The 53,735-nt window shown below is 42.2% G+C and overlaps 2 protein-coding genes and 1 long non-coding RNA gene across 4 annotated transcripts; 2 read left to right on the top strand and 1 right to left on the bottom strand.

The window, feature by feature from the left end:
* Positions 1–1,979: 1,979 nt before the first annotated feature.
* Positions 1,980–42,045, bottom strand: LOC107322057. Its single transcript, XR_004309245.1, has 3 exons — positions 41,704–42,045; positions 41,144–41,272; positions 1,980–9,447 (listed from the first exon to the last, which is right to left on the bottom strand). It is a non-coding gene; the product is annotated as an uncharacterized LOC107322057 (long non-coding RNA).
* Positions 8,430–33,000, top strand: LOC107322040 (myosin heavy chain, skeletal muscle, adult). Of its 2 annotated transcripts, XM_015879635.2 has the most exons (38): positions 12,035–12,306; positions 12,394–12,537; positions 12,633–12,789; positions 17,257–17,284; positions 17,378–17,486; positions 17,572–17,664; positions 18,163–18,226; positions 18,319–18,417; positions 18,524–18,627; positions 18,708–18,846; positions 19,729–19,847; positions 19,946–20,095; positions 20,897–21,067; positions 21,710–22,016; positions 22,119–22,195; positions 23,059–23,146; positions 23,237–23,354; positions 23,678–23,801; positions 24,445–24,581; positions 24,684–24,939; positions 25,585–25,827; positions 26,043–26,219; positions 26,305–26,450; positions 26,538–26,628; positions 26,714–27,103; positions 27,248–27,374; positions 28,371–28,489; positions 28,911–29,107; positions 29,484–29,667; positions 29,746–29,911; positions 30,085–30,209; positions 30,367–30,675; positions 30,824–31,027; positions 31,305–31,430; positions 31,522–31,692; positions 31,779–31,883; positions 32,019–32,114; positions 32,717–33,000. In XM_015879635.2, the coding sequence occupies exons 1-38, from the start codon at positions 12,100–12,102 to the stop codon at positions 32,870–32,872; spliced, it is 5,823 nt and encodes a 1,940-aa protein (XP_015735121.1). In that variant the 5' UTR covers positions 12,035–12,099; the 3' UTR covers positions 32,873–33,000. The 2 variants fall into 2 exon arrangements, with proteins under 2 accessions (XP_032304188.1, XP_015735121.1); XM_032448297.1 differs by lacking the exons at positions 12,035–12,306; positions 12,394–12,537; positions 12,633–12,789; positions 17,257–17,284 and adding an exon at positions 8,430–8,434 and having other exon boundaries at positions 17,472–17,486.
* A 6,253-nt stretch (positions 42,046–48,298) lies between the features above and the next one.
* On the top strand, positions 48,299–50,137 carry LOC107322042. Its single transcript, XM_015879638.2, is given in 2 exon segments — positions 48,299–49,767; positions 49,769–50,137. Coding segments are annotated over 2 exon segments (1,518 nt in total). The 5' UTR covers positions 48,299–48,501; the 3' UTR covers positions 50,021–50,137.
* The last annotated feature ends 3,598 nt before the right edge of the window (positions 50,138–53,735 follow it).

The following is a 53,735-nucleotide window of genomic DNA, read 5'->3' as shown; positions in this document are numbered from 1 at the left end:
CCCACGCAGAAAGTTGTTAATTACCATTTGCAACAGCAGAGCTTACTTAATTTACACAGCTGTTTATTTTGTTAGCAGTAAGTGGATGTCATGGGGTTACCCCTAGATATCAGTCCTTGACGGGGGGCATAGGGCCCTGGAACAAGTAAAAAAGAGAGAAAAAGGAGTGGGGGAAAAAAAAAAAAAAAAAAAAAGGAAGGAGGCCACACGCTCTGGGAAAGGGGGAAGGGAGGAGAGCGAGCAGATCGTTCTAACAAAGAGAAAACACAACAGAAACAATCTGAAGAGGAACAGGAATTATGACCGAAATGTAACCAAACCAAACACAATGAGAGAGATGAGAGTACCAAAGGACGAGTCCAACCACGTTAGTGCGAGGGCAGCACATGCTTTGCTCCATGGCAAACTGAGACAGGTCCGGTCCTCAGTCCCACCCCAATATTGTTGTTATGTCCTTGAAGCCATCATAGTATCTTAGTATCATAGTATCATAGTCTCCTGCGGGTTGGAAGGAACCTTAGAGATCATCGAGTCCAACCCCCTGGAATTCGAGCCTCCTGTGTAGCAGAGCGGCACTTCTACCACTTGCGCCACAGGGGGGATTCATGTCCTCCCTGTTCTCTCAACCACCTCCCAACAATCCCCCCTTTTTCTTTCTGGGCTATAAATACCATGGGAATCATGTTATGTCACATTGGCTTGTTTTTCAGCCCAACAAGCAAGTCTCTCAATCTGCTTCATGGCATGTCCAGCAGCAAAGCCAGGCCACAGGAGTGATGCAAAGGTTTAGCAGTGAGAGACCATAGTTCAACCCGGTCATTGGCAGAAGGGAGTGATCGTATCTCTGTCGGCTCGATGCCAGTGGTGATGCAAGACTAGTAACCGACTCGGCCATATCTCGATGCTGTGAAGCCAAAACCACTGATCTTCCAAGACAACATGGCTCACCCTGAGCATCTGCAGGAATACCATTCCATGCATGATCCCCACAGATCAGGAATATATATGGGGGCAATGCTCTAGTGCTCTTATTGTTCCATAAATACGGTCCACTATTGTTCCCATTTTTTTGTAGTCCCATATGGGACAGCACATTATGGCTGCTTGTCTCCTGTTGTATCATTATGCTGGCCACACCAACATGAGGTTGGTGCAACCTGAATTTTTTCTAGCAATTTCTCTCAACAGCCAATTGGGTATCTCGTTGCCAAAGATCAAACATGCTGATTCACTCATTGGCATTGGTCCCACCACTTTTGACCTTAATATAATTCAATTCCTGCAGATCCCATTGAAGAGTGATGTTTACATTTTTAGTTAAGCATGCAAAAAGATTGCTAACAGACAAGCTATTGTTACGTTCAACGTTAGGATAACTAGTAAACTCATGAAACAATTCTGATCAGTTAAGTATCAGAAGACCTGTCAAGCACATCTGAAATGGACTACTAACAGAATGTAGGCTAAAGACAAATCTGACTGGTTAACAGAATTGGCCCATGTTACATTCGTTTGAGGCTCAATCTTGTGAATGATTGCACCCATCTGACTCAGCAACAGGAGGATGGTAAGGGCAAGTCCAGCTAACCAGAACCCACAGAAAACCTGGCTGCTTCAGACTGAACCTGTTTTCTGCAACCATATTTTCTAACTGCTGCAGCAGTTTTCCAATCAAAGTTAACGTGTCAGGCCACCTTGCATCCTCGTCGGGGTGAGGAGCTTCTGACCAAACCTCAGGTGGGGGCTCTGGTGGCAGGACGGGGCATTAGGCGCCATCACAGGATCCGATGTGTCAGATGCCGCGGCACGATGGCGCACCGACACCTCAGGGACGGTCGGCGGGGGACAGGGATCGAACAGGGACCGCGGACCGGCCCCGAACGTCGTATCCGACGAGCCTGACGCCTTCCCGTCGGCTCCCGCGCTTAGGACCTGCACGGTGGACAGGACTTAGGACACATAATGTGAAGTTCCTACAATATGCAAAACAGCAAATGTGGTCTATGAGATCTCTGCTCACAAGCTACTACTACCCCCTGAAATTCATATTGACACACTGGTCGCTCCAGAAAGGAGCAAATCCCCAGCTCTCCCATCCTGGGAGAGGCCTCAGCCATCTCTGCTCCCCAGAGGCTTTTCCCTTTGTTCATGGTTTTCTGAATCCTGTGCTTTGAGCTGCCAAGGCCCTCTTTTCCCCTCCTTGGCCAGACCTATAACCACCGGGATGCAGGGCACCTCAGGGCACCTCGCATGGCACCTCAGGGCAACAGAGTGGTAAAGAAGTCTGTCAGAGGAATGCTTACAGGCCTCACCCTGGGGAGCCCATTTGTACTCTATCTTGCTGGAGGCAGGTGCCCACAGTGTCCAATCCCAGATAGACAAGACTTTATATGTACCCTGTGGACACCATTTCACATTGGTTTGTTCTGAGCATATCCTGGACAGGACATTTCCATCAGTGAGGTAGAGATAAGTTCTAGGTTTGGGCTGCATGAAGGGACCTGGACATAAGAAAAAACAGGCATGGCAGTGCAAGAGTCACCTTTGGAACAAGTTTTCTTGTACATGGCAGTCCTGATGCTGGATTTTGCATCAGTTTCTATGCATTGCTTTTTTAACCTTGTCCCTGTGTTTTTCACTGAACTCTGTTAATGATCAAAATACCATTGACCAAAAGAGGAACTTGTTTAGTTCTGAAACAATTCAAATTTGCTCAATAACAGCTGTTGAATATTTGCTGTGGCTGAACCCTGTAAATAAGGAATTTTGTATTTGCTCAATGGATTATACGTCATTTTTTTTTACTTACACAAGGATACTGTGTTTTTAGCTGTTAAAAGACAGCTTTTTGATGCTTTTTGAACTTAATAGATGCTTTTTGAACTTCTCACAATGCATAACAAATGTTAAGATTTGCAATTCCTTGTTCATTACTAGTGACACACGCAATGTCTTTTTCTCAGCATTTTTAAGAAATACAGTATATTTATGTATCCATCTGCATTTGTATTTATCTTCTAACCATGGAAATCACCTCAAAAGCTCTATAAAAAGCTGTATTTCAAGAGCTGACACAGTGCCTATACAGTAAGCTGAACTACAATAAGTTTCTTGTTTCTGCTATTCAAGAAAACTTTCCTGGTTTAAGAAGCAATGGGTTTTATGAGTTTTAGTTTTGTTATTTTTCAAGTACTTCTTTACACACCTTACAGCATCATGGGGTGAAAATCAGTGCATTGATCTGCCTACATTACAGACTTGGAATTTTTGCAGCACTATATACAAAATAATCTGTCTTGGATGGATCAGAAAGTAATCCGAAAATCATGGAATCGCAGAATCATAGCATCACCAAGGTTGGAAAAGACCTCCAAAATCATAGAATTCAACTGTCCACCTACCACCAATATTTCCCTCAAAACCATAAAACAGACACAGAATTTGTAAGATATTAAAAAAAGAAAAAAGAAAAAAAAAAAAGTATATCTAGTCAAATCAGTTTACAGTTACGTCTCTTTAAGTAAGTTTGCAACACAGTGCTTTGCCAAAGAACGTTGTCCAAAAATGCTTTAACCAAGGAAAGAAGATGAATCCAAAGCATATGCACACCAGATACCATAAAATCTCCCAGGAAATCCTCTGTCCTGTCCTCGTTGAAAGTTTCAAGGTAAGTGTGCTGGTTCTGTAGGACTGCATAAACTAAACAATGTCTGTTTAGAAGGAGTTGCTTCTGTCAGCTAGAATTTGCAATCCATTTTCCACAGTCTGTTTCAAACTTAACATTTCTCTCTGGAATGCTGTAGAACATGAGAGGAAAGTTAACTTGATAATAGACTAGTAAGTAAGAACATGTGATGTTATGACAAGCAACACCCTAATAGTGCCTAAATGTTAGGCAAGTTAACTGGAGGTAATTCTACCTTATTTTCTCCCCTTTTTCTGTTCTCACACATTGCACAAAGATAAGACTGAGCCTGATAACGTGTATTTAATGTAAAAGTAAGTAAATGTATTTTCTACAATCACGGGCATCAGAAAGACCAATTAGAGATTCATTGATGATAGTCATGAATAAGAAGAGACCTCAGTCTTTAAGAGTGAGAACAGCACGGGGCCTTGTGACTGTTACACCTTAAGAATATTCTTTTTCTTAAATATGGCAGTTCAGCAGCTTTGAGCAGCTGTGCATCAGCTTCACCAATAAGAAACTGCAACAGTTTTTTAACCACCACGTTTGCATTGGAACAAGAGGAGTGCAAGAAGGAAGTAACTGAATGGGCATTTATTGACTCTGGGATGGACCTGGCTGCCTGCATTGAGCTGATTAAGAAGGTACCCATCCTATTCATATGCATTAATGTCTGAGTTCTCTAGATAGTGAAGGATAAATAATGAACTGGTGTATGTTGAATTAAAATGTTAAATTTCAGTTAATAAGCTGCTCTCTATTTTTGTGATTTGTCATGGCAAGAAAAAGATTTTCCAGACTTTCTCAGATCTTTTCCATAGTTTCCTCACTTTGACTCTCCTTACTTGAAGAAAGAGAATTTAATGTTAAAAGTGAAGTTATAACCTAAAGCTGAAGAACATATACTATAAAGAGAAATGGAAACGAGTGTTCCTTTTTTTTCACATGGCATATTATGATGCTCACATTAAGATTTGAAAAAGAAAACTATTTTAAATGGTTGTGGATGTTGTTGTGCAGATCTTTTTTCATGCACCTCTTTTTTTAAGCTAAGTATGAAGCTGCAATACATCAAATTCTTCCTGCTGATTCACAACATTCCAAACATTCTTACAAAATGAGGTTTGGGACTTGTGAATATTTCAGCACTGCTGCCACACACCACTCATAAATAATGGAATAATTCTTAGAAAAAGAGAGACTATCTATAAGACCTTTGCATAGAAAAGCTTAGCTGTTCTAATGATTCATGAGTGCGGACACAGAGAATTGTTCATTGTTTCCAGAGCTACGGTCTTGGGATACTAAATGAGTTATATCCCAGCCTCTGTAATAAAGAAATTATGATGACAGAATAGCCAAATTGTATTTTCTGTTAATAGATGGACAAAGACAAATGAAGGATAAAGCTATTTGCATTAATATGAAAACATTACAATCCAAAGATTAACTCCTTTCCATGGCTGAAATACAGACAGCTACAGGGAAGAGATCTTTCACGTTTGTTCTAAACTTTATCTTGCAGTCTCACAGGAGAACTTAAATAAGCTGATGATGAACCTATGCAGTACTCACACCCACCTTGTTTGCTGCATCATCCCAAATGAAGAAAAACCATCTGATAAGGAGTTCAACAGGAGGAAAGAAGATTTTCTGCGTGTCAAACAATAGGGTAATAATGAATAGTGATGCTCGGCAGGTACTATGGAACATGAACTGCTGAACTGCTGCTACATGAATGGTGTTGCAATGGTATGCTAGAATGGATCAAGATTTACAAGAAAGGATTCCCCAGTGGAGTCCTGTATGCTGGCTTCAAACAGAGGTAAGAGTGTTCAGTATTAAATTAAGCAAAGTATGGACTTCCACAAGAGCAGAGAGGCCTTGCAGATTTTCATACAGCACTGGGCAGTCACCAACTGTATAAGATTTAACAAGATCTAATACCAGATTCTGCATGTGGGACAGTGTAATCCTGGATATATGTATAAGTGCAGGACAAAATGCCAGAGAGCAGTCCTGTGGAAAGCAATTGGGTGGTTTTGTTAGATGGCAAGATGAATCTGAGTCAGTATTATGCCCCAGCAGCCAAAGTGACCAAATGTGTTCTGGGGTGCATTTAGAACAGCATTGCTAGTCAGGAAAGGAAGGAATTGTCCTGCTCTGTGCTAGTATGGTCTCGTCTTGAACACTGTGTGCAATTCTGGGTGCCACAATATCTAATCACAAAAAGGACATTAAAGAATCTCCCAATATTTAAAAGTTTTGGCCATGTGGTTCTTTATCATGTTAGGAGGCTTTGCTATCTTTGGGGTATGCTTCAGTCAGGGATGGACTGAGGGATGTTCTGTGACCTGTTTTATCCAGATAAATCAAACTAAAATTGCCACAAGCCACATCCATTAATTAGAAGCTTATGAATCTCTGTCAGTGCTCAACATCTCTGGGTTTCCCATCCCTGGGATGGGATTCACACAGACATATGCATCCAGATGAAGCAGCAAATGCCACACAAGTTTGGGGTTGTTTGGGAGTTCATTGTTTCTGCAGTCACAGTTTTCATCCAAGGGCTTATCACTGGTGTTGAAGATAATGACAAAGAAGGCATTAGATATTTCTGCTTTATATGTGTCCCTGTTTGTAAACTGACCATCAACTCATCAGCTAATGGATCAGTATTTTCTCTGGTCCTTGGTTTGCTGTTCAGCATCTCAACAGGACAGGGGATGCAAGCACTGTTAGATCCCCTGATAACTAGTCTCCCACAGTGGGCATCATCATCCTATCTATGATCGTCGTGGCTGGCTACCTGGAGTCACCATCAGTTTTCCTGCTGGCACTGGTCTGCTTTATACAGCTGACTTGCTCTACAAGTGAGTAGAGCCTTGTACCTGTCCCTGTTGATATGAGAAGGTTGCCATGCAATGAGCTAAAGAGACAATCTGACTACCCGAGTGAACTTTAAGTGTGGAGATGAGCCTTTCCAGTGACAAGAGCTGAGGTGAGCAATCTGGCTTCCAGTCCTAAAAAGAGCTGTGAAAAACATCATTGTGAAATATTCAGCCCCCACATAAGTAAGGGTATGTGTACTGCAGCCCTTTCTGGAAATTATCAGTTTATCTCTAGAATCCCACAGATGGTTTAAGCATTGAAGTTAAAAGTGTCAATATTATACCCTTCCTTAGCTGTTCAAGAGTCAGACTGATAAGCCAAGCCTGTATACAGACAGAGTGGGACATTTCTGATCAGCAAAGGAAAAAAAGGACATGCCTGCCTTCTTTCAGAAATAAATTACCTCTGTTTTTATTGCTTATTAATTATTTTCTAACCTACACTAACCTCCTCTTATCCAAGAGACCTGCTTCTCTCTTCACCTGCTCTGTATCAGGAGTCATCCACTTGCTTTCATGGCTGATGGAAAGAAAGGACATTCACAAGGTCACCTTATCAGCCAATATCCACTGCCCAGCAATGACTGATTAGCTGAGAACGTGAGAGGTGTCTGAGCAAGTATGCATCTTGGACAGTTGTTCATCTGAAGCCAGACAGGACTGTCCTACTGTCCTCTCTGCTTATCTGTCAGCTAACTCTGGTTAGCTGATCTGGTTCTTCTCCAGTGAGATGCTCAGTGGAGCTTGGGCTACAGGAAGACATGTAAGGTCAATCACTGGAGAGAGAAAACACAAACAATGCAAAAAGCTGCTATTCGAACTCCCCATAAGAAAGCTGCATTCACTTCCCTTTCCCCTTCCTTCAAGGAAGACCTGCAGAAATTGTTCTCTGGATGGAGAAGCAGGGTTAGGAGATGGCATCCCGGTCTCTCCATGGCTATCCTGACATAGAGTATGTCTTAATCAAATAACGCTCAGACTCCTACATGGAATAGGTATGTTTTGCTAGGAGTGGAGAAAGCACTCGTTTTTAATTCAACATGACTCAATGCCTATAAGCAAAGCAGACAGATTCTTAATGAGGATCATATGCCTGTACCATACCCAGGTTTGAGCAAACACTCAGCTGTGCTTCAGCACAAAGGCAGGGAAGAGGAGGTTTTCTCTAAAGAATTAGAGTGCCAGAACTTCTGTTTGGCTGGGGCCAGCATTCCTGGGAGGTCTCCTTTTACACAGAGGGCAGCAGAAACTGCTGAACTTGTAGGCATCCTCTGTCACACTGCCCATCAGGTTCAATGACATCTCTCTCAGCACGCATAACAAATAGCTGTAGCATAACTGACAGCACCATTTGGAAGCTGCACCTTTTGCCATGGTGTTTTCAAACATTTCTTGCCCCTGCTCATACTGAAAATTCCTTTGCTTTATCTCTAAGTTCCTTCCTTGGTTCAGTGCTGAGCAAATGCCACACAACTCATTACTTGAATGGATGTTTACAAGGACTTTATTTATTCGCCTGTGAAGAGCCATAAAGCTCCACCCATGGGAGACAGTACCCATTAATGCCGTGACAAGAAATCCACTGTCTGAAACAAATCACAGGTTCTGGAAGGATATAGATGTTTTGATGACAAATTAACATCTCATCTCTCCTGTAGCTGCCACTTCAGAAACCAGCATTCTCTGTCAAGTCTGCTTTGGTACATACCAGCTTTAGGCCACATCTTCCATATCACACTATCCACTGGTCATTCACAGGACACAGTGATCTCTACAAGCATGTTCTGCTTAGCCTGGTAGCATGGCTGATAGCAACACTGGCATGCTGCAAATCCCTCAGGGAATGCTCTTCCAAGTCTATCAGAATCACAGATTCTATTCCACTTTTCTAGACTTAGCAGAAGAGGAATAGGTCCAACACCATTCCACACAAGCACTTAAAAAAACACTGAGAAAGTGTCTGCCCTCTGCTTTTTCTAGGGATGTCTGATTCCTTTAGTTAGGAATGTGTTCAAGACTGAACTATCTGTGTGAAATAATGGCACCAACAGCAACTGGGGGAGAAGCCCACTCTGGGTGGAAACAGGCTCTGTGGTGCCCAGGGAACGTAGATGCTTCTGCCAAGACTCCAAAGGCCAAGCTGAGACCTCATATAAACCATGGTTGAGGCCTGGAAGAATGTCTGCTGGCTGGTATGAAATGGAATCCCTCCTGCTGTGTGCAGGACCAAGAGGCACCTTCCTGTTCACTGACAGTCACAGGCTTCACTACCAAGAGAATGCATGATGCTGCACAAGGAGCTGGTGGGCAGGTCTGAAATATGTTTGACATGCTCTGCAATTGGTTCTTGGGGGCACTTCCACCAAAGGCAATCAGGCCAAAGTGGGAAAGAAATTTTAACGTGTATAGGTACATTGATTTCTTTCAACTACACCCATTCAGCAGCACAGACTTCTTACTCTCTGATTGCTCCAAGGGTTCTGCTCTAGCCAGGAGACCTTGAGGAAGTCAGTCAGTCATCAGCACTGAAGGCATTAGCTGAACAGCCAGGTAGGGCTGCCAGCAGGGCATGAGAAGGTGGGGTATGGAAGGAAGGACTGGAGAGATTGGTGGAGGAAAGGGTATGTAGTTGAGCAGCTCTTGGGAAAGGAGTAGCTAAGGAGAATCATCAGGCAGGAACTAGGACGTATAGAAAATGGGGCCGTGATCTTTTTCCAGCATTTCTGGATACTCTCTCCACTGTGGGGAATGTCATCACCATGTTCACGCTGTGCTGCTGTGCAAGACTGCTTGTATCCATGGATTTCTCACACTCTGCCCCTTCCAGCTGTGCTGTGGTTTCCTTCTAGGACCACTGGACTCCAGGCTCTGCAGCAATGAAAGCAGGGATGGCAGAACATCAGTGGCTGTGAAACATGACCTGTGTGGATTCTGGACCAACAACCTCCCTTGACAGACTTCCAGCGTCTGGGAACCTTTAGGTGCATGCCCCAGACACCCAAAACATGGATGCCATAGTGCCAGAGTCCTCTTCATTCACAGGTCTATACCTGGTTCTGGGTATTAGATCAGTGATATTCATTAATCTTTTTTTTCACGCTTTTAATAACCAAAATGTCAACTACTAGCAGAAGAGCATGTTTAGATTTTACAGCATTTAAAGCAGTTCAAGTGACAGTGCCCTTTACCTATACCTAGGTTAGTCACTCTCCAGGATTACCAGCAAATTCCTCCTTTCTCAGAGCATTAGCATTGTACAGTACTGCCTGTCTCTTCTCATATTCTGCTATAGACATCATTGTGTTGATAGCTTTTGTTGTGCTGAAAGTGTATGAATGTGTAAGTGTACAAAATATTTGGGATGGTATGGGAATGCTGAACTAGGAATGTGTCAGAGTGCATTGGGCTGTGAAATGTATGTGAGTGATTGTGTGTACAGTTGTGGTTGTGTGGAGTGGCTCCTATTTTTGAAATTGTAAGTAGTGAAGGTCTACAAGGACCCACCTTGCTTTCTGGCATGGTTGAGGATATTGCTTGCACAAACAATCATGAGACAGATGCTTAAGAAGTTTAAGCTGAGGTAATAGGGCTTGTTCTAGTGAGGGGAAATGGGTAGTATCACTATATATTTATGATTTATAAATATAGTTGTTATTGAAGGTTTTTATAGGTCTAGGTTACTTTTGCCTATTTGTTGCTCAGATGTCTTGGAGTATTTTCAGTAAAAGTGGAGAAACATAAATAAATAACTGCTAGTGACTTCTCTGTGAGGGTGTACAAGTGCTAGTCATTAAATGTTATGCATTTCTTCCAAATAATCTTTTAAAACAATCACTGAATATTTTAAAACTAGAACTGTTTCAAAAAATACTGTATCATTTCTTTCCTTTGAGTATGAGGTACTGCAAATAATTTTTGTTTTAGACTACATGTGCCCTTTCTTTAGTATCAGTTTTGTCTGACTACGAAAACAGTAAAAATTTCCCTAGCTTGCATTTTTTGATTATCTAGTTTTTGCTAACAAGTCAATTTCCACACTCTAAGTACAGATGACATGCCCCAAATTGAATTCTTATTCTGATATGCTGTATCATTGATTTCCTTCTTCTGGCACTGTTAAAGTCAATGTCCTGGCCCAAGATATGTGTTTGTTTTTCTTTTTTTCCGTATAAAATAGAGTGAACTAGTAAAGAACATTCAAAATTTTTCTTTCGTAAAGTTGTCTTTTCTCATACTTTAAAGATATTCCTTAAATTCACAGGACTGTATATTAAATATATTTTGCATTATTCCCTTTTTACTACTAATATAATTACAGTACAGAAATGTCAAACTATCTTACCTGACTCAGAGATCAAGCTATTACCAGAATGGTGAAAAAACCTATAAATTCTGCATCCAAGTTCTTTAAGTGTTTTGACTTACCAAGATTCTCTTATTAACAGCACTGTTAGACTATATATAGTAAATACATCCACAGGAATGGTAAGATATAACACATTTCTAAATATATCTTGTGAAATCAAATGAAAATTATGCCATTAGTTATGTTTGCCAGACAATGTTTCTCCAAAGAAAGTTTGCCAAACTTTTGACTGAAGGAAAAATCCAAAGCATCTGCATACCAGACTCTATAAAAGTCTCTATGGAGTGCTGTGCCCAGTCTCGACAGAAAGTTTCAAGGTAAGCACATGGCTCCTGTGAACTTCTGGGCAGAACCTTTTATTCCAGTTTACTTCCTACAAGCCTTGGATACCTACTTCTGTGAGGAACCATATCTATTACCAGTATAGGCTTGAAGGCTGAGTTTTTGTGTTTTTGTGTGGGGTTTTTTTTTGTTTGTTTTTTTTTGCTATCCACTTATACATTAACTGGGGATATATCTTATCTGTGCAAAAGACAAAGTGAGTTACAGTATTTTCAAGCAGCAGTGACTGACTTCCAGCCTCTGCCATCAGAATTGACAACAAATGTATGAACTTTTGAAGATGAGGAACAAATGCTGCTGCTTGACATTTTGAGAAAACAGAGTAGACAATCATGATATTTATGTGTGTAAAAGTGCAAAATGAATTTTCCATAACAAGTGAATTCTATTAGCCAAGGAAGTCTCTCAAAGACTTTCAAGATAGTGCTGAAGCCAACATCACAGACTAATTTCATCTGAAGTCTCTATAATGGCATGCATTATCAAAATTCATTATAATCTACCAAGATAATACAACACGGAAAGATTGTATTGCAATATTTCAGCATTCAAAAACAAATTCTTCCTTTCATAGCCAGATATGTTAGGAATTAATCTTAATCTTAATTTCAGGAAAGAATACAGGTATTTCTAACCAAGATGTAGGCTGAAATAAAATTTTTGAGATATTTATACCTACTTGTATATTTTAGATTATGTATGCTTTATACTGTAGATTTTCACTCTTTCACAGAACACATTATTCAGTGACCCAACATACTTTCTTTCCTACAGAGCACTCTTCTGACTGTGCTTCCTGTGTAAGCGCAGCCATGGCTTCTCCAGATGCTGAGATGGCCGCCTTTGGGGAGGCAGCTCCCTACCTCCGAAAGTCAGAGAAGGAAAGAATTGAGGCCCAGAACAAGCCTTTTGATGCCAAGACATCTGTTTTTGTGGTGCATCCCAAAGAATCCTTTGTGAAAGGGTCAATCCAAAGCAAAGAATCAGGGAAGGTCACTGTCAAGACTGAAGGTGGAGAGGTGAGAAAAAAACAAAGGTTAAGAACTGAAATTAATTACAACTCTCAACTGTTAGCTGACATTAACAGATCTCTGTTTTCCTGTCAGACTCTGACTGTGAAGGAAGATCAAATCTTCTCCATGAACCCTCCCAAGTATGATAAAATTGAGGACATGGCCATGATGACCCACCTCCATGAACCCGCTGTGCTGTACAACCTCAAAGAGCGTTATGCAGCCTGGATGATCTACGTAAGTACCAGCAGCTCTTCCTTGGGTAGCGTAGCTGGGGAGGACTGTTGTGCCAGGCTGAGTGGAATCCAACGTGCTGTGTCCCCTCCTTGCAGACCTACTCGGGCCTGTTCTGTGTCACTGTCAACCCCTACAAGTGGCTGCCGGTGTACAACCCAGAGGTTGTGTTGGCCTACCGAGGCAAAAAGCGCCAGGAGGCCCCTCCACACATCTTCTCCATCTCTGACAACGCCTATCAGTTCATGCTGACTGGTAAGAAAAGTGCATTGTCTTTATAGAAATTTAATATTTGCTTTTTTTTTTTTTTTTTTTTTTTTTTTTTTTTTTTAAATCAGTCTGCATAGAGATGTAAACCTCAGCATTAACTTTAATGAACTGTTATTTTAATATTTGCTAATATTGTGATTGAGACACAGTTCTATCCTAAATATTTCTAGAAGTCTAATAATAGCATGCAAAAATGGGCACAGAGTTACAGTAAGAGTAAATAATAAGGCATAGTGGGTCAAATGATACAAATCATCAAATCATAGAATGGCGTGGGTTGGAATGAACCTCAAGGATCACCAAGTTCTTACCGCCCTGTCACCGACAGGGTTGCCAGATACTAGATCATGTACTAGACTGCCAAGGGCTTCATCCAACCTGGCCTTGAACACCTTCAGTCAGGGACAAGGCATCCACAGCCTATCTGGGCTACACGTTCCAGCACCTCACCACACTCTGAGTAAAAAACTTACCCCTCACATTTATTCTAAATCTTCCTTCCTTTACTTTATGAACATTCCTCCTCGTCCTATCATTATCTGAATGTATAAAATGTTTATTTCCCTCATGTTTCTATATTACCTTGAATTATTGGATGGCCACAATGAGGTCTCCCTGTAGTCTTCTCTTTTCCAGACTGAATAAGCCTAGTTCCTTCAGCCTCTCTTCATAGGAGAGGTGCTCCAGCCCTTGGATCATCTTTGTGGCCCTCCTTCGGACCCTCTCTGAAAGCTCCATGTCTTTCCTGTGTTAGGGGCCCCAGACATAGACACTCCAGATGGGTCCTCACAAGGGCAGAATAGAAGGGGACAGTCTCCTCACTCCCCCTTCCGGCTGGCTGTCGTCTGATGGAACTCAGGATTTCATTGGCCTTCCAGGCTACAAGTGAACTGCTGGCTCATGTTAAGTTTTTCATAAACCAAAAACCTTAAGTCCTTCTCAGCAAGGCTACTTCCAAGGAATTCTCCTCCCAGTTTGTATACATATCTGGGATTATCTCACCCAAATGTAGAACCTTGTACTTTGGTTTGTTGAACCTCATGAGTTTCACAAGGGCCCAGCTTTAGAATTTATCAAGGTCCCTCTAGATGGCATCACTTCCTTCTGCTGAATGAGTCACTCCACTTAACTTGGTGTCATCAACAAATTTGCTTAAGGTTCACATCTTAAGGTGCACTCAAGATGTTCAAGAGTACCAGACTGAAGATGGACCCCTGGGGGATGCTGCTTGTCACCGGCCTCCACCTGGACATAAATAGCCATTGACCACAAGCCTCTGGTGTAACTTTCCAACCAATTCCTTATCCACTGAACAGTCTATCCTTCAAATCCCTCTTTCTCCAATTAAGAAATAAGAATATGGGGGACCATGTTAAAGGCCTTGCAGAAGTCCAAGTGGATGACATCAGTTGCTTGTCCTTTATGTGCCTTAACATGTCTTCCAAGATGAGCTGTTCCATGATCTTTCTGAGAACAGAGGTGAGGCTCACCAGCCTGTAGTTCCCCAGGTAATCCTTCCTTCTCTTCTCAGAAATAGCAGTGATGTTTCCTTTTTTCCAGTCCCTGGGGACTTTGCCTGACAGCCATGACTTTTCAAATATGATGGAGAGCAGCTCAGCAATCACATCAGCCAGCTCCTTTAGGACCCTGGGATGCATGTCATCCAGCCCCACTGACTTGTCCAAATTCAGCCTCATGAGCTGGTCTCGGACTTGCTCTGCCCTTACAGTGGGGGGTAGTTCACCACCTAGAGGTTCAGATTCAGGGAAGTGAGAATCCTGGCTGCCAGTGAAGGTTGAGGCTAAGAATTCATTTCTGTTGCTGTCAGTTCTCCTTTTTCATTTAGCAGAGGATGTACTCTCTCTGTGGACTGTCTCTTATGACCTATGTACCCTGCTTGTTGTTGTTAACATCCCTTTCCAATTTCAATTCCATTTGTACCTTGGCTTTCCTTGTCAAATCTCTACAGTCCATACAGCATCCCTGTGTTCTTCCCAGGTGACACACCCTTGCTTCCACTGTCGATACTTGCCCCCAGTTTGACCACCAGATCAGTTCAGTCATGCTGGTTTCCTGCCTCCCTGGCCTGCTTTCTTATTCTGAGGGATGGAGAGCTCTTGTGCTCTCAGAAAGGCATCCTTAAAGAGTAGCCAGCTTTGTTCCACTCCTTTGTCTCTAAGGACTTCTTCCCAGGAGATCTCATCCAACAATTCCTTAAACAGCCTGAAGTTTGCTCTCCTGAAGTTCAGGGTCCTGACTCCACTCTTTGCCAGGCCCATGTTCCTTGAGATCACAAACTCAACCAGGGCATAAGCACTGAAGCGCAGGCTGCCTCCAGTCTTCACAGAATTACCAAGGTTGGAAAAGACCTACAAGATCATCCAGACCAACCATCCACCCATAACCAACAGTTCTCATTAAACCATATCCCTCAACACAACATCCAAATGTTTCTTGAACACCTCCAGGGTCAGTGACTCCACCACCTTCCTGGGCAGCCCATTCCATTTCCTGACCACTCTTTCAAAGAAGTACTGTTTTCTAACATCCAGCCAAAATCTTCCCTGGTGCAGCTTGTAGCCATTCCCTCTGGTCCTATCACCAGTTACATGAGAGAAGAGGCCAACCCCTAGCTCACTACAACCTCCCTTCAGGTAGTTATAGAGAGCAATGAGGTCTCCCCTGAACCTTCTCTTCTCCAGACTGAATAATCCCAGCTCCTTCAGCCACTCCTCATAAGCCCTGTGCTCCAGACCCCTCACCAGCTTTGTTGCCCATCTTTGAACATGCTCCAGGGTGATATCTTTGATATCTTTGATATCTTTTGATATCTTTAACAGTCTCCTCTGCACTAGTGAGCACCAAAACCCTATTAATTATTTGGATCTCAGTTGCTCGAAATGTTACATAAAATATTAGTAGAGTTCATATGATTTAAATTGATCACTTAAAAATATATTGTAGTCCTTGGTATTAATATATTAAGTCCTTGGTATTTTATCTTCACAGTCATATCTTCACATAGATAGATAAGTCCTTGGTATTTTCACATAGATTAGACATAAATTGAAAAAAGAAAATGGTCTGAATTCAGGTGTTACTCTGATATTTACAACTTGTTGAGAAAGGAGTCAGGATCTCAGCAAAGTTGCTTTATCCAGAAACAACAATAGAGGTATTCATTTCAAATTAGTTGTTAGCTAATGCTTTTGAAGGACTTGTTTCTTCTCAGACAATAAAGTTTCTAGATCAGAATGGACTAGTGTCCTAGCACTGAAACTGCAGTTTTTTTGAAGACAATCAAATCTTTGATGTTCATGCATCCACAATAGATTCATAAGTACATAGAAACATAACTAAACATAATAATGTTGCCTTTTAAATAAACTACTTGAATACTGAAGAAAAATAGGAAGATAATTTGTGTTTCTTCTTTTCTACTTGCACATTTTAGCACTAGAGCAAGTTCATGAAGGAGAAGTAGTTCAGCATTTTCTATCATATATGCTTTCTTCATACTTCCTTGTCTTAGTTGGTGCCTTTAAAAACAGACTTGCAAAGGCAGAAATAAGCAAAGAATGAACAGAATAAATCTGAAACAAAAGACAACCAAAACAATATAGGAACTTTCTTTTCCACTTTGGAAATAATTAATCCCTTTGAATTCACCATTAAGAACAAACAAACAAACAAACAAACAAACAAAAGAAGAAGGAATAAAAGACTGTTTAAACATTTCCAACTTTGATTAAGTCTCTACAATTTTAGAAACCAGGGTTACTGAGGAAAGAAAATTGTGAGAAAAAAGGAGTTTAGTAAGAGGGCAATCAGAATTCTTTTGATGCATACATTTATCATCTATAACCTCTTGATAGACAGAGAGGAAAGCTAATTAATCAAACTTCTATAATGGCATTTTGCTAAAGGGAAGTTGAAAGAAACTGATTACAGATTCTTCCACTATTTGAAGTCTCCCCGATGTATAAGTCTTCAGTTGTACTTCCTGGAACATTCAAAAAATGCATAAGAAATATAAGATTAATCTCTGTAGATTCTACAGGGAGTTGCTTTATATGAGCATTTCATTTCAGTATCAATAATAATGACATCTCTGAGGAACATAATTCTCCAGAGTATCCAAAATGTAAAATAATGCAAATACTCCCAGCACTCTTCATGTCATATTTAGACAGATTATAGAAATAGGTCAAGAAGAGATATCCAGTTTCACTGCCCCAAGATGGATTTTTTTTCTCTAAGAAAAAATACTGTAGATAAAATCTGTCAACAGCAAGTAAAATCTGTAAAATCTGTCAACAGCAAATATTTTTCTCACTGAAGCTGCCTGTATGTAAGACTCTCCAAAAATACTGTTGTATTTATCTCACACTATAAGTTTGATCTTATTCAAGAACACCACTAACAGCATTTTTATTTCTGCCTCTTTCACAGACCGCGAGAATCAGTCAATTCTGATCACGTAAGTACCTTCTTTATTGGAGTCTGTGTGGGGCTGCCCTGTGTTGGTGAACTGCTGTTTGACTGCACACTCTCTGCTTCTCTGGTTTGACAGCGGAGAATCTGGTGCAGGGAAGACTGTGAACACGAAACGTGTCATCCAGTACTTTGCAACAATTGCAGCTAGTGGGGAGAAGAAGAAGGAGGAGTCTGGCAAAATGCAGGTAAGTTAGGAAAAATAAACAGAACACTTGATCTATATTTGCCCTTGCAACTAAACAATAGTAATGAATAATTATCATCCTGTAGGGAACGCTTGAGGATCAAATCATCAGCGCCAACCCCCTGCTGGAGGCCTTTGGAAATGCCAAGACTGTGAGGAATGACAACTCCTCACGCTTTGTAAGTTGCAGCTTTGGACAAAAACTTCCATAGAATCAGAACATGGTTGAGGTGGGAAGGTATGTTTGGAGGTGATCTGCTCCAACCTCGCTTCTCAAGACAGTGTACCCAGAGCAGGCTGTCCTGCAGCACATCCTGGCAGCTTTTGAAGGAAGGAGATTCCACAGACTCTGTGCAGTCTGTGCCAGTGCTCAGCCATCAGCAGAGTACAGATGGAACCTCTTGTGTTCCAAGTGTGCTTATTTTTTTTTCTCCTAGTGTTTTGCCCTGTCAGTAGGCAGCTCTGGAAAGAGCCTGTCTCTGACCTGTTTGAACCATCCCTTGAGACATTTCTAGACATTGAGAAGATGCCCCTGACATTTCTCTGTTCCAGACTGAACAGGGCCAGCTCTCCCAGCCTTTCCCTACAGAAACTGTGTTTCAGGCCATTATTCTCCCTGTTTTATATGGGGGCAGTGAAATGCAGCCAGGCTGAAATTGTTCTTTTCCCCTCAACAGGGTAAATTCATCAGAATCCACTTTGGGGCCACAGGCAAACTGGCTTCTGCTGACATTGAAACTTGTAAGAGCTGCTCCTGTCTTGCTCACCTTTCTTCTCAAATTCTCACCTCTGTGTCCTGTCTTGTACCTGACTCTTTCTTCCTTACTTGTCAGATCTGCTGGAGAAGTCCAGGGTCACTTTCCAGCTTCCAGCAGAGAGAAGCTACCACATTTTTTATCAGATCATGTCCAACAAGAAGCCAGAGCTAATAGGTAGGAAGGATCATTATGTCTGTTTGGAAATGAAAACTGAGCAACTGTTTCCTCTACTGCCCTTCTGAAAATGTAAGCCTGTGTCCTTTCCTATCCCTGCTTTCAGACATGCTCCTTATTACCACCAACCCATATGATTACCACTATGTGAGTCAAGGTGAGATTACTGTTCCCAGCATTGATGATCAAGAGGAGCTTATGGCTACAGATGTGAGTAATACATAAAACAGGTAATTTTATGGACAGGAGCTCTAGTACGAATGTATTTATTTTACTGAGTCTGTTCCTAGAGTGCCATTGACATCCTGGGCTTCACTGCCGATGAAAAAACAGCCATCTACAAGCTGACAGGGGCTGTCATGCACTATGGGAATTTGAAGTTCAAGCAGAAGCAGCGAGAGGAGCAGGCAGAGCCAGATGGCACAGAAGGTATCAGCCAGTTCTGCTAGTAAAACTGATGTAAAAACTTCTGTTTATTGTCTGTTTAATTGCATCCCCAATCACAAGAAATGCCAGTCTTTTATCCAGTGGATACTTCTCAGAAACATGCTGCTTGAAATTGGGAACCTGAACAATGAGTTGCTCTCAGAAAAACCTTCAAGCACTATAGCTGGTTTGTTGTTTGCTTGTTTGTTTGTTTGTACCAAAATATGTCCTACATTTCTTGCTATGCAGAAATTCTGTTTCCACGGAACAAGAGTGTGCTACAGTCATGCCTGATATGATATCAGAGAGTTTAGGAGTGGTTCTGGGAGCTTCCAGACTCAAGCTTTCCCTATTCATGCAGTGCCTGTTCTTGCTTTTAACACAAGCGAGCATTAGCTTCTGCAATCTTTACTCCTTCCCAGAACTTATCACAGAATCATAAAGGTTGGAAGAGACCTCTGGAAATCATCTATTCCAGCTATACGCTAAAGTATGTTAGGTTACACAGGAAAGATTCCAGGAGGGTTTTGAATATTTCCAGAAAAGGAGACTCCACCACATCTCTGGGCAGTCTCTTCCAGTGCTCTGTAACCCTCAAAGGAAAGGTGTTTATTTTCATGTTAATATGGAACTTCCTATGTTCCAATTTTGTCTGTTGCCTCTTGTTCTATTTCTGGGCACCACTGCTTTACTCCCACTCAGTACATATTTATAAGCATTGATTAAATCCCCTCCCAGTCTTCTCTTCTTGAGGCTGAACTAGTCAGAGCAGACTGATACCTTCCCATTTCTAAAAAATGAAGAGATGATTTAATCATGCGGACCAAATTCTAGCCATTGTCCAATGATACATGCTCCCCTCTCTCTTACTTTCTCCCTTTCTAGTGGCTGATAAGGCTGCCTACCTCATGGGCCTGAACTCAGCTGAATTGCTTAAAGCCTTGTGTTATCCTCGAGTGAAGGTTGGGAATGAATTCGTGACCAAAGGTCAAACTGTGTCACAGGTACAATCTTAAGTATGAAACTACATGAGCTAAAGAATATTGTGGATATTCTTCTTTTGCAGTAGAAGGTAACCCCAGTCCTTTCATCTCTGTTCTAGGTGCACAATTCAGTTGGTGCTCTGGCAAAGGCTGTCTTTGAGAAGATGTTCTTGTGGATGGTTATTCGCATCAACCAGCAGCTGGATACCAAGCAGCCCAGGCAGTACTTCATTGGTGTCCTGGACATCGCTGGCTTTGAGATCTTTGATGTAAGGAACAAAAGCTTGGCATCATAGTTCTGAGAGGATCAGAAAGAGATCTTGAGAACTCAGAAGCACATTTCTTTTTAAGAAGATTCTGAAGTGTATGCTCCTCATTTGCTGTTTTTTAGATAACTATATTCTCTGTCACAGTAGAATGCTTAAATTACTTTATTTGTATACAATCTGACTTATATTGTCAACAGGTATTAAAAAACACTGTTTTGACAGACAAATTTAGACAGCCTTGACTGGGAAAAGATCTTAGACTTTTCAGAGACAGGTCTATGATTAGAGCTCACACAGATGTGGACCAGGGGTGTGAACAATCTTGGAAGAGCCAAGGAAAGGGAAATGCTGTGGGAAAACATAGAGCATCTTTCCTGTGTCGTGAATGCAGTGATGATACTAGGACTTCTGTGTCAGAACAAAGATAACTCTAGATTCTTGATTTGAAGGCAGAGAAATTCTGGTGTAGGATACTGAAGAAGCTTCCATTTTCCTAGTAGTCAGAGACACACCTCTAGTGGTGCAGCAACTGAGGTTCCTGAAGAGTCTACTTTTGAGTAGCACAGTAAAAAATAAATTTTAATTGTAGATTGATTTCAAAAATAGTCACATTAAAGCCCTGCAAGGACACTAAATTTGTTTACAGTAGGAATCCTTCTAAGGAATTAGGTGTCATTACAGTATTGCCAGGTTTGGTGGTTCAGTTGGGGAACTTCAAACAGAATCAGAAGATTACTAACACAACCCTGTGGTCGTTGCTGCCTCTTTGAGAACATCTGTACCTCTCTTTGCTTTAAACAGTTCAACAGCTTTGAGCAGCTGTGCATCAACTTCACCAATGAGAAACTGCAACAGTTCTTCAACCACCACATGTTCGTGCTGGAACAGGAGGAGTACAAGAAGGAAGGCATTGAATGGGAGTTCATTGACTTTGGGATGGACCTGGCTGCCTGCATTGAGCTCATTGAAAAGGTACTTTCTCCATTTAAGTGTATGATGCATTCTGGAATTTGGAGATGTTTCTCAGTCAGAATCAGCTGGGAAAGAACTTGCAGATGGACAGACAGACTCATAGAAACAAAGCATTTTGCACTGGAATTAATATTTTACTCAGGTGCTGAGGAATTAGTACAGATAAATGCAAATCTGTGTCACCAATCTTGCATCACTGTGTCTACAAGCATGGAAAAGGTAGCCTAGACTCCTATCAGCACAATTCTTTAAAACATAACTAGAGTCAGTTTACTTTTTCCTCTGAAGATTTGAATCAAAACTCCTCACACATTGTTTGGGAAATAAATATGGCATGGCATGATTTTCCAAGACAATGTGCATCTTGTAGCTATTTTCCCAGCTGTATTTCTGTTTGCCACTTCTCCTCATTCTACTGCCAATTTTAACCTGAAATGGTGAGTCATTCTTACCAGTTTAGTGAAGACAGGCTGCTGAAATGTAATGGAAGGAAAAAAATCTCACTGGCAGAGAACTCTTGACAAACTTATCCTCTTATCCAGGCAGAGATGCTACCAACAATACACAGGTACCTCTGAATCGCATAGCACGTGCTTCATGCTTAGGTGATCTTTCTCTGTTACTTCTTGTGCTATCCTTCAGCCCATGGGCATCTTCTCCATCCTGGAAGAGGAGTGCATGTTCCCCAAGGCAACTGACACCTCTTTCAAGAACAAACTCTATGACCAGCATCTGGGCAAGTCCAACAACTTCCAGAAGCCCAAGCCTGCCAAAGGCAAGGCTGAGGCCCACTTCTCTCTGGTGCACTATGCTGGCACAGTGGACTACAACATCACTGGTTGGCTTGAGAAGAACAAGGACCCCCTGAATGAAACTGTCATTGGGTTGTATCAGAAATCATCCCTGAAGACACTGGCCTTACTGTTTGCCAACTATGGTGGAGAAGCTGGTAAGTTTTCCACAATCCAATTTTTCATATGTTCATACAGAATTTAAAGGCAATGCTAAAGATTTCTGATCTTTTTATTTTATTTTTTTTTTCAATTTTCAGAGGCTAGTGGTGGTGGTGGCAAAAAGGGTGGCAAGAAGAAGGGCTCTTCTTTCCAGACAGTCTCAGCTCTTTTCCGTGTAAGTACCAAACTTCCTTTTTTTTTCAAAGGAGCAAACTGTTAGGATGGATCCAGAGGTGGGCCATGGAAAGGCTCAGTGGCCTGAAACATCTGTCCTAGAAAGAAGGGCCAAGAGTGCTAGGTCTGTTGAACCTAGAGAAGAGAAGACTCCAGGGAGACTTTATTACAGCTTTTCAATACTGAAGGTTTATAAATCAGATAGAGAGAAACTTTCCACACAGGCATGTTGTAGACAAGAGGTAATGGTTTTAAATTAAAATAAGGTACATTTATATCATGTATTAGGAAGAAATTCTTTATTATGGGTGTGGTGAGGCACTGGAACAAGTTACCAAGATAAGATGTTGATGCCCAGGCCTGGATATGTTCAAGTTTGGAATGCATGGAACTTTGGGAAACCTGTTACTGTGAATGATGTGCCTGCCCACAGCAGGAGTTTAGAACTAGACAGTCTTTAAGGTCTCACCCAATGCAAAACCATTCTGTGTTTCTTTTCTGTGAAATCTACTACCAAATTAGATTGTATTCAGGCTTAGCCAAGAGTCCAGATCATGAGTATCTACAGCTTAAAATGCCCAACTATGTACCAAAAGATACACCAGCTGGAAGGAAGCTGTAATATGATAGCTCTGTATTAGTATTGTATTTGTATGAGGAGATTAAGAAAAAATAATACAAAGCATTACTCAAGGGAGGAATTTCAAAATCAACAAAGCAGGGTGTCTGCAGTTTCTGAGTTTCCCTCTAGGAGTTCTGCAATATGTTGTAGGGAAGATAACTCTGTATCCAGAAACATTAAGTTTGATAAATCCACTATTAAGTGGATGACAATTAATAGTAATTAATCTCATACATCCACAGGAGAATTTAAACAAGTTGATGGCTAACCTGAGAAGCACTCACCCCCATTTTGTACGCTGCATCATCCCAAATGAAACAAAAACGCCTGGTAAGGAGTTACAGTTGGTAAAATTTGAACTGCAGAAGATCTTTCCCTGAGTATCAGAGTGGGGTAGTCACTAATTGTGGTGTTTGTTAGGTGCCATGGAACATGAGCTGGTGCTGCACCAGCTGCGATGCAATGGTGTGCTAGAAGGCATCCGGATTTGTAGAAAAGGATTCCCCAGCAGAGTCCTATATGCTGACTTCAAACAGAGGTAAGAATGGTGCCACTTGCTGTCCATTCAGACCAAAGAAAATAGCCTGGATATTGTAATGCATGTGAAACATACACTTTACATTGGTACTAAGCAGCAATATGTAAATGTTTCTCTATCAGATCATGACGATATGACATTGACGAGGATTAGGATTATTTTGGATTCTGAGCTAACAGTAAAAATATTCTCTGAATCCCATTTACAAAGGATGACTTGGCTTCAGGCATTAGACTGATTCAATGAGGCAGTCTGAGATGGGGTTCACTTGTACTGGTGGTTTCAATAATGGGTATTTCTTCATATTTTGTTTTCTTCTACAGATACAGAGTGCTTAATGCGAGTGCTATCCCAGAAGGACAATTCATGGATAGCAAGAAGGCTTCTGAGAAGCTCCTTGGGTCCATTGATGTAGACCACACCCAGTATAGATTTGGTCACACCAAGGTATGAGCAAGTCCTGTGTTCAAAGACAGAGCAGTAAGGGCTGGTTGATTCCTGAGGGTCAGGGAGTGTAGTGCAGTGTAATAACACAGCTGGCAGCTCAGGTGCTTCAGCCAAAAAGGATCCAAGCACACGATATTATGGCAAGGCAAGTGAAAAAGACCAAATAAGGACAGATTCAACTAAGAATCCAAAGCATGTTTGTGTCATGTTTGGGTCACAAGAAAGAAAGGTGTGAGGTGAAGCTAGAAGGTCTTGTTTTAAATATTGGTTGTGGACAGGTCTAGCTAAGATACCAAGGGTCAGGCACTACTCAGCAATTAGTGAAATCTAGACTTTATCAGTGAAACAGGTCTAACATTTAGTCAGGAAGAAGAGTTTACTGTGGTCCGTGGCCAGGCAGAGGCATGGCTGAGGCAGTGGTTGAGTGGGAAACCAAAACTGCAACAAGATGATTTAGGCAGGGACTAAGGTCTAGAGTTGAGCTATTGAGAAGTTCCTAGGCACAATGGAAAAATGATATGGGAAGCAAGTCAAGGTGAGGCTGGTCATGATCATTAATGTCTCCTTCTGAAAGCTGAAAGCCTGTTGTGTCTCCTTTCTGGCTTACCTGACAGTTCTGTGCTGCAACATTTTATTTTTCAAGGTGTTTTTCAAAGCTGGCCTGCTGGGACTCCTGGAGGAGATGAGAGATGATAAGCTGGCTGAAATCATCACTCGCACACAAGCTAGATGCAGAGGCTTCCTGATGAGAGTGGAGTACCGCAAAATGGTAGAAAGGAGGTAAATATTATACATATTTAATTTATTCTCATGATGCTTGATTAATTAAGTTTAAATATTTCACATTCAAGGTATGTAATAACTATTTGAATTGTGTTTCAGGGAGTCCATTTTCTGCATCCAGTACAATGTTCGTGCCTTCATGAATGTCAAGCACTGGCCCTGGATGAAGCTGTTCTTCAAAATCAAACCTCTGCTGAAGAGTGCGGAGTCTGAGAAGGAGATGGCCACCATGAAGGAAGAGTTTGAGAAGACTAAGGAAGAGCTTGCAAAGTCTGAGGCAAAGAGAAAGGAGCTAGAGGAGAAAATGGTTGTTCTATTGCAGGAGAAAAATGACCTGCAGCTCCAAGTGCAGGCTGTGAGTACGATTGCTTATTTGTTCCTTGGAAAAAAATGTTGCACAGGCAAACTCCAAGCAGAGACTTATAGGAAGATAACTAATTTACAGTAGGAAAAGAGGTAATGCACTCAGAGTTACGGAATGATGAATAAATGGACAGAGGCAGGGATGTCCTCTAGCAGCCAGTGAAGAAACGTGGCAATGCCAAATCAGACTTGATGGCCTTTCTGTCCTAAGGAGAGAGAGTCATAGCACTGATCAGTTGAAAAAAGCAGCAGACAGATCTGTCTGAACTGGATAGACAATATCTCCATTAGTTGAGCCTTCAAATCTGGCTTCTAATGCTCTTATGCAATAGAGTAAAAGCAACCATGAGAAGGACCCATTTTTCCTAATCATGAATGCACCATAATGTCTAGATTACTAGATATTTGACATTCAGCTATCAATCAGGAGTCAGTTTCTTAACTCCAAAAAACCTGCCAACTTCTTTAGTTCATTATTCTCACAAATGGGAAGGCCTAATTCCCAAAACATTATAAAAAATCAAAAAACAAAAAAAAAAAAAAAAAAGGAAGCAATTGAATGTTGTGTATGTAAGAGAAAATGACAACAAAACAGAACTTCAAAACATAACAAAAACAAATCTGTGTCTCCTCATAGGAAGCAGATAGCTTGGCTGATGCTGAGGAGAGATGTGACCAGCTCATCAAAAACAAAATCCAGCTGGAAGCTAAAATTAAGGAGGTGACAGAACGGGCTGAGGATGAAGAGGAAATTAATGCTGAGCTGACAGCCAAGAAGAGGAAACTGGAAGATGAATGTTCAGAGCTGAAGAAAGATATAGATGACCTGGAGTTAACGTTGGCCAAAGTCGAGAAGGAAAAGCATGCCACTGAAAACAAGGTACAAACATGAGACGTCACATAATGTGTGAAGCTACTCTCAGAGTAGAAGTGTCTACTACGGCAGAACGTGTTGGCTCTGGAAAAATTTTGCAGGGTCTCATGTAAACAGTAAAAGATGAAATAAACCTCATTGAAAAGCATTACAAAATGCAATGGTCACTGAAACAGCAGGCAGGTTTTGGGCCATGTTTTTATGTTTCCTCCAATTCATAGGTGAAAAACCTCACAGAGGAGATGGCAGTCCTAGATGAAACAATTGCCAAGCTGACAAAAGAGAAGAAAGCCCTCCAAGAGGCCCATCAGCAGACACTGGATGACCTGCAAGTAGAGGAAGACAAAGTCAATACTCTGACCAAAGCTAAAACCAAGCTGGAGCAGCAAGTGGACGATGTAAGAACAAAAGCATATGGCTATCATAGGACAGCTGTGGAGATAAACATGGCAGTCAGAGAACTGATGATCTCATTCTGTTTAGCTGGAAGGGTCCCTGGAGCAAGAGAAGAAGCTGCGCATGGACCTCGAGAGAGCTAAGAGGAAACTTGAAGGAGACCTGAAGCTATCCCATGACAGCATAATGGATTTGGAAAATGATAAACAGCAGCTGGATGAGAAACTGAAGAAGTAAGTATGGTTATCTGACACCTGAGTGCTGGTGGGTACATTTAGATATTTTCTTCAGACACTAACACCATTTATCTTGTTTCAAAGGAAAGACTTTGAAATCAGTCAAATCCAGAGCAAAATTGAGGATGAGCAAGCCCTGGGCATGCAGTTACAGAAGAAGATCAAGGAGCTGCAGGCAAGTCTCTGGTCCTTCCCTTTTCCCTTCAGAAAACATCTGAAGGAGAAGGACATGGTTGTGAAGGGTCCCTGATGTTCCCCAGGCCCGCATTGAGGAACTGGAGGAAGAAATTGAAGCAGAGCGAACTTCTCGGGCAAAAGCAGAGAAGCACCGGGCTGACCTCTCCAGGGAGCTGGAGGAGATCAGTGAGCGCCTGGAGGAAGCAGGAGGGGCTACGGCAGCTCAGATTGAGATGAACAAGAAGCGTGAGGCAGAATTTCAGAAGATGCGTCGTGACCTTGAAGAGGCCACGCTGCAGCACGAAGCCACGGCTGCCGCCCTGCGGAAGAAGCATGCGGACAGCACAGCAGAGCTTGGGGAGCAGATCGACAACCTGCAGCGAGTCAAGCAGAAGCTGGAGAAGGGGAAGAGTGAGCTGAAGATGGAGATTGATGACTTGGCCAGCAACATGGAGTCTGTCTCCAAAGCCAAGGTAAAGAAAGGCAAAAGAATGTGTTCGTAGACAAAAGGCATGGTGCTTAGGCTATATCTACAAGTCACACTCATATAAGAATTCTCCAGTAAAAGGCAGAGTCTAGACTTTCATTTCCTTTCCTTCCTTGCTTTCAATACCTAGGCAAATCTGGAGAAGATGTGCCGCACTCTGGAGGACCAGCTGAGTGAGATTAAAACCAAGGAGGAGCAGAATCAGCGCATGATCAATGACCTCAATACCCAAAGAGCCCGTCTGCAGACAGAAACAGGTGACACATCCTAATTCCTGATGTCCAATGAGAGAACCTCTAAATTGGAATGATGTTTTACAGAGTAAGGGGAGAATTTAGTTAACATCTCATTTCTATTCCGGATTACATGGCTTTACAGTATTCCCAAGTGCCTGTTATTGTAGATATTTAAAATATTTATATCATCTATCTTTAGTTAAACATGAGCTCAGGTTGCCAACGATAGCAATGTCCACCTGGACCACATCAGTAAAAGTGTGTCCAGCAGGACTAGGGAAGGGATTAGTCATCTGGGAGAAATTCTTTAGCCAGAAAGTGGTGAGGCATTGTAGCAGATTGTTCAGAGAAACAGTGTGTGTCCCACCTGTAGAAGAGTTTAAGGCTAGGTTGGATGGAATTTTGAGCACCTTATCTCATGGAAAGCATCCTAGCCCAGGGTTGGGTGACTGGAATTAGATCGATTTGAAAGTGCCTTCCAACCGAAACTATTTGTTGACTCTATGATTGCATGACTTTATGACAGTCCCCCTCTACACATCACTGGTGGGGCCGATTTGGACCTCTCACTACACAAAAATTCTAGAGCTGCTGTAACAGCAGAGCTGATGATGCCACTAGAAAACAAGACATATGAGGGAACTGAGGATGGTTAGAGGAAACTTCATCACGCTCTACATTTTCCTAAAAGCCAGTTTTGATGTTTGTCTAAGTGGTGTAGGGATAGGGAATAGTTTCCATTTGCACCAGGGGAGGTTTAGATTAGATGTCAGGAAGAATTTCTTCATGGAAAGAGTGGTTAGGCATTGGAACTGGCTGCCCAGAGAAGTATTAGAATCATTGGAAGCATTTAAAACTGTGAATGAGGCACTTAAGGACATGGTTAAGTGGTGGACTTCATAATGTCACATAATGATGAGACTTAATGATACCATGGGTCTTTTTGAGACCAAATCATTATATGATCTGTGATTCTACTGTTAGTATAACACTTTTTTTTCCCCTTTCATTTGCCAGGTGAATATTCTCGCCAGGCAGAGGAAAAAGATGCTTTGATTTCTCAGCTCTCTAGGGGCAAGCAGGGATTTACCCAACAGATTGAGGAACTGAAGAGACATCTAGAGGAAGAAATAAAGGTCTGGAAATACCTTCTTTCGTCAGACCACATTACCATGACATGCATGTATAGAATCCTATCTAAAACAAGAGTGGTTCAATGTTCTTTCCCCAGACACATGCAGTACAGTACAGGGGGCAGAATTTATACTTGAGGGGGTAGGAATCATAGTGAATTTGATGCTACAGAAAGTCATCCTTTGAAGAGATTCTGATACTATGTAAGACAAGATCTGCACTCATTTCTGGAAAATGTTTACAGAACCATCACAATACTGTCCCCAGGCCAATTTTCATTAACATATCTTGATCCTCTTGCACACATTTTTAAGGGATTCATTGTCCCTCAGCCTTATGTTTCTTTCATTAGGGTTTACCCATTCTTTCCTCATCAATACGTATCTTAAGATATTCAGATTACCAATCCCAGTGTCCTCACAGGCCAAGAATGCCCTGGCCCACGCGTTACAATCTGCTCGCCATGACTGTGAGTTGCTCCGGGAACAATATGAAGAGGAGCAGGAAGCCAAGGGGGAGCTGCAGCGTGCCCTGTCCAAAGCCAACGGTGAAGTGGCCCAGTGGAGAACCAAATATGAGACAGATGCTATTCAGCGCACAGAGGAGCTGGAGGAGGCCAAGTATGTGGGGAATTAGGATGTGAAATAGATGGAGATATCAGAGGTTATCAAGGGAAATTACAAGTCTCTGATAATTGGTTATGATAGGGAGTAACATACTCTCTTTGTGGTAGAAGAGAGAGGAAAAGCATGCTGTGAAAATGTGCAGACTGGAAGACATACATGCACATTGGGATTAGAAAAGCTAACCAAGGGTGAATACTCAGTAGGTGTTAGGATGAAGTCGAGACAAACCCTTTAGACTACATGCAACCAAGATGCAGAAAAACCACTGAACAGATGGAGGGTTAAAATCCCAAAAGTGAGCCCACTTATGAATGTAAAACACTTGTTCCCTCTTCATCTCTAACCTGCAGCTGTGTTTGCCTCCTTCCAGGAAGAAGCTGGCCCAGCGCCTGCAGGATGCCGAGGAACATGTTGAAGCTGTGAACGCCAAATGCGCTTCCCTGGAAAAGACAAAGCAGAGGCTGCAGAATGAGGTGGAGGACCTGATGATTGATGTGGAGCGATCAAATGCTGCCTGCGCAGCTCTGGACAAGAAGCAGAAGAATTTTGACAAGGTATTCTGGGCTCCAGCCCTGTGATTCCTGAGCAGAAGGTGGTTGCCACATCCATACTCAAGCTCTGCTGCTCCTCAGATCCTGGCGGAGTGGAAGCAGAAGTATGAGGAAACGCAGGCTGAGCTGGAGGCCGCCCAGAAGGAGTCTCGGTCCCTCAGCACAGAGCTGTTTAAGATGAAGAATGCCTATGAGGAGTCCCTGGACCACCTGGAAACGCTGAAGCGTGAGAACAAGAACTTGCAGCGTAAGTTGCTCAGCATTTGTTGCTGGCAGGGCTTTCTCAGAAGCTTTCCTGCCCATCTCTCCAACTGGGTCTGTGCCTGCAGTGATGGGAGGAGACCTGTTTATGCTGGTGGCATGGGGCCTTTCCCTGTATGCTCTTTATCTGACCACATGATTATTCCTTTTTCTCTACAGAGGAGATTGCTGACCTCACGGAGCAGATTGCAGAGGGAGGAAAGGCAGTTCATGAGCTGGAGAAAGTCAAGAAGCAGATTGAGCAGGAGAAGTCTGAACTTCAAGCCTCCCTGGAGGAAGCTGAGGTACATAGTGCTAAAAAATTGTTTCCAGTCTTATGGAATGGAAACAGTAATCTGTAGATACTGTGGAAAATATGGATTATTTCCTGAAGGATTGCATATGAGATTCTTTAGAGAGGAAGTTTTACTTCTGTTGACTATTTCTTTTTGACTTGTCCAGGCCTCCCTGGAACATGAAGAGGGGAAGATTCTGCGCCTCCAACTGGAGCTCAATCAGATCAAGTCTGAGATTGACAGGAAGGTAGCAGAGAAAGATGAGGAAATCGACCAGCTGAAGAGAAATCACCTCAGAATTGTGGAGTCCATGCAGAGCACCCTGGATGCTGAGATCAGGAGCAGGAATGAAGCCCTGAGACTGAAGAAGAAGATGGAGGGAGACCTGAATGAAATGGAGATCCAGCTGAGCCATGCCAACCGCGTGGCTGCAGAGGCACAAAAGAACCTGAGAAACACACAAGGAGTGCTCAAGGTATGAAGTTAAATAAGTGCACATAGGCATATGATGTCCCCCCTGTTACATAGAGACATCATTACAATTGTAATTCGTTAAAAGATCAGGAAATGTCACTGGGCTCCAGTGCTCTGCCACCATGTCATCTTCTTTTCCTGTTTAACAGGATACCCAGTTACACTTGGATGATGCTCTGAGGACAGAGGAGGATCTGAAGGAGCAGGTGGCCATGGTGGAGCGCAGAGCAAACTTGTTGCAGGCTGAAGTTGAGGAGCTACGGGCAGCTCTGGAGCAGACGGAGCGCTCAAGGAAGGTGGCTGAGCAGGAGCTTCTGGACGCAAGTGAGCGTGTGCAGCTCCTCCACACCCAGGTCAGATTATTTCCAGGGAACTAATCCTATCAGCATGAAGTAGTGTAGAATGAGATTGCTATGTATTTTACTTATTGCTGTGCACCTCACTGTGTAAACACTTGGAGAGCAATAATATGACATGTTTAATCCATCTATCCATTCCTTTCTGATTTGCCACTATGGCTGTAAGTGTACCCTTGCATTATGGACTTTAACAAACATTACTCTCCCTCTTCATTCTTGATGTGGGGGTATCAGGCCTAACAGTAAAAATCCTAACATTCCTGTTATGCAGAACACCAGCTTGATCAACACCAAGAAGAAGCTGGAAACAGACATTGTACAAATTCAGAGTGAAATGGAGGACACCATCCAAGAAGCCCGCAATGCTGAAGAGAAGGCCAAGAAGGCCATCACTGATGTGAGTCGAGGCTCTTTCTCTGCTGATGGCTGTTTCATTACCAAAAAAAGGTTTCTGACTCCAACCTGGCTTTGCTGCTTTGCCTCTCCAGGCAGCCATGATGGCAGAAGAGCTGAAGAAGGAGCAGGACACCAGTGCCCACCTGGAGAGGATGAAGAAGAACATGGACCAGACGGTGAAGGACCTGCAGCTCCGTCTGGATGAGGCAGAGCAGCTGGCCCTGAAGGGAGGCAAGAAGCAACTCCAGAAGCTGGAGGCCAGGGTGTGTAGGACTGGTATTTGTGCAAGTGTGTGTAATCCCAGGTCAGAGAGAGCAGGGAAGCTCCAAAGATGGGTTTCTCATTGCAGGTGCGGGAGCTGGAAGGGGAGGTTGATTCTGAGCAGAAGCGCAGCGCTGAAGCCGTGAAGGGCGTGCGCAAGTATGAGAGGAGGGTGAAGGAGCTGACCTACCAGGTAAGGCAGGAAGCCTCCTCGAGTTGACGCTCTTTACACTCAGCATGTCAAAATGGTTGTGTACCATCCCCATGGGGTACTGTTGTCTTCACTTGCTGGGAAACAATTCTCTTTCCTGCTTATTATCTGCTTTAGTGTGAGGAAGACCGAAAGAATATTATCAGGCTCCAGGATCTGGTGGACAAACTGCAGATGAAGGTGAAATCCTACAAGAGACAAGCTGAGGAGGCTGTAAGTATAACTTGAAGAATGGAAGAGAGTAATTTTCCTTCAAGGTAGCATGATCGTAGAGATAAGAGTGAAAACCAGAAAAGGGCCTGAAAGAATCTCCCAAGATGCAGCTTATCTTGGCGACAATGTTCATTGTCATGTCAGGAGGCCTTGCCTTCTTTGGGGCATACTGCAGTCAGGTAATGACTGAGGGACGTTCTGTGGCCTGTTTTATCAAGGGAATCAAACTAAAATTGCCAACATCCATTAACTAAGAGGTTCCTGACTCTGACAGTCATCAACATCACAGGGTTTTCTTGATTTTCTGAATCTAACAAATGAAATAAAAGTCAGGCACTAGGGAGGAGGAGAATAAGTACAAGAAATGATAAGACCATGTGACAAAATACCTCCTCAAAAGTGACAAATTTCTGGTGCTGTTTGTTAAGGTGGGTTTTCCAATATGGGAGGATGAGCAAGTCTTTGTGAGTCTTACGTTTAAGCACTGTTAGGCAGGAGACCGAAGGTCTTTGCTTTCCTCTGTGGAGCTACCACAACCTCTCAATGCTTGGGCACAGGAGGACCCCTGCCACAGTCCTCACCAACTCTTTGTCCTTGTACAGGAGGAGCTGTCCAATGTCAACCTTTCTAAATTCCGCAAGATCCAGCACGAGCTGGAGGAAGCCGAGGAGCGGGCTGACATTGCAGAGTCACAGGTCAACAAGCTCCGAGTGAAGAGCCGGGAGTTTCATGGCAAGAAAATGGAAGAAGAAGAGTGAGAATGTCATGAGACAGCAAAGTGGCATAAGGAATTCACAAAATGTGAACTCTCTGTCACTTTCTTCCATTATATATATTTTTAACTCTCTCCATACGCGGCAAATAAAAATAGTACTTCACAGACACATCATGAGCATTAGTTTTCATCTCTGCCTCTTATAACTGGTTACTGTGTCTATTACCTTTTGCTTTTGGGCCCAGCTTTGGCTTATACCCTTCACATGTCCACACCATGGTAGAGCTTTCTGTCTCCTAGCTCACAGTTGCTTACCACATCTGTCTCAATTCAACAGTTGTGAATTAGTGATTGGAACAAGATTAGGAATGACAGTTCAAAGGCAGAGAAATCACAGCTGTTGCTCTTCATACAATAGAGGCTGTATGCACTTGACTTATTCATTTACAGTATACATTTCACATTAAAGGGAAACTTCTGCAGTAACATCCATATTCAAGTCTAACCCTTGATCCTGAGCCCATCTTCAGGATGCATCTCTTCCTTGATGACCTGAGGTATCATGGGCCTACTAAGCTAGATAATTCACCCTTATGTTGTCAATCCAGATCTACCTGAGCCACTTCAATCCTAGCAGCCTGATCCACCTGCTGGTTGTTTTGATGTTCTTCAGTGTCACAACTCTTGGGTACATGAGCATCTATGTAATGTACTGAAGGGTGAGAGAAGGTCCCCACAGCAAGGGAGAGAAAGAAACTGTCACAGAAACTGGAACAGGGGGGAGAGTGAAAAGATAGTTTATGGAAAAGTTGTTAGAAGAACGGGGAGTGCAGACACTGGGACTGGAATAACAAGAGGGATGAAGGCCATGAAGATAAGGGTGAAACAGCCCAAAAACAGTGTGGTGATTAGATGTCTGCAGGGCAAGCTGGAACGAATTTGGGGGGTGCCCCTCCTGAAGGGTCGAAAGTTTACAGAGAGGAAGACAACGAGCCTTTGCAAGGAAGATGATGAGCCTTCATCCCACGACCACCCCCACGACTCACTACGCATGTGCAAGGGGGGGGGAGGGACTGCATGCTAATGGGGTATGTAATGAATATGTATCCGAATCCCCCCTGTGGTGCAAGTGGTAGAAGTGCCACTCTGCTACACAGGAGGCTTGAATCCCAGGGGGTTGGACTCGATGATCTCTAAGGTCCCTTCCAACCCGCACGAGACTATGATACTATGATACTATGATACTATGATGAAATTCCTGCAAAATATTGATTATGTATTAGTTCAGCCTATATCTGTCTCACACTTTCTCCTCACAGTGTGCAAGTGAGGTGGAGCTATCCTCCTTGCACCAGGGTGTACGTGCATCACTCATTAAACATACCTGCTTTATAACTACTTTAGGATTATGGAGTTTGATAACGCAAGTCAGTACCTTCACAACCATGTTCTCTACCAGGGCAGCAAGATCTTTCCACAGTGCAGTGGGCCAGTTGGGTTTATCTCTACCAGTTTTTCTGCTTCCATAGAGCATCTGCCACCATCCAGGAGTCAGTGTAGACATAGAGCACTGGCCACTTATCTCATTCAGCAATGCCTAAAGTCAGCTGGGTGACCTTCTGTAAATTGGCTTCAGTACAGAAGGTCCTTCAGTACCTTCCATGATTTATTTTCCTTGAGAATTTCTGACAGAGGCTACAGGTCTGGCCATTCTGTCCATCTGCGGTATAGAACATGTTTTTTACAACTTGTGCAGCCCAGACTGGCCCAAGGGCTACTGCATGAACTATCTCCCATTTAATTTGTTCAAAGGCTGTTGTTGCTCAGGTTCCTGTGTTAAATTGTTCTTCTGGATCACTTGATGGAAAGAGTTTACAATCAGACTAAGCCAGAATATGCATTCTCCAAAAACCCACAGCACCTAAGAAAGCTTGTGTTTCCTTTTTGCTAGTTGGTGGAGACATAGCAGTTATTTTATTGATCACATCCATGGGGATCTGATAATGTCCATCTTGCCATTTTATTCCTAAGAACTGGATCTCCTGTGCAGGTCCCTTGACCTTACTTTGCTTTATGATAAAAAACAAAAACAAAAACAGCTTTTGGAAGCATTTGAATTATTTTTTCCCTCACTTTTGCCTCACTTTATAATGTCATCAACTTAATGCAGTTTCAGGAGCACCCCCTGTGCCAGAGCAGTCTGGATCAACCCACTGGAAACTAGAGCAGCCATTTTCCAAGAAGAACACTCTCTTGTGATGTTTTTTCCCTTGCAATTCACATACATGTGCCTGTAGATTCAAGGTGAGTTTTCCATCCTGTCTTGAACACCTCCAGGGACGGGGCATCCACAACCTCCGCGGGCAGCCTGTTCCAGGACCTCACCACTCTCCTAGTAAAGAACTTCCCCCTGACATCCAACCGAAATCTTCCCTCTTTCAACTTAAAACCATTTCCCCTTGTCCTGCTAGGACTGTCAGCTGTTAAACCTTCTGCACTTGCTCAGGGGTGAGTTGCAGATCCATCAGAAGTGATCATCTGCCCATATTCTCCCACACATCTTACCACCTACAATCATCTTGCCTCAGGGCAGATCTCTGGGTGGGACTTTTGAATAATTTCTTAACCACAAATAAAACAGTATACACATACAGAAGACATAGCAATAAGATAATGTCTATTTGAACTCTCCAGGTATATTCAAAATTTTCAACAACTGTTTTAGGTTGCCTGGAGTAGAGTGTGTACTTGATAAGAATTTCTGCAGTAAGGTTCTTGGAGTCAGAGAATAGTGGCAATATTGAATACAACCCATGACTACATTATCCCTGGCTGAAACTGTACAAATGAGGCAAGATTTATCAGCTGCTGGAGGCCTAACTGCAGTGCCCTGTGGCCCTGCCCACACAATGTGCAAGAGGAGATAACTTTGGAAGGCCAAGAATCAGAAACAGTTGCTCTGTTTGTGCAAGCTGCGCTTTGTGCCCTTGTCTGTGTGGATCACCTCTCAAAGGAGGAGTGAGGACGCACAAATGAGATCTGAGAGAAGATGAGAATTAACAGAGGTTGAGGTGTCTGGGATATGGGCTGGAAAACTGTTGCTACATGTGAAAGGAAAGGATATTAAAAAGTGATGAGGACGTTTGGGAATACAAAGTGATGCCAGCTTCAGGGGCAGAAGAATAAGGAAACAGACAGGGTTTGGGAAGAGTATAGCAGGTAAGGGTGACTGGAGAGGGTAAGGAACAGAAGACAAAGGCAGGCAACAGAGACAAGAAGATTTTTTTTTTTTTTTTTTTTGAGTAGAAAAGAACCTTAGAAATAATAACTTGAGATACAAAAAAGCTAGTTAAGAAAAATGTATTTTTGCAAGGATAAGAAGTGATACTCAAGAATGTACCTTTTTTTTTTTTTTTTGTAAGAACTGATAGACTTGAGGCTACTTTTTAATGTGTATTTGGTACAATTATGATTATATGAACAATTATAACAATAGCAGTGTTTCATTTATTTTACTAATGAAAAAGCAATGTGAGCACATGGCAGAACATAGGAAGGACTCTATCTTTGTTTTTCTTGCTAATCAATGGTTAAGGTCATTGTAAGTATCTTGGGTGAATGAAAATGTCTAAGGATCAAAGAACTAGCAGTTGAGGATTTGGTGTTTCTGAGGGAAAAAAATTCAGTACACAGTCAGTACAGCTTTGTGAAAAGATATATACTTATGTCAGTCCTCTGCTATAGGCAGGGATAATTAACTGAGCAGCCTGCAGGTGCCACCAGGTTGCATTTGACCAGTAGAAGCCCATAAATATTATGTCTTAAATATTTGTTTATGTCTTGTGAATCTGGAACTGTTTCTCATTTATTTCAGGAAAATACTCTCATTAATTCATCTAAATGAAACTATGTTTCATATCCTATGTGTTTGTAGTTCAATGCTATACTTTCAATATTATAATCAACTTTTATAAACACCCTGTACAGTCAGGCTGCCAATTGGCTGATAAATAATGTAGAGGTCACTGATCTTAGGTAAAATAAACATTGGCCCACAGATACGGTATATGAACAACTCTGAGAGAAAGTTTGACACAGATTCAGTTGGTGTATGGACTCCAGTAGTGCTACATGGATTGCAAAGGCTTTCAGGGGTATGACAATCTGGAGCTCAGTGATGTAAATAACTGTTTTGTTAATGGAATTAGGATTAACTGAAAACATTCTTGTTCTAAAAAAAGAAGCTCCTATTTAGTGAATTCTGACAAACCAAATTAACCAGTTCCATTCACAAGTCTTTTTGAACAGTGGATATAATCATTAGTTGTGAAAAATCACACATTTCTCATGAAGGATGGAAAATGAAATAAGTTAAAACATTCTAATTCTGTGGATATCCCTGTGGAGGACTAGACTGTACTGCTGGGAACATACAATTTGACATACAGAAAGAGTTCAGGTTGGGAGTACTAGTAAGTAAAATCCAAGTACAGGTAATGTGCAAGGTAGAGCATGGTGCAGAGCACCAACACGCTAATTCTTTTCCAGCTTTGCCTAGAAGCCTCTAGAGGTCACCCTGCTTCAGGAGGTTGCAGCTCAGCTGGGAAAGTCCCCGAGGGAGCAGCAGAGCATTAGCAATTTGACAGCGTGGATGAATATGTCAAAGGTTACATCTGTGTGCTTGGTAAAGCAGTGATTGAGTGAAAGGGTCTCTACAGTTTAAAATGAATAGGAAATATTCACACAAAGTTCAGGCAAATCACAGTTTAGTTTTACTTTCCATGTATTGTGACTGAGAGTCACACATTGGGGTTACCTTCATCTTACTTACATCCTACCTCACCAATTTTGTGATAGATGAATGGTCAGCTAAGGAGCATGCCACCTAACATCTTCTCTAGAGTCATATGAATCCAAATGTTAGTATCATATTAGTAACTCTATTTTCCCATCCATCTGCCTCCCTGTCCTTCCCTGACTTTTGGCCACCTGTTGTTCCTCTGCTTTCTGCACCTTACCCAGAGGCTTCCAGGCTTTTTCACTACACTCACCTGTTCTGTAACTGGAGCCACTCAGCTGCTTGAGTGTGTGAAGGAAAGGGTATTCTGAATGTCACCATCTTCATCTGAGTCACTTAATACTGTCTGAACTGTAAATCCTGATGGTACAGTAATGCCTATGTTTAATCACAGTTTGAATATTTATATACCTTCACAGTTTCAGGTGGCTGCTTCAGAACCTTTCCAAGGGACTAATTGGCTTTTAGATAAAAGCCAGTTATGTGAGAAACAGAGTTATTACTGGAAAGAAAGGGCTGTGTGTGTCTATAAATCCCCTATGTGAGTACATGGAATTTTGCTTTCCTTTTTATGTAGTAGTTTTAAACTGAAAATGAACAAGGCACTTCAGGTACTAGTTCTCAAATGCAAGTGCAGGATTGGGAAAGAGGATGGTCATCTCCGCTGTTGCCTTGTCTGAACTGTGACACCAGCTAGTCATCATAAATAATATCCTCATGAAATTTACATTGAGACCAAGAAAGTGCAACTTTCGTTGACATGCATAGGCAAAGCGTTAGTCCCAACTGTCTTTAGTACTGGAAAATTAATCCACAACTCATATTAATCATGGCCATTATTGTTTTTTTGTTAAGAAATCAATTCAAAATCTTCTATTCCCACCCCTCTTCCTCAGCACATGAATTTTCTACCACATACAGATTCCTAGTGGACATCTTTAGAAGGCACAAGAACATGTGAAGCTCCACATTTAACAGACATGTTCTGTAGGGAATACAGAAGATGGTCCCTGTAATTAATTTAACCTGATCCAGTACTTATCAAATCTAATAAAGAAAGTGTGTCCTTACCATTTCCAGGTCCTGTTCACAGCAACATGTTAGTCAAAGTGTAGCAATGAGAAGATTTGCTCTGTAGGATTTGTGTTCTGGCATTTCTGCTTATCATCTGCCAACATTCCTGGGAGCTCTCCTTTTACCCAGGGAACAGTGGAATGAGGCTATGTTTCCTACATCATGCCACATACACTGACAGTTTACAGGCCAGATTGATGTTCCCAAGCATGCCCTTCTAATTCTGATAGCATGGCTGATAACAGTATTTACAAGATGCACACCACCGAAAAAATGGTGGTTATTTTTGGAATGAGTGTACCAATCAGCTCTAGAAAATGCATATTTTGTCCCAGTTTGTTGTTTTTAAAAGTAAAGATAGTAAGCTGCATTTTGTGGACAAACTTCCAGGACCAGGAAGTGCTGATACTCTACACTCAGCTGATTGATCTCTCACATATAGTTCTGTTGTTTATCCTTAAGTTGTGCTAAACTCACAGATTCATATCACTGACAAATATAAGCTTAAATATATTTTCTGAAAACTCCTTTTTTTCAGTGTAATTTGTCAGTGGTCTTAAAGCCAGCATAGAGAAGTATTCACTTCTGCCTAGTTTGACAAGTCTGTTTCATAAATGGGATGTTGACTGGACATAGTCAGTTTGTTAAACTTCCTACAACTTGCTCAGATCCTTAGCATTCCATACTTCTGAGGGAAAACAACTACTGAGGAATCATGAAATAAGTAGACACAATCTCTAGTTTCTACAATATCCACAGAGCTACTCTCAAAATCAACTGAAATGGGAACAAAATGTCTCAGACAAGAATGTAATGAACTTTTTTGTCACTTAAAACTTGCATTAAAAAAAACAGCACATTTTAATTATGTGAAAAAACTATGGATTTTCTTCCCCTTTTCTTCCTCAAATTGTAAATTTTTGATGGTCCCTTTTTACCTGACTCAACCAGATCTAATGATGTCTACAGCTTTCTTACTGCCTACTTGACTTATCCCTGCCGCATTTAACTGTTACTCACCCATAAAAGCGTTATGACCTAGCTCTTGGGATTTTTAAAATCATATTATTCATTAGTTCAACCTCCTCTTCATGTCTCAGACTTTCAAGTTTTCCTTTGAAATGGATGCATTCACATTTCAATAATATTTGTATATTTTTATCCCACAACATTTTTTGAAACTTTTGGTCTTGGGCACATAACTGCACTTCCAGATTTGTTGCGTATTAGAGAGCATTTAACATAACAATGACTTGTTCACATAAGATTAAGTCTGCCTTCCAATAAATTCCATAAATACCTAATGAGCTCTGTGGGTCTCTCTGATCTTTCATTTTCTTTTTAACCATGTAGCAGAAACTAATGAATGAACAAAGAAAACAGCCTCATATTCCATTTGCCGCCTTCTCAGCTACAGCACAGGTTCTTGGATTAACTATATAGGTGGGGCAGCAGTACAGCTCCCAATCAGTAACTGAGTAGTCTCTTTTTCAATAAGGACTGTTCCACATTTAGTATTACCAGAGCCATCTTTAATGGGATTTTTAACCTTTCTTATTTCAGTGTCTATCATAGAAGTATTTTGTAAGTACATCCTGTTTTCAAATCAAGTATTTTGTGAGTACATCCTGTTTTCAAATCAGTCCTTTTCTGTACAAGGACTTGGGCTTCTGAACCTTTTGCTATAACCTTCTTGATAGTTACCTGGATTTCAGGATGGCATTCAGGTCATTCTGCTGGAGGATAAAAAAGATGGCATCTCTCTTTACTAGCAGACCAGCTAAATTATATGACAGTCAAAGACACAGATTTTATGACCCGTGAGTTTTCTTCAAATTCTTATTTAAGTCATTCTTTCTGTAATTTGCAGAAATCTGTGGGTATAATCACCATTAATTGGAATTAAAAAAAAAAAAAAAAAAAAAAGACTTTTTCCCCCTTCTCTTTATACTCTTCTAACACAACTTCCATCTATTGATAATGTTGAAGTTTTTAATAGCAGAGAATAACTCTCACTGGTAGTTCAGTATTCTTGTGCCCCCCTCTCTCGAATGATTTTCTTATGGTAAATACAGCTTTCTAACTTGGCTTAACTGGACTGAAAGAAGTGCAATAATCTCCACTAAAGATACTCTGGCAGTCTTAGTTAACAAGTGAATGACAAGCATGTTTGGAAAGCTCTACATTCTGACTGGGTTGTAAGACACAAACCTTAGCATTTCTCATCTATTTTAAACACATTAACTAATCAGCCAGCGTTGACAGGTAGGAACCTTGCTGGAAAGCAGATCGGTCAAAATAGAAGGGAGAGGAAACCATCAGAATAGATAGGATTCAAGAAGGCAAACTGTCTTTCCAAGGGAAAGTAAATCAATCTGAGTAGAAGTGAAAGGAAGTCTTCAAAGTAAGTAGGACAAGGAGGTGAACTGTCGTCATACTCACGGTACTCTGAGTCCCCTGTATTCTTTTTGAGTAAACTCCAGATTATTATCATAGAGTCATAGAATATCATAGGTTGGAAGGGATCCATGAGGATTATCAACTCCAACTCCTGGTTCCACATAGGACTACCTAAAAATTAAACCATATTTCTGAAAGCATTATCTAAGTGATTCTTTAATTACAGCGGACTTAGTGCCATGATTACATTCCTGGGAAGCCTGTTTCAGTGCCCAGCCAAAAGAACATTTATTAATATTCAGCTCTCCCCTGTCACATCTCCATGCCACTCATTCAAGATCAGGAAAGACAAAGAAACTGCTGCAGCCATTTCTTAGTGGTATGTGTGTTCCTCTAACATAAGCTGCTACTGCTTCCCTAAGTTACACTGATGACACATATGAGATCTCTCCAGCAGTATCCCACCCTATCTACCACCTTACTACTGTTGCTGAAGGAAGTTAATCCATGTCTCAGTGTAAAACAAGTGTTGGAGAAATCCTTGTCCCAGACAATCTAAAGAAAGTTTCTAGTCTCTTGCACCCAAAAACTTCTTTACTTACCAAAGGGAGCTTTGAATGTGATGGAATGTGAGACAAAGCATAATGAGGACAGTCATGTTCCAAAAAGTTTGTGGAAGAGTTCGTTAGTCTGTACCTCACTGTAGAGATTTTCTCAAGGTGAGCCTGGATCAAGTCCTGGGCAACCTGATCTAGCTGTGCATGTCCCTGTTCATTGCAGGGGAGCTAGACTAGATGACCTTTAAAGATTCTTTCCAACTCTAAGGATTCCATGATTCTGTGATTCTATGATTTCTTTCCAGGAACACTTCTAGGCTGCACATAGCAAACACAAGACCTACTCCAAAGGAAAAATGGTGTAGAGGTACATGCAGGCATAAGTGAATATATGTGTGTATGCTGGTCCAGGGAGAAGTTCTTCTTAAAATGAACTTATGATGTCCAAAACAAATGTGTAAATCCACAAGTTCTAATGTCTGACTCAGATCATGTTCCTGAGCAGCTGGCAGAGACAAATGTTTTACTCCTCCTCAGAGTGCTCGTATCTTAACATGTCAGCGAAAGTCTAGCTTCTTCCAACTGAAACCCAACACCAAGGAGTAATGATACTAACTGCCATAAAAATAAGTATCCAGGCTGGAGTCTTTAGAGAAATGTTTGCTATTGGATTCCTGAGCCCAGTATAGAACAGGAATTTTCACAAGTAGGGTTCCCATTCCACTTGGTCCATTTGAAGAAGTCATCACACACTTCAGATGTGTGGCAGGGAGAGGAGAAACTTTAACTTGTGTCCCTGTGTGCTCCCAAACCAACATGACATATATTTCACAAACTTCTAGGGTCCTTCCAGTCTTTTACCTACAGTAAACCATGATGACATAAACAGTTGAGAAATTATATATATATATTTTAAATGATTGTAGTTGATTAGAAATGCATCAAGTAATGAATTGGGATGAATACAGATCAGACATGTACCTTTATCTCTCATTCACTATAGTTACATTCCATTGATCTGGACTTAAATCCCCTTGGAACAGATGTCTTATTTTTAACTGTGGACCAGAGTAGCGTGTAATTTTTTCTGTCCCCAAATCTTCAAAACAAGAGTATCCACTCTGATCAAATTATACCAGAAGAATATTTGCATATTCTATTAATAAGTGAAGAAAATGCAAGTCAGTCTGTTATTTAATCCAATTGCTATTAAAATTTATTTGCACTGAAAATTATACAAGCCATAATAATCAGTTTTCAAACATGATGCAGTGCAGTTTTGCAGCTGCAATGTCCTTAGCTGCTGATAAGAGGACTGAGTCAGATGAAGACACTGATTACAACCAATATTTATTTGGACACCGTATTAAATAAATTCCTACAATTATTACACTCAAGGTGTTGGACCACCCTCTTGGATGTCATCCCAGTTATGCAACCCATTGTTGATACCTTTGTGTGGCAGCGATGTAGGGCAAATATGGCAGAGTTTAGTGGTCTGAGTTCAGACTGGTGTCTTTTGGTAACTGTTTTTCCATTCGTACTGATTAACACACTGCAACACAAAGGGGACATTTGTGACTTCATTCTGTCTATGCATCCTGCACTTTACATACAAAACTGGAAATTTCTCTTCCTTTCCAAACTCGAATTTAAGTGTTATGTTTCAGTGTCAAAAGGGTAAAAAGTACAATATATGTTTCTCAGATTGGTAGAGTGATACACAATAAAACTGCAAAGATGGTTGGGAAATACAATTTTTTTACATAAACTTCCTTACACATGAAAAGTTCCAGTGCCATCTTGCATTGTGTGAATAAGTGGAAAATTGTCTCTAAGGCCATTTGGAATGGAAAACTGTTATAGAATAATATCATAGAATGGTTTGCATTGGAAGGGACACTAAAAATCAACTCACTCCAATGCTCCTGCCATAGATGCCCAGAGCTTCATCCAACTTGACCTTCAGCAATGGGGCATACACAACTCCTGTGGGTAAACAAAGAATTTCTTCTTAACATCTAACTCTCACCTCTTCTAGTATAAAACTGTTTGCCCTTGTCCTATAACTATCTGCCCAAGAATATCTTGCTATCATTTTTTTTATGTCCCTTCTTTAAACTTAAACTGAGAGGTGTGTTTAGCTCCAAGGACTATTCCAATAAGCAGCTTAGAGTGAATTACTCTTTTTTTCCTTCTCTTATGTTACCGCACTGGGGCTATTACAGAATCGCAGATTGGAACACTTACTCTAATACGATTGGCCTTGGCCCATCAATCCAGCCTATCCAGATCCCTCTGTAGAGCCTTCCTATCCTCATGTAAATTCAGCCAGGCTAGTCTTTTTTCCCTCCAGCTCAACCTTCAGAATATGGGTATTACCTGCTCCTGTGCCTTTCATATTTCCTTCTTCAAGTGTGCCCAGTCCTTGCCCTTCAGGACTGGATCCTGAAGTAGTCTGTCATCCAGTCCCCAAAATAAGCTAAAGTCTGCCCTCCCAAAGTCCAAAGTGTTAGTTTTCTAATCCCCCTCCTTACTTTTCCAGTAATCAAAAACTCTAACAATTTATCATTGCTATGTTCAAGGCAGCCTCCAAACTTCACATCTTCCACAAGTCCTTCTCAGTTTGCAAATTCAAGTCTAACATTGATGCCTCCCCTAGTTGCCTCACTCACTAGCTGGGTCAGGAAGTTATCTTCCACACACTCTGGAAACCTCCTGGACTGTTTATTCTGTGCTGTATTGTAGTTCCAGTTGGTGAATTAAAGCCTTCCATGAGAACAAGAGCTAGTGATAGTGAGACTTCTCCCAGACATATTTCATATGTCTCTTTATCCTGGTCAATCTGCAACAGACTGATACCTTGACAACTGCTTTGTTGGCCTTCCCCCTGATTCTTGCTCATAAACCATACTGTCGCCATCACTAAGCTCTATACAATAATTGTATTCATCAGGTTCTGACCACTTCAGAGTTAACCAATGCATGTTACCGACCACTGACAGACACGGAAAATCAGACACCTCTTAGGAATCCTGTTACAGTGTTTAACCACTGTGACAGTAAATATTTTTTTCCTAATGTCCATTTTGAACCTCTCCTGGTTCAGCTTTGTGCCATTCCCAAGAGTCCTGCCATCCGTGACCATGGAGCAGAGACTGGCATTTCCCACTGCTTCCCCTCCTCAGGGAGCTGTAGGGAGCAATGAGATCACCTCTCTACCCAATTGTAGAACATGTTTTCTAATCCCTTTTCTTAGCTTTGTAGCCCTCCTTTGGGCAACAAAAATTCAATTACCTTCAAATCCTAAATATAGCGGGAGACCGGATGGCTATGATGTGTTTAATACACCACAAAATATGCCTTGCCCTCTTTGTTGCCAGGGCAAACCACTGGCTCACACTGAGCCTGCTGTCAACCAGCATGCCCAGATCTCTTTCTGCTGAGCTACTCTCCAGTTACTTTTCCCCCATGGTATGCTTGTGATTGGCACTACTCTGGCTCAGGTGCAGCACTTAACCTTTGTTGAATTTTATGCCACTGTCAATTGTTAGTGCTCTAGATCCCTCTTCAAGGCCTCTTGTCCTTCCACAAACTTGCAACTCCCTCATCCAGATCACTGATAAAAATTTTCAGCAGAACACCCTAGAAATTAGTCCCAGGGAGCACTATTAATGACTGGCCATCAGCCAGATGTAGGCCCGCTCATGATTACCTTTAAGCTTTAGTCTTACTTTTGGTTATAACAAACTAAACAATACAGATTAAAGAAGTTCCCTATGTTGGTACTTAGTACAGTACACTATGATCTTTCTGATGATCCTTTTCAGTCATTCTCAGTGCTTCTCCTAGTCTGTCACATCCTCCTGGGTCAGCCAGGGACATGTCTACCAATTTCTTCTTAATGAACCACCACCAAACACTGAAAGTCTTCTAAATGCTCAAATAAATGAAACAAAACAAAATAAAATAATAAAAAATCTTAGCAGCACATCACCTGGTTGTTCCAATTAAACAGAAAAGACTAGAGAAAGACAGAAGACAAGGAGACAAACATAGTACAATTTAAGTGTCCACTTACTTTGGTCTAGGCAATGGCACACTGTAAATCACATTTATTATATAACCCCACATCTTTGCATACTGGAACCCAACCCATAGGTGATCTATTACATACATACAGGAAAACATTTATATGTGAATAAAGGATGTATGGTTATTTTAGGAGGTATAGTTTCCATATTTATGATTCAGATTTCCAATGAAACAATCTGCTTACACATCTCTTTAGTAGATGAGAAGAAATGCTTCTGAGTTGGGAGAGAATGAATGTTGCTCCCAAAGTTATAGCTGTGGAGCAAACTTGAACTGAGAACTGGATCTTGTATGACTGTGATTAGGATCTGAGAGTAGATGCATTTTTTGCCTTTCCAACGGTGCTGCTGTGGAACTCTGTACACCACTCTAGTGTATGTCTGTGCCAGCACTTAGGCAGATCAGCATGTTGTGATTGGCGTCATGACTGGCAGTGCTTATACTGAGTAGGAGTGTGAGAACTGATTTCTCTGCATCCATCTGCTGGCAGCAGGGCACCATCCATCAGAGCCACTGAAGAGTCATTTTCATTCCACCAGCCAGACCATACTTGTTTTAGGATAATGGCACTGATTAGAATATCTTTTGGATGGCTTTAATCTGCCTTCTCCAAGAGCCTGAAGTGGGAAGTTTTATACTGACAGCAGCTGAGTAAAGCAGTTTTTTCCTGTCTGGATCTGAAGTTGCCTTCTATGGAAATACTGGAGTGCTGTCTCTTAATATCACTGCAGAGGAGTTGTTAATTCCTCAGAAAACAGTCAAATGCTCAGAGAACAAGACGGCAGGGATGTAGGATTTTTATTTTCAAATATTAAATGGGACAGGCAGAGAAGCAGAGTACAGTAAAATGATGATCCTTCTACCATTTCATTCAGATCCACTGATTTCTCCAATGTGTGCCCCAGTGGCACAGTGGTAGGAATGCCGCATTACAACACTGGAGGTCCGGGTTCGAATCCCCCCTGTGGCGCCAGTGGTAGAAGTGCCGCTCTGCTACACAGAGGCTCGAATCCCGGGGGTTGGACTCGATGATCTCTAAGGTCCCTTCCAACCTGCACGAGACTATGATACTGTGATACTATGACTCCCATGAGCCCTGGGAGGTGAAAACAAATGATGTCAAGCTAGGTGATGATATACTGTAAACACTGTCTCTTAGAATCTATGCTTTCTCCTTCATTTCCCTTGTGAGCTATTGTGATGGGTCCATAGAGAAAGTTTACATGTAAAGAATAATTTCCTCTAATACCTGATTTATTGGTGCAATAATGACTCTCTGAATGACTGTTTTCAGTTTATTAAGACAATAGGTCTTAATAAGCATGGCAGTTCATCACGGTGAGATGAACTACTGTTGTTCTCCTTTAACTGCATGAGGTGGCTGTGTTAACGACAGCCTCAGAAATCTCAATTTTAGATGCCATAAATCCAAAGAGAACCCTATTTGTAGACTTCTTCCGGCTATATCCAATGAGGAGGTATTGAAACTGTGAAGGACAGAACTGTTTTTCTTATTTGTCTCAAAGCTTGCTTCGTGAACGATAAGACTCTGACTGGCAACTGATAACTATCCAGGAGAGTGAATGATGGGTGTCATCGTGACACGGCACCTCTGCTCATGATTGCAAGCAGGACAGGCAGCCTTTCTCAGGGGTGCGGCTTGGAGGAGCTGACCACTGCGAAAGGTGATAATGCTTGTGCCTGGCAACAAAGGCACCACTCCCTTCTGGCTTATCTGTTGGGCCAGGTATGTCACACCAAACTAAGGAGAAAAACAACCTCACAGAAATGGAGGATAAAAGGCCCTCGCTAAACTGGGGACTTTGGAGACAAACTCCCAAAGACACCTTTGACGGAGAATTCCCTGAGGGGAAAACTTTGTCGGAAGAACCCCCGGGACCGGCTTGCTGCAGAGCTCCCTGGCTGTCTCCCATCCCCCGCGGTGATCAGACGAGTTCCTGAGATCAACGGACCTATTGTGTACCTCGCTGGACCCACGGTGGTGACTATATCTCTTTTGCTATCTGCAAAGACTCCTTGCTTATATTTCCTACTTTCCCTATCGCCTACCTTCCCTTCCCCATCTCCCTAAAATCGGCTAGGACTTTAATACTTTAATAAACTGGTTGGACCAACATTTGAACCGTTGCTTCTTAATCTCACGCCGGGTATATACACAAAAGAACCTTGCCTCCCTCCTACAAATTGGAGCGAGACATTTTTATTGGCGTAGTCGGCAGGATACCCGCCGTGAGAGTGTTGTCCTCCCAGATATTGCCTGAAACTTTTCTGTGTGCACCTCCTGGAGTTGCAAGGAGCGATAAACTGGGTAACTTTTACGTGAGTACCTCTCCAGGAAGATCGCTCCATATTCTGGTGAAATTTGGACCTTTTAGTGCGTGTCTCTTGGGGAAGTGAATAAGTGATATTTTTTGACCAAAAAAGTGTGTGCCTCTCCAAGAAGTATATTCCCTTTTATTGAAGCCTAGAAGGTGTCGTTTAAGAAACCTAGAAGTGTACTGTTGCCTAGGTGTGGTGCTTGGCGTTGTTATCGCGCCTCGAGGGGAAGTGAGGAGCGATTTGCGTAAAGCGTTTTCTTTGAAAGTGTTGTTTGAGCCTCTTTGTCTCCGCACAAAGAAGAGGAATAGCGATTTGAGTATCTTTGTTTAATTGGTGTGTGCTTCCCTGGAGAGGGGTAAGGAGTTAAGTGTACCTTCCCTTCGTGTGTGTCTTTTAGGGTATTGAGAAATGAGTGACAGTATTGCCACCACGAAAAGTGAAGATGTGTTATTTGACCTTTTAGAAAAACATGGTGCTCGGCCCTCTTTATCAGGGGTGGATTGGGCACGACAAAACTGGTATAACTTGCAGAGTGTTTCAGACCGTATTAGTGTTCTGCAAAGGAATGCTCGTAGCCGAGCTGGAAAAGGAAAATCGTTTATTTGTGCAGTATTGGGTTCTGCTCTGGTTGCTGCTATAGAATTCCGAGACCAGCAGCTTAAAGCAGAAAACCAAACCATAGGATCTCTGCAAGAGTTAGTTCAGACTCTGCAGAAACAGACAGAGGAGCTCAAAAAGCAATTAGAATATGAAAAACATGATGCAGCTCTTTTACTAGAGGCTCTGAAGGAACAATTAAGGTGTAGGGATACTACCGACACTGTCGTTCATAACTTGCCTCAAGAAAAGGTCTATCCTTTAGAAGGACTGAAAGAAATAAAGTCCAGGCTTAACAAATTAGAGGACTCGCCAGCCCAATTGCGTCCTTTGATAAAAACTGAATATACATTTGATAACAGTGAGGATCTGGACCCTCAAATGAATGTTAAAGAAATCCCCTTCTCTGCCACTGAATTGGCAAAGCTGAGGAAGGATTTTAGCCGCTCTCCAAAGGAATCAGAGACAGAGTATGTTTGGAGGGTTAGTCTCACTGGCGGAGACCAAATTCTGTTAACTGAAAAGGAAGCTGAAGGTTATTGGGGGCCTGGAGTATTTTTAACTACTGGTAACAACCGTGCTCCTTGGTCCCTAACACAGAGGGCTGCCTATTGGGCAGGTGGTCTTAACCCTTTAGAAAGGGGAGACCCTCTTGCTATTAATGGGACAGTTGATCAATTGGTTGAAAGTGTTCAAAAAGCTGCTTGTCTGCAAATGATGTATGATAGAAAGCTACAGCCACATCATGAATCACCTATGATGATGCCTGTTGATCCTGAACGGATGACTCCTTTAATCAGGGGGCTTCCAGAATCACTGAAACCCATAGGCATACAACTACAAGGAAAGATACAGGCTATGCCTCAGGGAGAAAGAACCCGGGCAGCATTAGAAGGATCTATAACCTCGAACCATCTGCAGTCAGGACATAAAGCATGGACATGGGGGGAGGTTGCCCAAGAATTAATTAACTATGGGAGAAAATATGGGCCGGTGATTTCTTCCACCAGTAAATTTGAAACAAAAGGAGTGAGGCGCGCAGTGGCCAATTCGACCCCGCCCCCTATCCAGACTAGAGAACAACGGGTCTAAAGGGGTCTCATTTTCTATGAAACCAAGTGGGCGAAATATAGATCATAAACGTAATAATCTTTGGACACTAGGCTGGCAGAAGGGCATTCCGCGAGACTTAATGAATGGATTATCTACTGACAGGTTAGAGAGGTTAGTTAATGGATGGCCGAACCAGAAGCTCGAAAAGAGCAACACTCTAATTCCGAGTGCCCCTTCTTTGGAATCAGCCCAGACACTAGGGCCACAGGAAAACTAATGCCTTCGCTCCTCTCAAGTGAGCGGGGGGGCGGAGGTTGGATGCACATTAGAAAGCTCACAACAAAAGGAAACGACCTGTTAATCACATGCATTGTTGAACCTAGACTAGTTCCTCTGACATTTCTGGTAGATACAGGAGCACAAATTTCTGCTATTAAAACAGAAGATGCTGACCGTGCTGGTGTAACCCTGTCTCGCAGAAAAATGTTTGTAGCAGATGCAATGGGCGGCATACATTCTCAAGCCACGGCAATAGTGAGGTTGCGATTGCCTGGAGAGGAAGCAGCGCAAGAGGTCTCCATGGTTGTAGGAAAATATCCTCTTAATTTGTTAGGGCTAGATATCCTGAAGGGTAGGAGCTGGACAGATGACCAGGGAGGGAGCTGGGTGTTCGGCGTCCCCACTCTAGATATCCGTCTGTTGCAAGTGGCACCCCCGCTTCCCCCCTCCCATTTGACCTCCGTTAAGCCTTATCCTTTACCCCTGGGGGCACGTAATGGTATTGGCCCCTTGCTGGCAGAATTAAAGGAACAGGGAATTGTGATACCCATTCACTCCCCTTTTAACTCTCCTGTGTGGCCTGTCAGAAAACCAAATGGCAAATGGAGATTGACTATTGATTATCGTAGGCTAAATGCTAACACAGGGCCGCTAACTGCAGCTGTTCCTAACATTTCTGAATTGATAGCAACTATCCAAGAGCAAGCTCACCCGATCATGGCTTCTATTGACGTTAAAGATATGTTTTTTATGGTCCCCCTGCGTTCTGAGGACCAGCTCCGTTTTGCTTTTACATGGGAGGGCCAGCAATATACTTTTACCCGTCTCCCTCAAGGGTATAAGCACTCTCCGACTTTGGCTCACCATGCATTGGCACAAGAGCTGGAACAAATTCCCCTGGAAGAAGGAGTCCGGATTTATCAGTATATTGATGATGTCCTGGTAGGGGGAGATAAGCTGATAGCAGTTAAAACAATGCATGACAAAATAATAAAACACTTGGAAGGGCTGGGTTTGACTATTCCTCCAGATAAAATTCAGTCTCCAGCTTCTGAAGTGAAATTTTTGGGTATCTGGTGGAAAGGTGGTATGGCCTGCATTCCACAGGACACCCTCGCAGCCTTAGATCAACTCAAAATGCCAGAGAATAAAAAGGAATTACAACATGTTCTTGGACTTCTAGTGTTTTGGAGAAAACACATCCCTGACTTTTCTATCATTGCCCGTCCATTGTATGACTTATTGAGGAAGGGGACATCATGGGAATGGACCCCAGTTCATGAGGAAGCCTTGCAGCTTTTAATTTTTGAAGCTATTACCCACCAGTCCTTAGGTCCTATTCATCCCTCTGACCCTGTACAGATAGAATGGGGATTTGCTCAGTCAGGATTGTCTATACATCTCTGGCAAAAGGGTCCAGAAGGTCCCACTAGACCTATTGGATTCTATTCCCGCAGCTTTAAAGATGCAGAGAAGCGATACTCACAGCTGGAGAAGGGGCTGTTTGTTGTTAGCTTAGCTTTGCGAGAAGCTGAGAGGACCATACGACAGCAACCTATAGTACTGAGAGGCCCATTTAAGGTTATCAAGCCTGTAATATCCGGTACCCCTCCCCCTGACGGGGTGGCACAGCGTGCTTCTGTCCGGAAATGGTATGCTCAAATTGAACATTATTGTAATATCTTTACAGTCACAGAGGGTGCTACAAAAACGCTTGCTATTCAAGACGATATTCTATCACTGATGCCAATCTTCCCTCTGTTATCCAGATTGCCCCCCCATACTCAGACCAGTTGCAGAATGTTTGGTTCACAGACGCCTCTGCCAAGCGTGAGGGAAAAGTATGGAAATACCGGGCTGTTGCCTTACAGATAGGCACTAATTTCACTATTATCACTGAGGGGGAAGGTAGTGCTCAGGTTGGGGAGCTGGTAGCAGTATGGAGTGTATTCCAGCATGAGTCACAGTCTGCTGTTCATGTGCATATTTACACTGACTCATATGCTGTCTTCAAAGGCTGTACAGAGTGGCTTCCTTTCTGGGAGCAAAATGGTTGGGAGGTTAATCGTGTCCCAGTCTGGCAGAAAGATAAGTGGCAGGAGATTCTTGCTATTGCTAAACAAGGCCAATTTTCAGTTGCATGGGTTGCATCCCACCAAGAAGATGGCAATCCTGCAAGTCAGTGGAACAATAAAGCTGATGAACTAGCCAGGATTGCTCCACTGCGACAGGGAGAACCAGACAGTGAAAACTGGGAGAGACTTATGGAATGGTTACATGTAAAAAGAGGGCATACTGGTGCTTTTGATCTCTACCGTGAGGCCCAAGCCCGTGGCTGGCCTGTTACTAGGGAACAATGTCGCACTTGCATTTCTGCCTGTGAACTATGCCGCACCCGCTTAGACAAGCACCCTTTGCAGGATGCCCCTCTCCATTTAAGGGAAGGGAAACATATATGGGAAACATGGCAAATTGATTACATTGGCCCCTTCAGAAAATCTGAAGGCAAACAATATGTGTTAGTAGGGGTGGAAGTAATCTCTGGCCTACTACAAGCTGAATCCTTTCCTCGAGCAACAGGGGAGAACACTGTAAAAGCTCTAAAGAAATGGTTTAGTATTCTCCCAAAACCTAGTTCTATCCAATCAGACAATGGCTCCCATTTCACTGCAGGGGTAGTACAAGAATGGGCCAGAGAAGAAGGCATTAGCTGGATCTTTCACACTCCCTACTATCCTCAAGCTAATGGTATTGTGGAACGATCCAATGGCCTCCTTAAGAAATTCCTGAAACCAGAAAAACCCAATTGGACCACCCGCACTTCTGATGCAGTCAGAAGAGTTAATGATCGCTGGGGAATTAATGGCTGTCCTCGACTTAATGCCTTCTGTCCCAGGGCCCCTCCACTGTTGCCCATTACTTTTGACCCAGATGCAGATAAGCAAGGGAAACCTTCTTATCTCCCTGGCCAGCCTGTGTTAGTTGACCTGCCTAATGTGGGGCCAGTTCCCCTGACCCTTACAGAACCTCTTAATAAATATGCATGGAAAGCTAAGGATGCCCGGGAAAAGGAATATAAAATTAACACTCGCTGGATTATCCCTTCATTTTAACCATATTAACAAAAGCCCAAAAGGGCAAGCCGATGTCTTGTTTTATTTTACAGAAGATCTCCGAGGGACCCTGACTGAACACAGAAGGGCCAACAGCTGACTTTAATCATTGGTGCTTTGGTGATTGCCTCTTCAACACCTGAGCCAAATGTCATTCTTGTTATTTCTGTGTTTGTCATATATTTCAATTCCTGTAGCAATTGGCTATCCTCCCCAAAACTTTGGGGATGGGGGGGGTGGCATAAAAAACTCTTTTCTCCAACTGGCTGAACAAGTAGCAAATGTCTATAACCTGACTAACTGTTGGGTCTGTGGAGGACCTATGGGACTTGAAACCTGGCCCTGGGTTTCAACTCCTATTGCCCCTAAATGGCTGGCAAGTAACTACAGTGGAATTAACCACACTACCCATTGGGAAATTAAGAATACATCTCCATGGCCAATTCAGTATCCCTCTATGGGAATTTATTGTCTGAATCGTACTCAGCCAGGTGGTATCTATGTTGGAACAAGTAATTGCACTTGGACTTATCGTAAAATGGCTTATGAAACAGGACCCCATTTACATAGCCCCATAGTGTATCAGTGGGGGTGGTACAA

The sequence above is a fragment of the Coturnix japonica genome, chromosome 18 (genome assembly GCF_001577835.2).
Source record: "Coturnix japonica isolate 7356 chromosome 18, Coturnix japonica 2.1, whole genome shotgun sequence".
NCBI lineage: Eukaryota > Metazoa > Chordata > Aves > Galliformes > Phasianidae > Coturnix > Coturnix japonica.
This window is presented reverse-complemented; position numbering and strand designations above follow the sequence as displayed.

Coding starts and splice junctions, on each gene's coding strand:
- LOC107322040 (XM_015879635.2), top strand. CDS start 12,100: ATGGCTTCTCCAGATGCTGAGATGGCCGCCTTTGGGGAGGCAGCTCCC. Junction 18,418..18,523: donor CAAGAAGCCAGAGCTAATAG/GTAGGAAGGATC, acceptor CCCTGCTTTCAG/ACATGCTCCTTATTACCACC. Junction 30,676..30,823: donor ACACACAAGGAGTGCTCAAG/GTATGAAGTTAA, acceptor CCTGTTTAACAG/GATACCCAGTTACACTTGGA.